Source organism: Salvia splendens, chromosome 1 (assembly GCF_004379255.2).
Source record: "Salvia splendens isolate huo1 chromosome 1, SspV2, whole genome shotgun sequence".
Lineage (NCBI taxonomy): Eukaryota > Viridiplantae > Streptophyta > Magnoliopsida > Lamiales > Lamiaceae > Salvia > Salvia splendens.
This window is the reverse complement of record NC_056032.1, coordinates 21,044,735-21,116,823: the sequence shown is the minus strand read 5'-3', so window position 1 is coordinate 21,116,823 and position 72,089 is coordinate 21,044,735. Positions and strand designations below refer to the sequence as shown.

Here is a 72,089-nt window from a genome sequence, read left to right as displayed (position 1 = left end):
ATCATCTTTAGGTAGAGAGTTCTCTCGGTAATTTCAGTCTTTCAGCCGTGTCCACTTCTTGCCTCGCCGAGCCATGATCACCTGACGTTCAGAATGTTCCCGAGTTCCAGTCATCGTCCGTTCCAGTTAGCTAGATCGTAGTTCCAGTCAGAGATTTTATCGCCCGGAGTGGCAAACAATCTTTAAATTGCTTTCGTAGTTTAATTAGTTCTCCGTCTTTACGTTGGATTTCTGTTACATTTTGGGATTTTGTTGTTTTGAAATGCTTGCTTTGGATATCCGAACGTGTTAATGCTATGAAGTTGATTTCCGTTTCGTTCATTGTAGTGTTCTTTTCTTTCCTTGTCTAGTTAGCTTAGATCTAAGATTTCTCGGTGTTTTAAGTGCTAAATCTCTAAATTCTGTTACGTAACAAATTTCTTTAGGATAGGTAAACATGTACTATTTGATCTGGAAGTAGATCGTTGCATGCAAGGTTTCGTTTTATTTTCTGAATCGATCTTTCATGTTGACCAGCATGCAGAAGTCCAGTTTCAGCGTTTGATTTCAGATTTGATTTCTTAGTTTTAGATCTGTGTTCGCGAGTTGTTAATCTGCGTTTGCCGGGTAGGATCTGGAATTGTTATCTGAGTTTAAGTTGTGTTGTTGGAGAAGACGATGTCTACATCCAGATTGGGGACCACCTTACTTTTATTTACTTTTGCTTTCTTTTGTCCTTCACCTCTGGTTGTACCTGCAGATCTGTCAGCCTAGTCACCACTACCTCCACTACACTCTGAATATTCTGTTTAGCCAAAAATAGAAATACCGTCCTTTCCAAACAATTTCTGTTACACCATGTCCCCTCATTTCCACGTACACAGTTGCATTTCATGATCTGCTCCCCCATCCTAGTCAGTAGGACGCCACCCTTTAATTACTCGCCTAGGTAGAAACTCAACCCGAGCGTGGTAGCTAACCAACCCTCCAAAACATCACCGCAGTAGTTTAAACGCACCATCTCTGTGGGATTCGACCCTTACCTCCACTATACTGATCAGTAGAAGTGGGTTGAGGAATCTTTGAAGACGAGGTCTAGGCTTAGTTAGGATCTTTATCCTGCCAGTAGGATATATCCTCACTTGAACGACACCTACGCACCTCGTAACCTCTTCAGTCACGCCGACCACCTCGAATCGAATAAAACACGGCATTCTTTCTCCATTAGCCACTCGTACAAAAACTGGTGAGATGTACGTTACCGATAATTGGAGCTCCTCCGCCCTTCGGGGGTGGATGAAATTAAGACTCGCACCACTATCAATGAGGAGTTGCACTCCATCGTTATTGATGTCACCAGTCATCCTCATGGCTTTGCTCCCAATTTCTTCGAGCATTGCATTGAGAGATATAGAGGCTTCGGTCTCCTCGCAATCTTCGTCGTACCTTGGCGGTGTTTCGCTCTCCTCTTCGCCACACATATCAACAAGCAAAGCTTGAGCGCTTTTACACACATGCCCACATGTAAACTGCTCGTCACAGTTGAAGCAGAGGTTCTTCTCACGTCGAGCCTGCATTTCGGCCCAAGATAACCGTTGTGGTTGCGAAGGGCTTGCTGCTGCTGATGATCACAGTGGTACAGTTAAGGAAGCTTTTTCAGCAATAACAGCTTTTGGTGGTACACGCACCGAAGAGTATCCTGGATGCCGACTTCTAGATTGTTCATCAGCGTGTATTGCCAACTCTATCGCATGCTCCAACAAATGAGGTCGAAAGAAATGTATCTCCCTTGCCAACTCATCTTTAACTCCAGCCAAGAACGCCCCTAATAAGGCCTTATCTTCCCAATGTGGTAAACAATTCACCAATCTTTCGAACTCCACTAAGTAGGTACGGAAAGCACCAGTTTGACGAAGCCGGATGATGGCTTCATCAGCCTCCTCCATCTCTGTGGTGCCGAAACGCTGACCTCTCCAACATACCCCATGATACCTTCTTATGTCGAGTGCTGAACCACCTCCACCATTGATTGGCCTCACCGTCGAGATGGTATGATGCCCATTGCACACGTTTGTTGGTAGGTCGTGCCCTATCGAGCCACACTCGTGGATCCTCTGTCCCGGAGAACATAGTGAAGTCCATACGAACTACATTCTTCCATTTCTTTCCTTTGTTGCTGCTGCTCTCCGATTCCGATGAATCAGAGTCATCGTCCTCTCATCCCTCGTCCTCATCGTCTTGTAGTGCGCTAAAGGGATTCCAGACATGATCCTTCTCCCTCGCCTTTCTTGTTTTTGCTGCACGCAGTTCTTGCAGATCCATAAGAACGGCATTAATCGAATCCTGCATCTCTGTCATGTTCAATTCCACCACCTCGAATCTGGTCCTCGTAGCTGCCATTCCTTGAGGTTAAACGGAAACGCAAATGATTAAAAATCGTAACTGGCTCTGATATCAAATGTTGGGACCGAACTAGTCGAACGTAATCGTTTGAAACATGAAGAACAAGGAACGAGATGAATTTCAGCAAAACTCTTGCCGAGACTTTTTTTATTGATAATTTGATAGATAACTCCTAATATGACGATAACCCATTTAAATACAAATGCAAATCACAACTAAAGCCACTACTCCACTATTTTATAACTACTCCATTAACTGCTGTGCTAATAACATAAAATAACATAACAAAGCATAAAATACCTACTGCAGCCACCATTCCCATGTTTCCCACTTCTTCCACCTTCTTATTGTCTTAACTTCCAAGTAGGTCTAGTAGTGCGTGAGCTGCGACGAACCCCAGCTGGCTCAGCTGAACAAGGCCCATCACTATATCTACCTTTTGTGGAAAGGAAAAAGATATACGTAGGCCCATCAACTTTCAAATAATGAAATATGGATTAGAATCTATTTTTACCATGGAGGCTAAACGATTAATCCATGTCCCATAATAAGAGTCTTATTTTGTCATTTCGATATGTCTCACAATAAGAATTATATTTCACTTTTACCATTTATGGTAAGTAGGTCATATGTTCCACCAACTTATTTCACTCACATTTTATTATAAAACTAATATATATAAATGTGACTCATATTCCACTGACTTATTCAACCAACTTTTTTTTATATTTCTTAAAATCAGTGTCATAATTAAATAGGACTCCTATTGCGGACAGGTGCGGATCTACTTGATGTGTATAAGGGGCAATTGGCCCACCTCAATTTATTTTATGTATACTTATTTGTTATTTAATTTTTAAAAAATTTTAATTTTCTTTATAAATGTCGTACCTCAAATTTCAAAAAAAAATCAAATATTTATTTTTGCCCCTGTTGAACTAAATTCCTGGCTCCGCCATTGATTACGGCACGGAGAGAGTAACTGATAGTAGAATCCAAAATTATCAATGGTCTACGCCAGAACGATTAAGTCTGATTTTTAATGAGCCCGTATTTACTAAATTTTCTAACACATAAATTTGTGTGATATCCTCTCACCACTAAATGGTCATCCACATTATTATTGTTTATGAAAAATAATTACTTCCTTTAGTATAAATTAGTTGAAGCATTTCTTTATAATACGTTATTTAAGAAATAATTGTTCAAAAGTCAAAGTAGAAAGACAATAAAAATAAAAGAGACAAAAAGAGAGTAAATATAAAAGAATAATTTTTTTTTGCAAAAAAAGGAAACAACTCACCTATTTTTGGAGGTCCTAAAAAGAAATACTCCCCCCGTCCTTAAAGAGTATGAACAATGGATTCGGCACGGATTTTAATAAATAGGGGAAAAAGTAAGAGAAAGAGAGAGAAAGGGTAGTGGAAATAATGTTAATTGAGAGTGAGGTCCACATTATTGTAGTAGTATAAGTTGTAAATAAAATGATGTGTAGGAGTGATAAGGCTCGTTTCATGCATTGGTTTTTGGTGATATTACATGCCTTTTTGGGGAGACAATGCGCAAATTTGAGATTAAGTGTGCAGATATTGGCTGGGTCAAGTAGATGCTGCAAATTAACCGAGCAGATGCAAAATGAACAAAAAAGGAGTAAAAAGTGTCAAAAATCCGCTAGGTCAAGGAGAATTATCAGGAGAGCAGGTGCGTGAAAAATCTGCCGGACCCAGGAACGCACACAAATTACCCGGGGCGGGGAAAATGGAGCAGAAAAGGTGAAGAAATGAGTAGATTTAAAAGATCATATTTTAAGGGTACAAACGTCAAATCATGAAGAGCATACCCTAGGGATTCGAGCTTGAAGCCTCCCTATATAAAGGGACCAACATGAATGAAGAAGGGGGCGCTTAACGCTATGGTAGTTAGGTAGGAAGTTCTCGGTAGAATTTAACGCTACCATTCTCGTAGTTTAGGTAGGAAACTCTCATAGGCGCTTAACGCCACCGCTTTCTTAGCTTAGTTTAGTTTAGTTGCTGATTTCTTAGCTTAGTTCAATGGTTTCGACGGTGGAATTGACGACTCCGACGTTGGATCATTGCTTTCTTTACCGCTTTTGAGACGATGTAGTTGGATCTCGAGTTTCATCGGAGGAATTGACGACTCCGCCTTTAGATCTCGACCTATTTCTGGTTTTATGAAGCTTTGGTGTTTATTTTCATGTTGATGATGCTATTTACTCATGTTTCTTGGATGATTTTCGCAATTGGTGGCTTAGATGTTTAGATCCATGATGTTTACATGATTTCCAGTAGTTTAGAGGTTGAGATCTAGTTATTCACGTGCTCGATTTCTGAGATCTGTTAGTTTAGGTGATGCATGCAAGGTTAATCTGTGTTTATTCCGCTTTCTGCTTGATCCAGGAGTGTAGATCTGGCAGTTCTAGCTTGAATTTCACGTTTACGTTTCGTTTTCGATGTTGGATTGTGGTGGATCTGAATCTGTGCTGGTGGATCTGAAGTTCTCTGTTTCTGTTCTGCATGATTATTGCTGTTTACTGTTCGATCTCGCATTTGCTAGACCCAGTAGCGTAGATCTGTTAGTTTAGGCTTTAATTTCATGTTTAAATTTAGATCTGAGGTTGCTCTGTTTTTATGGTGTTTAATGCTCTGTTTTGTTTTGTATTTCCCGTTGGATTCATGAAGAAGATGAAGTTTGCTGGTATTTAGAATCAGATCTGCTTTAGTTTGTTAGTTGCAGCTTTCTTGTCAGTAGCTATTTAGGGAAATATGTTCTGCTGCTTTTCTTACGATCTGTGTCTGGTTGTTTTAGGAAACTTATTTGCTTGACCCAGGAAATTCGGTGAATGTTCCAAAGTTAAATTCAGTTTCGGATCATGCATGCATTTATATTTCAAGCAATTTCCATTCTCTGGACCCAGTAGATAGAATAGATTAGGTTTAATTTCCCAGGTCTAGTAGTTAAAACTCAAACCTCTTGTTGCGTGGCAGCAGCCGATCACTTTTCCGATTGTGTCGTAGAAACAATCTCGAGTAGGTCCCTAGTCTCTGTGGTTCGACCCCGCTCTTGCCGCTTATACTTTGTAATATTCGTTGCATTAGTGGAAAAATTATAAATCTTGTTGAAAGGGGAACATGTGCACACGACACACGTGCAAAAAAATCCTCCCTTCAAGGAGTAATAGGTTATTTGATTTTTTTCAAAATTAGAAAGTTCATACTTTTCAGGACGGACGAAAAGAAAATAGTTCATATTCTTTGAGGATAGAGGGAGTACAACCCAACTACCTTAAGTTGGAATAAGTATATTTTTTTCATTTTAATATGTTCTAATCATGGGAAGTTTCTCTCCCATTTTTACTAACAATAACAACTTTGTTTTTGGTTTGTCTTTTTACTTTATTAATTTTGTATTAAGATAATTTTATTAGTTTTATTGTAAATAAAATCAAAACCAGTCATTCCAAACCACAACCCAAACCTAAAAGTGACTTAAATTCAACAACAGAATAAGAAAAGGAAACTGAAAGCTCCACGAGTCGGGTACAACCAAGTAATCATAAGCTAAAAGATACCCCCGTTTAATGTTAATTTAGTCATTTTTCTATTTTGGGAAGTTCCGACTTAATTGAGTCATTTATATTTTTTGGCAAAAAGTAAGCCTCTCACTTACTTTATTCTCTCTCTTCATCACTCTACTTTATTGAACATTCATTCAACACCATATTCTTAAACTTCGTGCCGAAAGAAATGTCTCTATTAACAAGGAATGGAAGGAGTAACTAGAACCAACATCATAAACTACAAATAAAAACGATCCTATTAGCTTTCATTTAAATTAATTGAATCTAAAGCCAAATTAAACCATCATATTAGCTTGCATTTGAATTAATTGAATCTAAGGGCCTATATGTTATATTCACAACACGTATGGATTTGCCAATCGGCCCAATAACTTCATTTGCTCAAGTAACTATTTACGTTTTTGCAGATTATACTATGCATGATCATGTTGTCTATTCTGCATCAACATTAATTGTTTTTATATAACTAGTTCGATTTTAAAATTTGTTATCAACATAACTAAGTTTACAAATGACATACAACTCGAAATTATGACTAAAATGAAAATATTCAATGTACACCATTTTTGTTTATATACAACCACAATATATAACACACAAGATTTGGACTATGCTTGCATTATATGACACTGGAGCTTCACATTCATTTATATCTACCACATTACACTCTAAGCTAAAACTAATTAAGGAAAAACTTAGTGATGCCGTAGAAGTAAGTATGCATACCTTCACGGAGAATCTTAATTGAGGATGAAATATGCAAAAACATAGATTTGGACCTTGGTTGCAGATTACTAATAGCAGATTTACATGTTTTAGACATAAGAGATTTTGACATTATCCTAAGGATGGATTGGCTGGAAGTTAACCATATCACGATCAAGTGCTTGGAAAAATAGTTAGTTTTTCAAAAACCAGAAGAACCAGTTGGTGCATGGAAAACCCCAACAAATGTACATGAGATACGTTTTAGAAGGTTCATGATTTTCCAAAATAGCAAAGCCCATGACCCAATAGCAACTATTGAAGAAGGAGAATAAGTTTCAGTGGACAAATGAATGTGAAGAAAGTTCTAGATATTGAAGAAGAAATTATTAGTGCCTTCATAGAAAATGATCAATACAAAAATGCATATCAATACAAAATCCAAACCAAATCCTGACCATGAGATTTGGCAATCTAATGGTCAATAATTAATCAAAAACACGGAGGGTCATTATAAGGCAGTTTTAGGTCATACTATAAATTTCGGGTTTGAGGTCATATTAAGATCATTTTATGTCATCATTTCTATAATGACCTAAAAATACACTAGCAATGACCTAAATATGATCTACGTATGATTAGTTCTGTATTTTTGTATTAATATTGATTTTTGCATAGATCAAAACCCTAGCACAAGTAACGTATAGGTACACTGGTAATGAAGCCACACTTGTATGGTGGAATCATTGAAGCTCAACATAAAGATGTCTATCTCGAGAAAATAAAGGGAAAATTAGGAATGGAGCCCCAAGAGAATTATAGTCACAAAGTATGATGCCTTGAGATGATAAATTGGTAAAGAAATTATAGGTGAAGCTCATTGCACCACATACACTAGTCATCCAAGGAATGTATAGAGATCTGAGAATGATGTTTAGGTGGCCGAACATGGAAAGGGACATTGCAGCTTATGTTGAAAGATGTATGACTTGTCAACATGTCAAGACAGAGCATCAAAGAGCATCTGGATTACTCCAACCCAAGCAATTGTTTTCAAAGGGGCAAAATTATTAAATTATTCTCTCCGTCCACCAATAAACGTCCCATTTTGCCATTTTCGTCCGTCCACCAATAAAAGTCGCATTTATTTTTTACCATTTATGGTAATGAACCACACATCCCACCAATTTTATTTCACTCACATTTCATTATAAAATTAATACTACTTCCGTCCTTCAAAAATAAAAACTTTTGAAACAACTAAAGTTTTAATGCACAATCGGTAAAGTAAGAGAGATGAGGAGAAAAATAGTTAAAGTAAGAGAGAGGAAGAAAAAAAGTAGTGGAAGGAGTGTTAGCGGATTGCATGGTACATATCCTAAAATATAAAGTTTAGAAAGTTCTATTTTTAAGGGACGATCGAAAATGGAAATAGTTTCTATTTTTAAGAGACGAAGGTTGTATACAAAAGTAGGACACACCTTCCACTAACCTTTTCACACCCCCTTCTTACTATATTTCTTAAATCCCGTATCCATGTCAAATACGGACTTGTAATCATGGATGGATGGAGTACATTTCAGTACAGAATGCAAGATAAGTAGAGTAGGCAGAGTTGTGTTGATTCATCAAGATGAAGATACAAATTTACAGTTCCCAATCGCCAATTTCGTAATGTCATAAAAAGCAGACACGCTTACAAGTGTTGGACCAGTTTCTCTCTATAGGAAAAAGAAGAAACAAAACCAAGTAAATCATCGGAGCATATTAGGCTCTCCATCTCTGACTGAGAGTGGAAGATCAACAGAAATACAATAATTTACAGAAATAAAACCAAAAAAATTCCAAATTCACAAAAATGAGAGACTGAGATCAACTCAACAACATTTATAAATGGATAGGATGAGAACGCGTAGCTGAGATCCATTCAACTTTTTTCTAACATCTTCTCATGACATCTGAACATACGGGTTGGTCGCGCCAATAGTTTGTGGAGCCACTTGGAGCTCTTCGGATGGGGCAGTTTTGAGGGAGACATGCTGCTGTGCTTTGGACATTGCCCCATGGGGAACTGTTGGAGTTGGAGAGATTGATGAGGGTTGTGTATTTGTGGCTGTGGTTAACTTGAAGGGGTAAACTTCCGTGACCTCTTCACTACCTTCATCAAAATACACAACATCCTGCATTGTAAGTTGATGGTATTCGACAATCTCCCTCAGAAAACGGTTCTCCCGTGCGTAGACAGAATTCTCTTGGGCAAGTCGAGCTTTCTCAGCCAAAAGGGACTCGAGTTGGAGCCTTATCTGATAAACAATATTGCAACTCAATTGTTAATTACGTACTTATAAATCCAGAGCAAATCTGTACTAGCAGTTGAATGAACCACCCCCTTTTAATATATGATGGATTAGGGGAATGTGAAGTGTAGAAAAAACCTAAGTTGGTGTGAATATTGTGGTTAAAACTTTACAAGGCATCAAAACTAAGCACCCTTTTCAGCGCTGTAAACACATATATGTAGCATCACCGATTTTCAAGTAAAATAAAAATATCACCATCACTTTTAAATGATGAAATTTCTGGCAACAGTAACTAGACTCAGATACACAATTGTGTAAGGAATTAGGAAACTTCAGTTTTGGCCCAACAAATGATATTTCTAATTCTGGTAAGCAAATGACTAACAAAAGGTAGAGGCCCCACAAGATACAAATATGTTGCGGAATTTTATTTGTTTTTGAGCTCCAACAAGATTTTAATACAGTTGTTTATGGTTCAAGAACTTTGACAAATTGTCCGCAAAACATCAAATATACTGGATACAGCACATATTGGCACATAAAATATACACATTCTTTGATATCTTCAAACATGAGAGTTCGAAATAAAATTAAGGACGATAGCTCGATCCATCATGATGTTTAGGAAATTGACAGAGGCACTTGATAAAATGATTTGGATATGAAAAAACCACGGAGGAGGATTTCAAAAAAAGTGACAAATGACACTGAACCATGGTCAGGGTTTTCAGATTTTAAATCTTCATTATTTAAGTTTTAAACCTTCCTCCCCCTCCCAAAGAAAAAAACAAAAGAGAGGGTGGATATCCTTCTTTTGGCGAGAGATTACTTACCATGTCATCATCATCTGTGTTGTCTCCTTTTTCACGGCTTTCCCTAAGCATCCTGTTTTCTTCTTCTAGCTGGGCACATCGGTCCTTCGCAAAAGAAAGATCAGCTTTGACTGTCTTCAGCTCTCTCATTAGAAGTTTTGCTTTAGCAGCCATTGCACTTGCAACCTGAGAGTTTGGAACAGAGACTATCATGCATCTAATAAATATTACCAAAGTTCTGATTTCCAAACTGTAAGTAGCAGCTTCATGAAGTTGGATGGATCAGATGCTTCCAGTGACCAACAATATATACTATATACTATATACTATATACTTCACATTACCACCAAAACAAGTTGTGTGGAAGACCTGACAAGCATAAAGGAAACCAACAACACACGCACAAATGAGTGCAGAATGCAGATGAATTTCTGATCAGAAATTTCAAAAAAGGGAAGCAATCTGACATTACAGAGGCAGACACAAAATTAGAAGGAAAATGAGAAGATGCTGATTACTCATCTTGTGACAAAGTTCAAATAAGATAATGTTTTAAAACCCATTTTTTATTGCAGGGTTCCCTTGAACTTGCCAGTTCCACCAGTAGGAATGGTATAATCAATTAAGAGTTCACATAGAGGCTATCTGAGACCAATACAAGCTCTCTTTAAATGTATTCTTTCTCTATTTTGTTTCCTTTGATCAAGCATAACTTGTTTCCGATTTATTGTGTTCATAATACCAAGCAATCATCTCTATAAATCATTCTATGCAATCTAACTGAATAAGCATCCAACGTATCTTGAACACAATTATACGTTTTCATACAAGTTATTGAATACAGTATAATCAACATAATTCCATTAATAATAGATACCACTGTAAAAGTTTTATTAATACGGCAGAGATTATAGTGTGCATCATTGGTTCAAAATGCAGGACTAGACAAAATAGCATAAAGAAAAAAATTGTGTTAGCTTAAAAATTTCTCGAGTTCTAAAACTAACACTACAGAGTTGCAACCTTACGTCGCGAGATGCCTTCAGCTGTATTTCGACTGTACTGTGATTCTCAGGTTGCACATGACTCTGTTGCAAAGGTTGTCGTCTCAGGCTGTCAAAATTTGACACCTGGTTTTGTGATCCAGAGTTATTATTCTTTTTTCTTATCTGAATCTTACGAGTCTCTTGAATTAAGCCTGCAGTACGGTTCTCAACGGCTGTGATACCCTCCTGCAACCAAGTAGAGCGAATGTTTCATTTTGAGTGACTTATGGCAAAAAAGTAGTTTTAAGATACCAGCAGCGGCTGTCTGATTAACTATGTAGAACAGTTATCAATAAAAATCTCCACCAAAGCATAAAACTAGAGTTAAAAGACATAACATGACAAAGCATACTCTTGCCAGTGAATCAGAAACAAGAGAACAAAAGTCTACCTCAAGAGATTTTCCAATAGTGCCACCAATATAATTAAGGGATGAAGCAATAGCATCTAGTCCCTTCTGTATCCCAGGACCTTCAGTCTTTCGACGGCTGTCAGTAGAATTATATGTGCTATGGTACTGAAGAAAGGAAAACAGAAATAAGTTGCGTAAAAGAGTCATGTGAAAAAGTAAAAATTTCCATAAAACAAGGTTAGAAATTTCACAGTCCCTCATAAAGTTAATGTGCTTGTGACATTCAGTATGTTCAAATTGCTGAAATTTTGAAGTAAAATTTTCGCACCTGACCCTTTTTGCTTCTATCAGATGACTCAAAATTAGTCTCTGTGGGTGTCTCGTGTTGCTGAGCTGTATCATCATCCTCATCAATAATTGACTTAGCTTTACGAGCAAGCGTCCCCCAGAATCCTTGCTTAGATTCATTTATGCTCTTCTTTGGTGCATGGTCATAGATGTATGGATCCTATATTTAATACTGACAATATTACTTCAACAAGTATAAGATGATCGTAGAGATCTGCACCATCAATCTAGTACTCTAACAACACCATAATATTATCAAATCAATATAGGTTTGTGTTAAATCAAAATTCACTAACCTATATAAATGAAGCGGTTGCAAGAACAAGTCAATAGCTTAATCGAATTCAATCGATATCCAATATTAACTAATACTCCCTTCGTCCCACTCTAAGTGGAGCATTTCTTATTTAGCACGGGATATTGTGCAGTGTTGTTTTGTGAGTTAAGTGGAGAGAGAATAAAGTAGAGGGTGTGATGTTTCTCTTTTAAGAAATGTGTCATTTAGAGTGGGGCATCCCAAAAAGGAAAATGTGTCAACTAGAGTGGGGCATCCCAAAAAGGAAAATGTGTCAACTAGAGTGGGACGGGCGGAGTATATAATTCTGAAATTATAATAACAGAATGAAATGATGTATCATTCATTGAATTGAAACACACACACACACAGAGAAATTAAAGAGAGGTTTTAGTTTAGGTGGGGAGAGATAGTACTACAGAAAGCAAGGAGAAGGAAACTGGTTCGGGCATGGGTGGAAGAGTGCGTTCAGATAGATTATTCAATATCATAAATTAAGCCACCAACCTCTTAACAAAGTTTCTAATGCCCATAATTAAGAGTAATATCCACCTTGTGATATGGAGTGTTAGAATTTGTTACTTATAAAGTATTAATGTATTACTATCACAAAAGGTGGTTTGGTACATCTACAGAGTATAGAGTGCTTTTGGGAACCATAGCGGGATCTACCTATATAAGACTATATAACTATAGAAAACAACCAATCGGCAAGGAATAAGGATGAAAAGTGGACATATTTGGCTAGAACACATCCTACCACCAAATCCAAGGCCATCCAACCCTTGCACCAAAACCCTTAAACCCATCAACTCACTTACATAATCTCTTAGCCTTAAGTATGTACTAAAGTTAAGTTATCAAATGATATTATGATAAAAGTTTCTTGCTAATTCCAAGATCCACAAATTTTCATAATTGTACCCTTTCATTTCCAAATACAGCCATGGCAGTAAAATTTCAATGGAATTCCCAATCCAACATGTATTCTCCATACGTGTCCCAATTCAGATCATTCTATAAGAATTTAACAAAGTTTCGATTGGAAACGAAATTACTTGCTCGACTCTATCATGAATATATAAGTCATACCCACTCACTTCATCTATTTATAGCATCACTACAATTATTACCCAGGGGATATATCCAACCTAGAGGAAATCCTACGTTCCACAACATATCGGAAAAGCAAACCCTGCAGATGCATTTGAACCAGGGGAGGAAGGTCATCATTCCAGAAGCACAAAACATCAAACCTCAAGAAACATTGCACCGTTTACTCACATTAGGGAACAGAAAAACACAATGCTATTATAAAACAATACACAGAAATTAAAAGAAGAGAGGGAACAGGGAACAACTTCAGTTCAAAAAATAGCAATGCCAAAATCGCACCTTAGCAGCGGAAGGAGCAGAACCGCGCGGAGAAGAGAGAGACGACTGTTCGTAGACAGAAGACAGCGACGACTCCCTGTACGCCGAAGAAGCTCTAATAGCTTTAGTGGCGAGCGAGGAGGCGGAAGAAGAAGAGGAAGAACTGTCGGCGGAGGGCGGCGGCGGAGAATCGTAAGTGAAGGATAAGCCGCCGTCTGGCTTCCCGATTTGCTGCCTCCTTCTAAGAGCCATGGAAAAAGATGGTCTCCTTTTGGATCTCGTGCGAAAATTGAGGGTTTTTCTTCTTCAAAAATTGGGGATTTTGCCGGAAGAAGGGGAGAAATCAAGTCAATTGGAAATGAAGTTGGAATCAGAATGTCATTGGTGATTGGAATCGAAATGGAGAAATTGGAAAGAAGAAAAAAAGAAGTGAGTGTCAACGCGGTGAAGACGATCAGTTGAGTTCACTGGGCATGGATCTCTAATATGCATGCCAAATCCACAGCCGGTAATCAGCTACGACCTCGAGGATCATCGTGGATTTTTCCCAGCGGGGCAGTTCTTCCACTCCCAATGCATACAATCTATGTTGCCTAACATACCCGGGAACCCATGCTTCTCCCCGTGCATCTGCATCAGCTCCTGGCTGTCTTCGAGTGTAGGGCTTCGAAGGTACTGATCACGAAATATTTCAACCAAGCCCTGACAGAAATATTTCATACATTCAAGGGCAGTCGACTCGCCGATGTGGAGGTACTCGTCCCACATGTCTGCCGCGCCTCCGTAGGCCAACTGCCTGATTGCCGCAGTGCACTTTTGAATAGGTGTGTGGCCGGGTCTGCCAGCCGCATCGTGCCTGAAGCGGAAACACAGATATCGACGCTCCAATGCGTCAACAATACGCATAAGCAGGGCCCTGCTCATCCTAAAGCGCCGCCTAAAAATGTTGGCGTTAAACCGCGGCTCCGGTGCGAAGTAGTCATCAAATAGCCGCTGATGTGCAGCTACGTGATCCCGATCAATCACTGCTCGACGGTGGACAACGGGTCGAGGTCGAGGTACCGCCGGCTGCAAGGCCCGTTGTATCAGCCGGTCGATCTCTCGGGACGTATAGGCCTCCAACTTTTCGTTCAAACACCGTTCGAACTCCTCAGCATCCCCACCACTACTACCACCCGCGTTACTCATTTCGCATTGTTGATCTTGTACAGAAATTAAGATAGAGAGAAAACTCGTTAAAACAAGTGGTGCAAATGAAAATGACGTGCAGATCGCGTATATATAGTGTTTCGAAAATTAAATAAAATATATATATATATCCCGCTCGCCGATCTGACGCCTACAATGGCGGCCAGGAGATCGGCGAGCGCATCGCCGAGCGCTCGGGAATCGGCGTGCCCTCACCGTTTTTCTCGCCGATTTGGCGCTCGCCGGCTGCAATGGTTCGGTGAGCGGACCGGCGAGCGCCAAGAATCGGCTAGCCTGTGCGCTCGCAGCTATTAGAGATGCTCTAATTGCACACACAAATCTATTATCCAATTTAATTTATTTTTATCGTGTCATATGTTACGTGTACGTTAGTCCACTCCAATTATGGTAAAATCGTTCCATCAATAATAAATACACTAGGATATTGTCTTCATTAAAATTAAAAAGAATGCTAATACATTCGTTCTTTAAAATTAATTCCATTCATTTATTTTTTGCACTCGTTCTGAAAATATTATACTCCCTCCATCCCATAAAAATATGGGCATTTGTAATAAATTAATGAGTTGGGACAACTTTCCATAAATGGAAAAGCTCAAATTTTTATAGGACAGATGAAAATGAAAAGTGCACAAATTTTTACTGGACGGACGGAGTAATAAATAGTTAAAGAAAAAATAATGTAGTAAATAATTAGGGTTGTTTGCCTATAAATACACGAACTTTCAACTTATTATGGTTTTTCTCTTAAACTTTAATTTTTGAATACAAATGCATAAACTTTAGTTTTTTCTTATTTTTCCCAAAATAAAAATCAAAACTAATGTGGCAATGTGACAATCAAAACTACGCCGTTTTAATTTAATTAAGTTTTACTAATAGAAGAAACATAAGATATCGCAATTAAAATTTTGATGGCAAATAAAATAAAATGTTATAGACTTATAGCTCTATAATTCTTTCAATTTTTCTTTCATTTCATGAGATTGGAAAAGAAGCGCCACATTTTTAAGTCGCACACTGACAAACCCACCAACTTTCGTCACATCCGCAAAATATTAATATAAGATTAACTGAATTAGCATAATGTATTTTCATCTCAAAACAAAATGACAATTATTTAGGATAACATCGTTACAGCATTGGCAAATTGCAACGAAAAATTATAAAATTTAATCAAATTCTGTTTCATCCATATATTTTAAAAATTAGGGAGAAAAAACACGTGATATTTTATAATCAAATGACTATATTCGCAATTATTTCACGACCTTAAAAATAGAGTGACTACACGTGATGTTTTTCAATCAAATGACTTTATACATAATGACATCTTCTAATTCACCGGCGGTGATGTTCATGTATAATCTCTCACCAGCCATATCAGATATTTCATTAGTCCCATAAAACTAAACTATTTTTGTCATTTTTGCATGTCCATTAAAATTAGATCACAATTATAAATTAGATAACTTTTCTCTTTATAATGACGGGTATTTTTCTCTTTTCTATCTTACTTTGACAATTGTGCATTAAACTTTTGCGTTTCAAAACTACCTTTTTTCATGGAATAGGTGAAATACAATTTAACCAAAATATTTCCATGTGTGATAATTGCAAAAATATATATATATGATTTTTAAACGTAGAACCATTCTTAAACGTAGAACAAATGCCAAACGGAGGTCGTTAGATCTTTTAATCCAATGGTGTTGATTTGCACAACAACTTCCCATTACAACCAAAACTATTATTAATGGGTGAATGCAGATAAGTGAAAAAATAAAGCATGCATGGACTCTTCTTCGTTTCATTCATTCTTCCATCAACATGTGAGTTTTTTCACATGTTGAGTCTGGAATGTCGTGAAAACATAGTCTAATATGTATGATTTTTAATCTTGACTGTCATTTTTTCCTCATCCAATGAATAAAATATGTAGAGTTCTAGGTTCTACACTTAAGAATGGTTCTATCTTTAACGCAACCCTATATATATATATATATATATATTAAATATGTTGTAATATATATATATTACATTTATATATATATATTATATTAAAAAAAATTTAATACATCAATTAATACAATAAAATTAAATATTCAAATGATAATTTATTCAAACAAATTCAAAATTAACCTGAATTATTTTTTTATCAACTCATCCTATTAAATATAATAAACACAATAGCACATAACACCGAAAGAAGATTGGAAATACGATATCGGGAATATGTTTCAACAGAGCACATTTGAAAGAATTTGTATTAACTCACACCATTTAGTATATGATTCTTTGTGTAATGTCATATTCCAAATATACAAAGTAATTAAAAATTTTGTTTTATTCTTCGTCTCACTTCATAAAATGTCAATTAAAAATATGTGCAGCTGAAAATGAATCAAATCGTTTAATTAGTCTTTAATTCATTGTATGTTATCTTATTTTATATACTACTTAAATTGAAGGATGAATAAATAGGATACTGATCAGTCATTCTTAATTCTTAAAGAGAAATAAATGTCCAATTTAAATTACTAACTAGTGTCACGCCCGTGCGATGCACGGGTCATTTTAATTTCTTCATATTTATTTCATTTTGCGAAATAAAAGTTGTGAAATGATAAACAAAAGAATATTCGACATCCTCTTTGGATTATACTTTTTCAATCACATTAACCCCACATAGACACAAGAGTGTGTTTAAATGCTACCTTTTCTTAAAAATGTCAATACGATCACATTAAAATTTCAACACATATTTGTGTTGACATTTTAATAAACTGTCTTGACATTTAAATATCAGACTTAAAATTAAAAAGCATTTTAAATCTGTGAAAATATGAATTAACCATTGAGTTATAACTGTAGGAGCAAGTTTACGTTGCAATAATTTAATATTGCACTGGTGAGATACTTTCTAGTCGAGATTCATTTCATTGCAATATAGCGACCCTATACACTAAAAACTCAAACCTTGAAACCTAAATCCTAAACCCTTAACTTTAAAATATACTCATCATAACCAACAAATGAGCCAAATTTTGATATATGTTGAATTTTAGTATTTTCACATTAAAAAAATATTATTTGCTAGTATTTTAAAAATTTATTCAAATCAAAGGAAGACCGTGCCTTGTTAATATTTTTGAGAATTTGTATGCAGGTTTATAATGATAGATTGAAATTAAAGTCTAGGGGGAAAAAATTGAATCTTTATTTCATTACAATTGTAAATCTATTTGGAGATTTTATTTATAAGACCAATTATTACTACTATTGGTCTAAATAGCAAAAAATAATCAATAAGTACCTTCATTTTATCATTAACCACGATTATGGGATAAAATTCTGAATATATGTAATCAAAATAATCCATAAATATATATTAAAAGATACTTAAAGATCAACATCATCGGCAACAACAAATATAATATGATACTTGATAACATGCTAACAAAAATATAAAATTGAATAGAGAGATGGACGAATTACCGATAGCAAAAAATAATGAACAATCGAGAAACCAATTAGTAAAAGAACAAATCAAGAAACCAATTATTTTTCGGTATACCGTTACCGTTACCATACCGTTATTACGGTATACCGTACCGTGTTTCGGTATACCATTTTTTAACGGTATACCGAAACACGGTACGGTATACCGTAATAACGGTATGGTAACGGTATCAAAAAATATCATACCGAATTTCCGGTATACCGGAATTTCGGTATACCGAAAATTCGGTACGATATCGGTATTGAATTTTGTCATACCGTACTTTCCGGTACGGTATGCGGTATGGAACGGTCGGTACGGTATACCGTACCGACCCACCCCTAGGCTAATTAAACATATGTAGTATTTGTTTTTGGATTTGAGATTGACTAATTAATTAGATATATGAGATGTCATTATTAATTATCATGTAATGATGCAGAGTATTTATTTGTTTTAGGATACAGACGGTTTCATTAATATTTAATTGAAAAAGTCAATTGATAGTATATTTTTTATTTTATATAAATTATTAGTATTAATTATTTAATTTGTATGATTTGTGAAATTATATTTAATATAAAGTATTAGTATTAATTATTTTATGGAATGCATAATATATTTAATATATATATATAATATATTTTCATAAATAATTGCATTCAAATTATTTAATTATATTTGGAAAATTATTGACAAAGTGTTGTGGGGTGAATGTGTAATTTAAATAAATATGTAGTTAAGATTGAAAAAGTAAAAAAAGTAAGTGAATATGGAATATTCTTTTGGGTTTTGAGTTTGGTGTAAATGGTTGGAGTAGAATTAGGGGTGGCACGGTACGGTATACCGCACCGAGAATGTCATACCACATACCGTACCGCAAATTGCGGTATGAGAAAATGTCATACCTATACCTTGTCGAATTTTTTGTTATACCGCATTGCGGTATACCGATAATTCGGTATGATTATTTCCGATACCGTTACCATACCGTCTATGCGGTATACCGTACTTTCACGTTATCCCGAAATAAGGTATGACATACTGAGTATGGTATACCAAAATAAGGTATGGCATACCGTTATACTTGTGTTTCATACCCAAAAAAAATTCTATTATAGCCAAATATGTAAAATAAAATTTCACCTATTTAAATAATGTTCAAAAGATTAAAATTACACCACAATCAAATCTATACAGTGTACTTGATTTGCATCTCAGCGTGAGTGTGTTTGGGGTTGGGAGCGGTTGAACTAAAATATGAAAGTAGGGTTAGGGATTTTAACATATTAACTATTTTTTATATAAATTTTAAATACAACATACATATCAATTTTTTGGCAAATATCGTAAATGCGGTATATTGCGGTATACCGCGGTATAGGAAAATCTATACCTTTACCGTACCGAAATCTATCGGTAAGGTATCATACCGTACCGCAACTTGCGGTATACCACAAATTCGGTATTTCCGATATTTTTTCGGTACGATAAGTGCGGTATTTCGGTATATTTAGCCAGCCCTAAGTAGAATTACTATTTGATGTGACAGAACTTGAAAAATGAGTTTGAGTTTGGTGTAAATGGTTGGAGATGACCTAATGGGGGAGTATTAAATACTCATATGTTCCATTAAAATGAAACAAATTTCATTTTTGGGTTGTCTTTTTAAAAATGGAGTGAACTACATAAATGGTACATGATCTTTCACTTTCGCACCGATCCTTATTTTATATGGTACCTATAAATCACATTTTTGGTACCTGATGCAATTTTCACCCTAAAATGCCCTCTAAACAAATACATTTTCCTATTTGTGTCATAGAGGATAATTTGGGCATACACAAAACTAGTACCAAAAGTGATACTCCCTCCATCCACAAAAAATAGGGCACATTTACCATTTTTGGCCGTCCACAAAAAATAGAGCACATTCATTTATGAAAAGTTTTCAACAAAATAATAACTAGTATCATTTTATTTACCACTTATGCCATTAAAATTAAAACTTCTCTCTTACACTAACACTTGTTCTCTCTTACTTTTTTTCCTTCTCTCTTACTTTACCAATTCTACATTAAAACTCGTGTCATACACCAACTGTCCTATTTTTTGTGGGTGGAGCGAGTATTATAATATCTTCTCTCATTCTCCTCACTCTTTTTACTGTTTATTATTAATCAATATTAATACTATTATTTTGATGTTATAAATTATTAATTAATTTATTATTTAACATCATTCAAATATACTTAATTATAATTATATTTAATTATTATAATAATATTACTGTTATAATACTAAAAACTAGTAGTAATGAATAATTATATATAGTATAATTATTTAAATTATGAATTATATAATATATTATTATTATTATTATTATTATTTTATATTAAATTAATAACTAATCAATATAATCTTAATAAAAATTTAAAATTTTGAATTGTATTCATAATAATATAAAGAGTTGAATAATTTTGGTTAGGTGTTTCAACCCTAAAATGAGTGTAAAATAATTTAATAAAAAATATTCAATTGATTTAATTAATTTAAATAATTAATTTAATTGGGTATTTTGTTCTTGATTTATATTATGAATGCAATTAGATGTATGTATAAAACACTAAAAAGAAAGAAGAAAAAGAAGAGAAAAGAAAACAGAGGAAACATAAACTAAGGAGAAAAAGGAAAGAAGAAGGGAAGATAAAATACTAAAAAGAAAGAAGAAAATGAAGAAAAAGAAAGAAAGAAGAAGAAACTAAAGAAGAAAAAAAGAAATAAGAAAGGAAGAAGAAAAAAATCACATGTTTGGTACCATTAAATTGAATTTTCCAAAAATATCCTCCATAACCAAAAAATCACATGTTTGGTACCTAAGATTATTTTTGTCACACGGTACCAAAAACGATATAAAATAAAGATTATGTATCATTTATGTGCGGAAGTGAAAGATTAGATACCATTTATGCAGTTCAGTTCTTCCTAAAATGAAAACAACATCATTTCTATTTTTTATCTTTATACTTTATTCTCTCTTCCTTAACTCACAAAACAACATTACATAAAATTTTGTATCGAAAACCAAATGTTTCGTATTTATTGCGACGGAGAGAGTACAAGCAAGAATGATATGACTCAATAGTGAAAATGATAGTGTAGAATGGTCTCATCTCATTACAGAGAAGATAGTTTTTAAAATTAAAAAAATGCATATTCTTGTGAGACGGAGGAAGTAATTTGTAATTTATAATATTTAATTATAGTAAAAAATAAAAATAAAATATACTAGAAAAAGTAAAAATATGCATGAAAAAAACATTTTCTATTTAGTACTCCCTCCGTCCCGCACTACTCGCACTTATTTCCTTTTTGGGCGTCCCAAGTTACTTGCACTCTTTCCATTTTTAGTAAAAAATTTCACCTACAGCCGTCATTTTTGACTTTCCTATACACTCATTCCTTAATCTTCGAGCCGAAAAGGAAATGAGCGAGTAGCCCGGGACGGAGGGAGTACTACCATTTATCAAGTTGATCTGGGTTGTGACCCATGGCCACAGAGTTGCGACAAAGGCCTTTTCAAATTTCAAATACTTCCATTCCCTCTCTCCGCCTCGGCTCTCTCTCTCTCCCCTGATTCAGTGAGTGTAAATGATTTTCCTTTGTTTCCGCTTTCAACGTCAATATCTCTCTGTTTAATGTTTCTGTAGTTTCAATTTAAACTCGAAATCTATAAATACACTTCGTAATCGTATTATGGCGTATCGAGATGTTTTCGATTCTTTTACTGACTTTGACTCGTTTTGAGGAGGATGTGTTTATAACTACATTTTGGTAGCATTCCATCGCAGCTTGTGAAATCTAATCACCCACCCCTCATGTTTTGTAAAATGAAGAATTCCATCTTCTTAAATCGATGGTGCAAACCAAATTGATTCGACTCTAGAAGATAAAATGTCGAATTGCTCTTACAATTTGCATTGCCAGTCTCAAATTACGCCCAATTTTGCAGCTTTCACGAAATAAAAGTTTTAATTTTTTTAATAGTAACAGAGATTTTGAGAGGAGAAAATGTAAATGATATTTTCTCTTGTTTTTTCCCCCTAGCCTAGGAGAGAGGGCTTCTGCCAATTGTAGGTGCAAATGTTGGTATTACTTTCAGGAGGTTTTGTTTGAATTGGTAATGTGAATGTTCTTTTTAAGTGTATGTTAACAGACTTACATTATTAAGATCCTATTTAGTTACTATACGATTAAATTTCCAGCCAATGGTAAGTGACACATTGTCCGTGTGATCTTTCTAATTCTTGAGGCTAGTTGGTCCTGTTATTTTGTACCCAATTATACTGATATTAGTGATGATTTGGAGCTTGTCTGGCTGTTTGAGTGAAAGGATGATCACTGTTGTGATGCCATGTATGAATTCATCGTTTAGATGTTCGGTGATTCTATTATTATTAAAGCTCTGTGGTCTGCACAGAGAAATAAAAAGAACAATCACAACAGACTAAATTATTTTAATAACTTTAATGTTGATATATCCTGTGAGAAAACTTGATTGCTGAAACCTTTTAATGAGTGCTTTCAGTGACATGTACAAAGGGCACAAACTGATGTCATATTGAAGATTATAGCATATGTTAATTGTATCTTGTCTTTGAACTGATACCCCAGACAAATATCTTGTCATAATTCAGGTGCTTTCCTGATGGTTTTGGCAATGGTGGAAAATCAAAGTGGCAACACTTATGAAGATGCTAGAAAGCAGAGGCTGATAGAAAATAAAAAAAGATTTGAGGTAATAATTTGTTTGTTTTAAAATGCTACGGGAATGTCTGAAGAATAATAAACCAATATTAGCAGTTGGTTTGTAGATGAGTATCTCTTTTGTATTGCTAGCTAGGCTAAAGATTCTTCTTCCTAAGTTTAATGGTGGATGAAAATGTAGGAAAAACGTGTGAAATTTGAAAGGCTAGGCCATTGGCCTTTCTTCTTGTGGTAACCTCCAAATGCATTATGGGATGCCTTAATGCCATAACTCTTCATGTAGGCACTCCTATCCTATAAATAGGTGGAGTTTTGGGAGATGAGAACACACCAACAAATCATTCTCTCTTCTCTTTAGCTCTCAAGCATTCTAGCTCGCACTTAGGAGCATTGTATTGCTCGGTTCTCGCCTCCAATTCAAGTTCGTCGGTGCCTACGAGTTTGAGGTGCTTCAACTCGGTAGGAGGAAAATCGTTTCCTCTTTGGGGAATTTGCGTCAATCCGTGAGCACTAGCTGGGGCGTATCTCGTCTTGCGGAGAGGGGGATACCTCGACTCGACTTGAAGAAGACTATAGTTTGCATCTTGTTCCTTTTATTATATTTACTTTGTTTTATTTACCTTCTAGTTTTTGGTTCTTTTGTAATAGCAAGAGTTTGTCCGTGTAAAGGCTACATTATTTCCAACAAATGCAAGACGAGATAGTGTACTCTTGCTGAAATCATGTCGACCGAAGCTGGAGGGAACGGAAACAATATCATTGGATCATCTTCTGCTCAAGCTGGCTCCTCAACGATGGCACATGTTTCGACCTCAAGGGTCATGGCTCAAGCTGATAAGCCCGAAAAATTTAAGGGCTTGGATTTCAAACGTTAGCAACAAAAGATGATGATTTACCTAACTACGTTGGGTGTTGCTAATTTCCTCAAGGAGGATGCTCCAACTGTATCTGAGGAGGAGACGGACTTTAATGTCCGGACTGCTTATGATGTTTGGCATCAAAGAGATTTCTTGTGCAAGAACTATATCTTGAACGGCCTAGGAGATAGTCTCTATTCTATCTTTGCCGAGGATAAAACCTCCAAAGCTTTGTGGGAGGCTCTTGACAAGAAGTATCGCGTCGAGGACACCGGTACAAAGAAATTTGTTGTCGCAAAGTTTCTGGACTAAGTGATGGTAGACTCTCGTTCAGTGGTAAAGCAAGCTGAAGAATTGCAAATCATTATCCATGATGTCCACGCTGAAGGGATGGCCTTGCCAGACCAGTTTGTTGTTGGATCAATGATCCAGAAGCTTCCTCCGTGCTAGACGGATTTCAAGAATTACCTAAAGCACAAGACAAAGGAGATGAAGCCAGAAGTCCTGATTGTCCGTCTTCGTGTTGAAGAGGATAATAGGCGGTACCATCAGAATCCAGGAGGGTCTGAAGATGCCAAGGCAAATCTGATGGAGAAGGGAGAATCTTCCAAGCGTCCCCGCCCGAGAGAAAATGACAAGGGCAAAGGGAAGGTAGCTGTTGTCCGAAAGTTTGAAGGCAACTGCTTCAACTGTGATAAGCCGGGCCACATGGCGAAGGACTGCCGAAAGCCTGAGAAGATGAAATTCAAGAAGAGTTCTCAATGGTCGAGAGAGACTTCAACGATGATGATCTGGCTGCTGTGGTTTCTGAAGTGAACCACGTTGACAATCTGAAGGCTTAGTTTATTGACACTGAGGCTACTGTGCATGTATGCTCTAACCGTAGCCAATTTTCGACCTATAAGCAAGTCGAAGGGAAGAAGCTCCACATGGGAAACCAAGACTCGTCTGAAGTCGTTGGCATGGGAGAAGTGAACCTCTTAAAGACATCTGGTCGTGAGCTGAAGCTAAAGGATGTGTTGCATGTCCCAGACATCCGCAAAAATCTTGTTTCTGGTAGTCTGCTTGTTAGTCATGGCTTTAAGCTAGTGTTTGATTCTAACAAGATTATTTTATCTAAGTTTGGTACTTACCTTGGAAAAGGTTATCTTTCCAATGGTTTGTTCAAACTTAATGTAATGGCCACTGGCCGTGTACCGAATCAAGTGAAAGATAATAAGAATCCTTATTCTTCTTACTTGCTTGAGTGCTCCGATTTATGATTTTGTAGATTAGGACATGTGAATCTAAATCATATAAAAAGATTTGTAAATCTTGATTTACTAAAAGTTAATGAGTTTAATTCACAAAAGAAATGTGAAGTCTGTGTTGAAGCAAAAATGACCAAGCCGTCGTTCCGCTAGGTAGAACGGAACACAAAACCTCTAGAGTTGATCCATTTAGATATATGTGATTTAAAATTTGTGCAAACTAGAAGTGGTAAAAAGTATTTCATCACTTTCATTGATGATTGCACAAGGTATTGTTACATTTACTTAGTAAAAAGTAAAGATGAGGCAATTGAAGCGTTTAAAGACTTAAAAAATGAAGCTGAAAATTAACTTAATTGTTGAATTAAGTGTGTTTGAAGTGATAGAGGTGGTGAATATGTGGCGCCGTTTGCAGAATTATGTCATGCAAGTGGTATAATTCACCAAACCACAGCTCCATATTCTCCTCAGTCGAATGGTGTTGCTGAACCCAAAAATCAAACACTAAAAGAGATGATGAATGCTCTGTTGATTAATTCAGATTTACCCCAGAACATGTGGGGGGAAGCTTTGTTAACTGCGAATTACATCTTGAATAAGATTCCACTCAAAAATAGGGATGTGACTCCTTACGAATTGTGGAAGGGAAAGAAACCTTTATATACATACCTCAAAGTGTGAGGGTGTTTAGCAAAGGTACAAGTGCCGCATCCAAAACAAGTTGCAATTGGCCATAAAACAGTCGATTGTATCTTTGTTGGATATGCATTTAATAGCAGCGCATGTCGCTTCTTAGTTCATAAGTCAGCTATTCCCGATGTAGCTGAAGGAACAATAATTGAGTCTAGGAATGTTGTATTCTTTAATAATGTGTTTCCTTGAAAGAAGCAAGATGATCGTTCTAGTGAAAAAATTGTGGATGAAACCACTAGTTCTAATTCTCCAAAAGTGACGAGGCCAAGTCCTGGGATGTAGAACCAAAATGTGGTAAAAGAGTTAGAGTTGCTAAGAATTTTGGTTCAGATTTCATAACTTTTATGTTGGATGGTGAACCAAAGCCACTATCAGAAGCATTGTCTGGCCCAGACGAGGTGTGGTGGCTAGAAGCTATCAACAGTGAAATGGAATCAGTGTTGTTAAAATCGCGCCCCGAGCGCGCTTGGGTCGCGGGTCGCAAGAGTCGAGACCGACATTGCCCCAATGCGGCGGGGTCGTGCGAGATCCGTGGAGCGACGGTGGGGTGCGCCTGGGTCGTCTGGGTCGTCGTGGAGCGCCTGGGTCGTCTGGGTCGCCCCGATTCGTGGTGGTCGTCGGGAAAATGGGTGCTCCATTTTTAGGTTTAAATGGGGAATTGCAGAATTTGTGTTAATGGAAGGGGAGAAGAGGGGTAGGTATGCTTTGGGAAGTGAGCTATTGCACGTGGCCTTATCATAAAATAAATTCTCCACTTAGTTGAATAGTAGTGAGCTATTGCACGTGGCCTTATCAATTTTTTAATTCTATTAAAATGAAATAAGTCATAGGTTACTTTACTCTTCAATTTTTTAATTTTATTAAAATGAAATGATCAAATAAAAGATAACTAAATATTTTAATACTATAGTTAATTTGAGGCTCATCATAGATATAACTTGACACACAAATTATATTCTCTTTATAAAAATTGCCCTGATCTAATACATCAAACAAAAAATAAAAAAATTTAAATCCAAATTATCTTGAATGATAAGATCATAAAATCCTACACATATTATTTAGTTAATTATTTTATGTTTTGCAACTTTTTTTGGAACTTTGATGATTTTTGATAATAAAATTTAGTTATTTAGTTATGTTCTTTAAAAATTTATATTTTTTCGTCTAATATTCTTTTTTTAATATGAAGTAATGATGTATGTAGATTTATTTGATGTGATAAACATTCAAGCAACAACTTATAAAAGAGACACAAATATAATTATCATTCGGCTATTCTGGCGCCCCGATTCGTGGGTCTCTCGCCCCGTCGCCCCATCGCCCCGCTACCCGGGGTCCCCCCTCATCGCCCCGGGGCGCCCCGCAACCCTAACAACACTGAATGGAATTCATTATGCTAAATAACACATAGGTGTTAGTAGACTTGTCGGAAGGCTGTAAGGCCTTATGATGCAAATGGATTCTGAAAAAGAAATATAATCCCGATGGTACTGTAGATAAGTACAAAGCCCGCCTAGTAGTCAAAGGATTTAAACAGAAAGAAAGAGCATGACTTCTTTGATGCTTACTCACCTGTTACGAGAATAGCTTCCATTCGGGTGCTTCTTGGTATTGCTGCATTGCACAATCTTGAGATTCACCAAATGGATGTGAAAACTGCATTTTTGAATGGTGATTTGGAAGAAGAGATATACATGGAGCTACCTGAAGGGTTTGTTGTGCCCGGGCAAGAGCGCAAGGTATGCAAATTGGTAAAATCTCTTTATGGATTGAAGCAAGCGCCGTTGCAATGACACTTGAAGTTTGACAATGTGATGTTGACAAATGTATTCACTATCAATGAGTGTGATAAGTGTGTCTACATCAAGAACACAGATAACGGGTTTGTTATTATTTGTCTTTATGTTGATATGTTGATAATTAGCAGCAATAGTGCAATTATTAACTAGACAAAAAATATGTTGAAAAGAAATTTCAATATGAAAGACATGGGTCTAGCTGATGTGATTCTTGGAATCAAAATATTGAGGACTAATGAGGGAATTGCCTTAACGCAATCTCATTATGTTGAGAAAATGCTTAAGAAATTCAACTCGTTTGATTGTAAGCCAGCAAAGACTCCTTTGGAGCTCAATGTCCATCTAAGCAAGAATATGGGTGAGCCTGTTGCTCAAGAAGAGTATGCAAAGGTTATAGGAAGTTTGATGTTTATCACGAACTGTACTCGACCAGATCTTGCTTGTACGGTGAACAAGTTGATCCGTTTCACGAGCAACCCAAGCAAGGAACATTGGAAAGTACTTGAAGGGTACTGTAACGCAAATTATATCTCTGATTCAAAAGACTCATTTTCGACGTGTGGGTATGTGTTCACTGTGGAGGGTGGTGCTGTTTCGTGGAAGTCAACGAAACAGACGTGTATTGCTCGCTCCACCATGGAATCCGAGTTTATCGCATTGGATAAAGCAGGGGAAGAAGCCAGTGCCCACAGTAGTGATACACTGTGATAGCAAAGCAGCTATAGGTAGAGCACACAGTGGCTTCTATAATAGTAAGTTTTGACACATTCGTCGACGACATAATACCGTAAGGCAGATGATCACAACTGGTGTTATCGCAGTTGACTATGTTAAGTCAGTGGATAACATAGCGGATCCGTTAACAAAAGGTTTAATCCGTGATCAAATGCATAAATTGCGAAAATGAATGAGACTGAAAACCACATCTTAAAAAATGAGTATAGTGGTAACCAACCATATGATTGGAGATCCCATGGGATTGGTTCAATGGGAAAACGAAGCTATACAAATCTAGCTGTAACACTTAGTAGATTTTAATCTTCGCTCATTCTTTAGAAAGCATTGAGTGTTGTAACCTGCAGTGGTAAGAGGCTAAGTCTTTTGACTTTTAATGATTCTTGAAATCTCAAGGAGATGCAGTATGGCAGGATACTCATGAAAGAATCACCTATGTAAGTGAGAAGTGAGGCCGCTTCGTGTGTGTGAGTCACTTATGAATTCCAAAGAGGTGTTCCACGGCCGAAACGGACACAAACGTGAGAACTGTTGGAGTTGAGACAATATTGTGTTGATACTATTGACTAGGCATACACCAAGGAGGAATAGTTCAAGGCATCGCGTCCACTAGCCCGCCGATATGTCCGATAGTGTTGACTATGGAAGGTTCGAAATCACAAGTTACCTCTCCAAATACAGTATCGTTTCTTGAGAATTGAGCAAAGAGTCTGCATACATGCATTTGTGTCTGGTATTGGTTTGAGCTTGCAGCGTTCTAACCAATGTGGGGAATTATAGGAAAAACGTGTGAAATTTGAAAAAGCTAGGCCTTTGACCGTTCTTCTTGTGGTAACCTCCAAATGCATTATGGGATGCCTTAATTCCATGACTCTTCATGTAGGCACTCATATCCTATAAATAGGTGGAGTTTTGGGAGATGAGAACACACCAACAAATCATTCTCTTTTCTCTTTAGCTCTCAAGCATTCTAGTTCGCACTTAGGAGCATTGCATTGCTCGGTTCTCGCCTCCAATTCAAGTTCGCCGGTGCCTACGAGTTTGAGGTGCTTCAACTCGGTAGGAGGAAAGTCGTTTCATCTTTGGGGACGTTGCGCCAATACGTGAGCACTAGCCGGGGCGTATCTTGTCTTGCGGAGAGACGGATACCTTGACTCGACTTGATGAAGACTATAGTTTGCATATTGTTCCTTTTATTGTATTTACTTTGTTTTATTTACCTTCTAGTTTTTTGTTCTTTTGTAATAGCAAGAGTTTGCAGACATTATTTTCAACAGAAAATCTCTATATTTCAATTCTAGTTCCTAATTACTTCAAGGAGCGGTTATGAGAATTTGTACGTTTGTCAAAAGTTGATAGTGTATTCTTTTTCTTTTACAGGATTTGGGATTAGTGAAGTTGTCTAAATGTCTAGCAGATGTAACCAAGTCAGAGAAACCCCAGGTGATTAAATCTTCCGAAATTTTGTTTCTTGATTTTTTGTGTGTTTTATATAAGTCATTCATATTAATATTTTAGGATTTAGTATAATTATGTTCCATATTTCTCATATGCAGAACAGGCAAGTTCGTTTGAAACAAACAGCGACTTATTCAGCACAACCAAGACGCTCATCACGTGCTCGAAATCAAGTTTCATATTGTGATGATGTAAGTCTTGAGCCTTTTAAACGCAACATTCACAATGTGATCGATATTATGTTGTCCATTGGAAGATTTCTATTCTATGTTGATTGTTGATTTAGTGTTGTCAAAAGATTATCGAAACAAGAATATTAATTTAAATATGCATGTACAGATCTATGTTGATTATCAATTTTTCTGTTTAAGGAGATTCATTTTCGACTCTCATTGGATTTGATTCCTTCATTTATGAACACACAGTGGTAACTAATCGTCATTGCAGGTTGATGTCGAGCTTCCTGCAGTTCGTAAGAGCTCAAAATTTAATTCTTCATGGACAAGGTAACATGTTTGTACTGACTACTGCACTTCATTCTGTCATAAAAATAAATTGTTGCATATGAAATTGATAGTTCTAGAATGATAGATACCTTGCCAGACCAGCTGAAGAAGTTAAAGCTGCTTCATATGAGGAAAGAGCTCGAGCTTTTAATTGTGCAGATAAGATCAGAAGCAACCTCCAAACTCGCAATCCATCCTTCGTCAAATCAATGGTCCGATCTCATGTGTACAGTTGTTTCTGGTTGGTAAGTCCCGAATAACTAACAGCTTAAGTTAACGTTGGGATGAAGATGATACAGTATGATTTAACTTGTGAGTAGGGGCTTCCGAGTAGATTTTGTGAAGAACACCTTCCCAAGGAGACAGTGGATATGGTGTTAGAGAACGAGGAAGGCTCCCGAATATGGAGCCGTTTTCATTGGCAAGAAAGCGGGGCTTAGTGGTGGATGGAGAGCATTTGCACTCGATCATAAACTGGACGATGGCGATGCTTTAGTCTTTGAATTGATTGAGCAAACAAGATTCAAGGTAGTTTATGCATGATGTATGATTCTGAATGATGCATCACGTTTTGGTAACAAAGTGTGTATTGTTTCTTCTTCTGCAGGTTTACATAGTTAGAGCAGTGGAGTGCCAAAATGGAAATGCTAGTGTCGATGCATCGGATGCTGACGAAAAACCAAAGAAGAAGAGAAAGACGAAAGACAGCGACCAGACAGAGAAACTGGAAGTGGTCTCAGCAACAAGGAGAAGTTTGAGAAAGAAAGGCAAGTGAATTTGGGAGATTATGAGGTTCTCATTCATAGTATATAAGTTAATGGGAGCTCAAGAGATTTGGTTGAGATGAGCCATTTTGTGAATGTACTGTATGTCAGCTTTGAACATCGTCATGTATGTTCCCACTTCGTTCTCTTTTCTTAATCTATTTTGTTAACAAAATTTACCCAATTTCAAATCCAGTTCGTGCTTCAACTTGCAATACATCAAGAAACAACTCTTTCATGAACCAAGAAATTTACAACCCATCATATTGTGGGGTAATTACAACTCTTTCATGAACCAAGAAATTTACAACCCATCATATTGTGGGGTAATTAAATGGTGCATACAAAATGTTTCATCAATGTTTCAATTTAGTACAAAAGGTTTTATATTTACATATTTCATGTCGCACAAAAAGTTTACTTAATGTTCCAAATTGATACATTCTGTTAAATCTCATCTAACACCGTTACTTCTTTTTTTCATTTGTTTCCTACTTCTCTTTTGTTTTTTATTTGCTTCCTACTTGGTTTTTTTTCATTAAAATTCAATAAGAAGATAGTACACGGTGATTTTGTTGCTTAGCGTGGTTGCATTTAGTTAGATACTGATAAATTTATTCATCATTTCTTGATAAGATGGTCGTCATCAGAAATTATTAGATGAACAACAATTAGTCGTTGTATTTCTAGTTGGAATTGGGAATAATTATGTATCAGTGATAATATAAAGAAATTTTGTATGAATGATTATTATATTAGGTTTTTTACATTGTAGGATATAATCCAGAGTAAGATGAAAAAAAGAAAGACAAGAGACAATGTTAGATGAAATTTGTCGGAATATATCAATTTGGAACATTAAGTAAACTTTCTGTATAAAATATACTACTTCCGTCCCACAATAGGAGTCCACATTTGACTCGGCACGGATTTTAAGAAATGTAAAGAAAAGTGAGTTGAAAAAGTTAGTGGAGTAGGGGTCCCACTTTTATTTATTAGTGTTATAATGAATGTGAGTGGAATTCCCATTTATAGTAAAAGTAAAAGTGGACTCTTATAGTGAGACAGACTAAAATGGCAGAAGTGAACTCTTATTGTGGGACGGAGGTAGTATACTTAAAATTTTTTACACTAAATTGAAATATTATTGAAATATTTTGTATATGTCATATAATTACCACTAATTAGATCATTCATAATTTACGTCCAAATTTGCAGCTCCATTTTCAAATATTATTAGTCACACCACCAACAAGTCAGCCAAAATATCTCAGGTATAGTTCTTTTCTTTTATATAAATACATCATTTTTTAATCCTCCAGTTGGATATATTTATTTAAATAGAGATATTTGTAAAATGGAAATGTATGACAAATTTTTAAACAAATGAATTATAGTTTAGTTTTCAACAATTAAGGTCATCCACAACGCTGTCACTATACCGTCCCTTAAAACACTATTTGCGGGCTCCACTGTACTTTTTTACTCAATCCCTTAACTAAGGGACGGAACCTGCAACCCTTCGTCCCTTAACCATCCATTAAATTACTATTCATTCAATTTCATTTTTTTATTTTTTCCACCAAATTCAATTAATAAAAAACACACTTCATTAAAAATAAAATAACATTACAACATAAAATAAAAATACAACTTAAAATTCAAAAAAATAAAAAAAGACATAATTAAAATCCTAAAAAAATAAAAATGACATATTTTAAAATACAATTTTATAGAAAATAAAAAAAATACTCCGCCGGCAAATCATCCCCCGAAGGCGGTGGAGGTGCCCTGAGGCCACTTGGAGGCGGGATACCAAGTTGTGCCGCCATAAACAGGACTCCGTTAACACAGAGTTCGTATTGGGTGGGTGTAAAGCGGGAAGTATCCGTCATTGTGGCGGTCATGTACATGGACATAAGGGAGTTCGAGGGTCCCCCTAGCCCGAGCCCGTCCGGCTTGATTCGGCTCGGCCCCTCCTCCCTTTAGCTGCATTCGCCGCATTTCTCCCTTGCGGCCGACGGCACCCACGGGAGGACCCCCGGCATAGTCTGTCGGGGTCTCCTCCTCCTACGAGGCAAACTCTTGTGGCCCGATGCCCGAACCGCACTCACCAGACGAGTATTGGCCACTCGTCGTGTGGTTCGTGTGCTTCGAGGTCGAGCCCGAGCTAGACCGCACACCGTCGGCCCACCTTTCCTCGTCTCTGACGACCTCTCAAACATCGGCATATTTGAATTGTTTGTCGGAGTCTTCGTAGTAGACCCGCAAAGCCGACCTCAGAATGTCGGCTCCCGTGGCTCCGCTTTGGTACTGAGTAGCTTCATTCTTGTATATGCCGCAGAATCGTTTGACCTCTCTGTCGACTCTGTCAAAATGAGCGCGGAGCATCTTATATGTGCGGTGGCGGGTCTTTTTCGGCTTAATCTCGTGGTAGGCCTCGGTGACCTTTTTCTAGAAGCACTTCCGGGGTTGTTGATTCCCGACGATGGGATCGTACGAGATGCTGATCCAGGCGTTGTACACCTCCAGCGTTTCTTTGGGGCCGTACGGATGCCGGCCTAGATCCTCCTCCTCCTCCACCTCCTCCGCCCTGGCCCTGGAGCCTCCCCAGCCTCGGCCTTCTTCCGGAGTGGGTTGAACCGGATAATCCTCCCGAATCTGGGATAATCCCTGCGAATACCGCAGGGTGGAGGGACGAGCGTATGCATCAACATCAAAATTGGGTGGTTGGTACCCCCGGCGTGCCCGAACCCTAGGTACCCGGTGTCAAGCCCGGCATCAACGAACCGGAACCACCCAATGTGTTGTACGTGCTCCCTAGTCGCCGAACGCGTTGAGATCCCACGCGCCGGAGCCGCCACCGCCGGAGTTTCCGTAGCCGGACATTTTGTGATTAGATGTTAGATGAAAATTGAAAAGGAAATGAAAATAAATTTGAAAGAATAGATGTGTAATTGTGTGTGAAATTAGGATGAATTAAGAATATTTATAGAGTAAAAAATAAAAAATAAAAAATAAATGAAAAAATTGAAAACGGCTCTTGTAAACGATAACATTAGAGTTTCACTTTTTTTAATTTTTTTTATTTAATTCAATTTTTTTAAAAAAAATTAATTATTACGTCAACGTAACGACGCCCACTCACGGGCCGGTGAGTGGGCATCACGCATGGCCTGGGAGCACGCCACGTCGCCTGGAGAGCTATCCCGTGTTACATCCCAGCGGAACGGGTTTCGTGACGAGATGGTGACGGGCTGGGGACGAGACAGGGCGCCGCAACGCGTCGCACTGCCGTCCCATCCCTGCGTGACAGGTTCCGAGCTACCCACGTGACGCGTTGGCCTAATTATAGTTTAGCTAGAAATTGTTTGCAAGAAGAATCAGCTTTCATTAACTCCCTATACCAGTCAAGAGGTGGAGTTGAGTTAATAAGGAACTAAATCTATAGATGCCTCGACATATGTATTCAAGATTAGTGGGAGCCTTTCAACACAAACCTTCCTTTAACCACCACATGAACTAAGTACAAAGAAATAAATAAATAAACAATAATGCCTCGACATAAATAGACATTCTATCATGAAATTTCTCAAACAGCAGGAACTAAATCTATAGATGCATCTGACAATAATAACATGGTTTCAATCATATCAAAACAAATAACCCTAAACCAAGGAAACTAAGGACAACAAAAAGCTCAACACAAATCTTCTCTTCATAGAATCAGAACAAAATATTGATCTGATAATAGTTCCAAAACGAGCAATCAAGAAAGATATATGAAAAAAGAAGTTGAAAGTAGCTCAAACGAGACACAACAAAGTCAGCACAAAGTCAGCACAATGCCTAGGTCTCAGCCCATGACAATATTTCGATAGCTATCTATCATAAGCAGCTTAAACAGCTGTCAAAAACGCACTTCCTGGCTTACGGTTAGCCAATATCCCATGACAACCCAACAGCTGCAAAAACATTCCCAAAATGAGTAACACAAAATAAGTTCATGAACGTCTACGAATAAGAGTTGGAATTTCAAAAAACAAACCTTGGCATTGACACCATCTGGTTGAATTCTGTTCTCTGATTTCCACCTCACGTAATCACTGCGGTTGAATTTAGTGAAGCCCCTAAATTTTATACAAGCAAAACATACGCACATTAGAGAAAAGACTTCCAATAGATGATCAGGTATGCAAAAGCATCAAATTATGCATATAAGAGTTGTACCACTTCCTGCTGACAATGATCTTCTGTCGGCCTGGGAACTTGAACTTGGCACGACGCAGCGCCTCTTGGGCGTGCTGGCTGTTGTTATCCTTGCAGCGGACAGAAAGGAGAACCTGCCCAATGGCCACACGAGCACACACACCCTGAGGCTTGCCAAAAGCACCCCTCATACCAGTTTGGAGCCTATCAGCTCCAGCGCACGACAACATCTTGTTGATACGCAGCACATGGAAGGGATGCACCCTAACCCTCAAGTGGAAAGCATCCTTTCCAGCAAACTTGGTCATGTACTTGTTGCAGGCAATACGGGCAGCTTCAAGAGCCTCACTGGACACATTCTCCTTCTCCCAACTGACCAGGTGGACGCAGAATGGGAATTCATCCACACCCTTCCTCTTCATACCCACATCATAGATCCTGATCTTAGGATCAGGCACACCACGACAAAACCGTGATTTTGGGTAGGGCTTGTTCTTGATTTGGCGATAACACCTTGCAGGCCCTACAAAGCAAGAATAAACACATTACAAAAACATATAAAATCATCACAAAAGTGAAATTTAGCACAGCAATTCATGCAATATCCCAACAAAAGGAAAACATCAATACAGCTCTAATAAAATTGGGAAAAGGCACACGCATGTGGCAATAGAAATGCTGACTAAACTTCCATGACTGCGAATTAGGTAACCATAAAGGGAGACTGCAACACGAAGAAGCAGGTCTACAAAAATCTCTTCAGATTAAGATGCACTAGAGCTATCAAAATCAATTGAAGATTCCCTAACCCAAACTCAGATTATTTTACATTTTCTGAATTCTCAAACTAAATCCAAAAAACAGTTAAAGCAAGAATAGAGGAACATTGCTCCACTTCATAAAAAAAAAAGCAATCATTTTCTCGGATCCTAAATCCTTATCAAATCTACGTCACAGTTATCATGAGAATTTATTGCAAAATTGCAGAATAGAATGTATAATCTAGTTCGGAAATGAAAGTACTATATGAATTGGAAACCCAATATGTAAGAAAATTAGTGGCCGGAGGAGAGACTAACTTCTTCCCATGGTGGGTTTCGTGTGGTTGCTCCGCCGCTGCAATTGAGAAAATTAGGGTTTGGCGAGGTGAAATGTTTACTTTATAGGAATTGTTGGATTGGGGGTTTACGCATTGGATCTGCCTATTTTGGGCCAAGGATTGGGCTTTATTTAATTTGAATACATTATATTCAGTCCATTCAAAACAAACTGACCGACAGGGTTATTATTTAAAGCTCACCCCAAGCTTTTCTTTTAAATTTTGTTCTAATAAAAATATCATTTTTTCTTTTTTTTTATTTCTCTCTTTTATTACTATAAAAATAATGTTTTTTTTACTAAATGCACAAAATAAAATCTCTTAAAATCTTATGTCTTTCCACAAATGTGACATTTTTTGTGAAACGGATACTAAAATTAAAAACAGGATGGAGTCTGTATGACAATTCTCCTAATATGGTTAGCTTCTTGTAGTTTTAATATGGAGTTTTTTTTTATCTTCTGGAAATGGCTTTTTCATTATTATCTATTTGAAATGATAATGAACGCTTATCAAAAGCGGAATACTAAAAATTTGAGTATCTCTTTTCTCGAGAAAATGGATACTCAAATCTGCATTCCGGGTAGCTAATAATCTTGCCTTTTTATTGCCAAATTTATTTATGTGTTAATAAAATTATAGGTTATAGATATAAAAATTGTTGACTGTATTAGAACTCAAAATTAAAAAATGGAAGATAAACAATACTTCGTACACTGTAAATAATTGAAATATATAAACTAGAAATCAAAATAATCTATATTATACTTAAAAGTTGGACTTTTTGAAGGGAGTTTTTGGGAACTTTCCGTCAACTTTCAAATTGCAATTTGAGTGGGAATTTGAGGGAAAATTTCTGCCATCTCATTTACAATAATTTTTAAAATTTTCCTATTTGTAATATTAATGAATTCAATCACTTCACAACAAAAAAAGTTGCAGTAACAATTATTAAATCATTGGATAAAGAAACTAGTTTCAAGAAATCTGCATTTATTCAACATAGAAATCCACGTGCTATAAATGTATAGAGTCTTTATCATAGCGGCAAGGAGGTTAGACATTATTGTATGAGGTGCCGATTTCGAGCCCTCTTAACATTAATCATAATTTTCCCCCTTTCTATTAGAGTTTATTTAAAAAAAAAATCCACTTGCTATAAATGATTAGACTACCCATCAATCATAGAAAGCAAACATTTTGAAAAATTGAGCTTTAAAATTACGTTTATTCGAATTTAGCCAAACAAGGTTCACATAACAAGATTTTTGAGCCAAAAAATGAGGGGGAAATTGCATTACACATAACAGGGTTTTCCCTCCAAAATGATTGAGTGGGAAAAAATTGAAAAGCACATAACAGAGTTCTCCCATCAAAATAAAAGGGGAGAAATTTGAAATTTGAATTTTACTGACGCAAAACTTTGTTACAAGTTTCTATAAATACCAAATCCAATAAAACACATTCATCTTCACCAGGTTATTATTTCTCTCTCTACAATCTTGCTGCTTCTCTTCGATTTAAAAGTATCTTATTTTCTCTCTCTACAATGTTAATATTTGTCTTTAATATACTAATCATTTTATATTTTGCAGATATTTAAGGTGATTCCTTCCTAATCAAATTATTTACTCTTTCTTTTTTATTTTTGATATGCTCGGATTTTGCACTGTTTTAAGTCCTTTATTTGGTCCATTTTGAGTGTCAATTTTGCATTACATGTCCACATTTTACATATTTTATCCATTTTGGTATTTTGATGCGTTTTGTGAGAAATGATAGAGCCTAAAAAGATAGCAGAAAGTCGAAGATGGATATCTGAAGTATTCAAGCCAGCCAGCGGTCCGCTGCACCTCAGCTAGCGACCGTTGGCTGCCATCGACTGTTGCCCCTGTAGCGGTCCGCTTCGGAAAATAGAGCTGAAAAGAAGCACATGCCCAGCGACCGTTGATTTAGATCCAGTAGGTACAAAGTGATTGCCAGCGACCGCTAAAACAAGTATACCCTTTTATGGTTTGATGTTTCTTGATGTTTATTACTAATGCATTGATTATTTTATATTTTGCTGGTGGCTTTTTCTAATCTACTTCTTTTATCTGCATTTTTTTAGTTTCATCAGCTTCATCTTTTTAGTTTGTTATTTCCGTTTTGTTATATGGTACAAAAGAATAAGAAATAGATGAACATTCTCTTATAGCTACGATTTGCAGAAAGTTGGAAAAAACGTTGCACACAATAATCTGAAAAAAAAACTACACATAGCAAAAGGTGTAAAAGATGTTGGGAGTTAAAAAGAGAATGAATCATTCATGATGGGATACGAACTAAACAACTAAACAATAATTGCGAGCCCAATAGCAGTGACGGCCCATCAGCCCAAAACCCAAGAAAGAGTATCAGTTCGGCACAACCAAAGAGTTCGGTCACAGCCTATAGCTCGGTAGCATCAGTTCGGCACAACCAAAGAGTTCGGTCACAGCCTATAGCTCGGTAAAAGCCGACCAATCGAGCTCAACTCTCAGATCGGCAAAAGCTGATCGGCAAAGTTCAGCAGTTCGGTCTCAGTATTCGACCGAACAAGGAGATAGTGGACCCATGCAGGATCTCCACGACCTCCATTACACCCACGATCTATTTAGTGGTATTAAGCAGTTATCAACCCCACTACCAGGGCTGCAAACCACGATCTTAGTTCGAATGTATAAATAGAACTTAGATCAGATAGACAGGGTTAAGGTCTCTAGATTCTGAATCTGATATAGCAAATCAGCATTGTAATCTGTAAGAGATCAAGCAATACAAATTTGCCCTCTATTCTTCCCGTGGACGTAGATTTACCTCAGTAAATCGAACCACGTAATTTTCAGTGTTGTGATCTTAATTTATTACTTGCATTTATTCCCATCAAAAATTCGCCACATCATCACTGGCGCCGTCTGTGGGAAACAGAGAACCAAAACTGTGATAAAAGCGAGTTTTTGATCCTCTTCCACCAAAAAATGCATACCAGATCACATAATACCCATACTTCCGTCCGTGATGAACGTGAGGAAGCTAGTCCAGCCCGTAGGTCTGGAAAACAGTCTCGGGAGAAATCTGCCTCCAGTTCTCACGGTGAAAGAACAAACCACTCAAAAAGTCATCGCACCGAGCCTCCCCAGCAGCTCGCTTTGAATGAGGCTGTCAAGTTGTTCTTGGCTGAGAAGCAGGATGAGTTCTTAACATTCCTGCAAAAGAGCCAGAAGCCGGAGAAGAAAACGGCGGATTCTCCCTCCCCCTCCAGACATGAAAGTCACTACCGCAGTAGTGTCGTATCTTCCAGGAGAAAGCATCCTCACCACCGATATGTTCCTTCTCCTCCTTGTTACCGAAATCACAGGAGAACTCCATCTCCACCATACCGTAGAGATGTCGGATTCGCTATGTATGGAGCGCTGAAGACTCCATTTTCGGATGATATCACCAGAACTCCGTTGCCCCAGAATTACCGAACCCCGTCAGTGACTTATGACGGGTTGGTGGATCCTCATGATTTCCTGGGACGCTATCAGTATAATATGGCGAACCAGGGTCTCAATGAGGTTCATATGTGTAAGCTGTTTCCCGAGCTGCTCATCGGGAACGCAAGAAGGTGGTTTGATAGCCTCCCTCAAGGCAGCATTAGATCTTACAGAGATCTAATGGATGCTTTTCATAGGAGGTTCTTCCAGAAAGCTGAAACCCGGATCACTTCGGCTCAGCTGCTTTCTATACGTCAAGGTCGCGATGAAAAGATTAGCGACTTCATGACAAGATTCCACAAGGAATGCCTACAAGTAGATGATCTCAATGATCTACTTGTCATTTCGGCATTCCAAAATGGAATTCTGCCAGGAGCTCTCTACAGAAAGCTCGTTGAATGCAGTCCGCAAACAGCTCAAGAGATGTGGGACATTGCGGACCAGTTTTCTCGTGCTGATGAGGCAGACCGTCGAAAACGGTCTTTAGACAGCTCTTCCAGATGAGACAAGAGGAAGCCCGATCATAGCGATCAGGGACATCCTCGCCGAACTCCTTTTGAAAGAATTCAAAGGGCACCGGTACAAGACAGATTGGGACCACGTCTCAATCCTGAGAAACCACCCGCTCAGTTCGTACCATTGAACAAGTCGAGAGCGGAAATTTTCGAACTGCATTCTGATATGTTCGAAAAACCAAAGTCGATGACGAAATCGGCCACGCGCCGAAGTCAGGATAAATATTGCTCCTTCCATCAAGACCACGGTCACGATACCGAGGAGTGCCGAAATTTGGCAGCAGATATTGATGTTCTTGTGAAAGCAGGGACGTTAAAAAAATACCAAAGCAAGCCGCCGAAAAAGAATAAGAAACAGAGAAGTGCGAACTGCGCTCCTCAGGATCCTAAAAGGCAACAGGATCCCGAAGACGATGACGAGCCGCAATATGATGGAGTGATCCAGACTATTGACGCTCTCCCAGCCGGGAAGACTAAATCGTCTCTAAAATCAGAGCGCAGAGGCTTCAATCGAGAGGAGCCAACACATAAAAGGCTGAAGAAGGAGGAAGTAATTACATTTTCAGATGCAGATCCCGTCCCGGCCATTTCTCCTCATCAAGACGCTATTGTCATTCAAGCTGGAGTGGCAAACAAACTGATCCACAGAGTGTTTGTGGATACAGGAGCGTCGGTTAGCATTCTTTTTAAAGAATGTTTTGATAAACTGGAAGTGGATCCAGCTCGGCTCAGTCCGGCCCCAATTCCTCTGAAAAGTTTCGCCCAGGAGGACACCCGCCCTGAAGGTATTATCAGCCTTCCGATTACGGTAGGAAGAGCGCCTACTAGCTCCAGTACGGTGATCGAGTTTTTTGTGGTAAAAGCTCGATCCCCGTATAACATTATACTGGGAAGAGACTGGCTCAACACAGTTCGGGCCATTTGCTCTACTTATCACCTCACAATCAAGATCCCCACTAAAGGAGGGATAGCAGTCATCCGAGGTGATCAAAAGAGAGCAAAAGAATGTCTGCAGATTGCGCTTAAAAGTGCCGAACAATCAGATCGGCACCATCAAGCATAGCAATCACAGCAGCCGGAGTCAGAGGCAGGCGAAATGAACGAAGTCACACCGGAGCCGAACTCACGACCAGTTCAGTTATACGAAGACGATCCATCCAGAACGGTCAAGATCGGTTTCGCGGGAACACCTCTACTCCGGGAAAAGACCATCCAGCTCCTCAAAGAGTACAAAGATGTCTTTGCGTGGTCTCCGTTGGACATGACTGGAGTGTCTCCCGAGGTAATTACACATCGGTTAAATATTGATCCTTCAGTCCGGCCTATAAAACAGAAGCAAAGACTCTTTGCGGCAGAAAGAAATCAAGTCATCCATGACGAAGTCCGCCAATTACTGAAAGCGGATGTATTATTTGAAGTAAAATATCCTTCTTGGGTGGCCAATCCTGTGATGATCAAGAAAAAAGAAGGAGGATGGCGGATGTGCATAGATTTTGCGGATCTAAATAAGCACTGTCCTAAAGATTGCTACCCCCTTCCCAACATAGATAAAAAAGTAGAAGCTCTGATAGGCTTCGAAATTTTCTGTTTTCTTGATTTGTATAAAGGATACCACCAAGTTTTAATGGATGAGAATGATGCTTCAAAAACGGCTTTCATTACTGACTTCGGTATTTTTGCTTATAAAAAGATGCCATTTGGTTTAAAGAATGTCGGAGCCACATATCAAAGGATGGTAGATAAGCTATTTCGGCACCTGATCGGAAAAGAGGTTGAAGTATATGTTGACGACATAGTTGTTAAAAGCAGAAGCACTTCGGAGTACGAAAACAATCTCAAATCCACTCTCGACGTGCTCAAAAAAGCCAACCTCAAACTCAATCCCCAAAAATGTACCTTTTTGGTAGATTCGGGAAAATTTCTGGGTTGTTGGGTTTCAAAGGAAGGACTCAAGGCAAATCCCCTAAAGGTTCAAGTTGTTCAGAACATGGCAATGCCGAAGTCCATACATGATGTGCAAAGGCTAACTGGATGTCTAGCCGCACTGAATAGATTCCTTTCCCAAGCAGCCGAAAAGCAAATGCCGTTCTTCAATGTTTTGAAGAAGGCACCAAAGTTTGAGTGGGGAGCCGAACAGAAAAAGGCTTTTGACGAACTCAAAAGTTATTTAACCGAACTTCCTACTCTCTCTGCTCCAACAGATGCCGAAGTGATATTCTTATATTTAGCAGCATCAGATCAAACCATTAGCGCGGTGCTTGTACGAGAAGAAGGCCCAAAACAGCGTCCTATCTACTTTACAAGCCGAGCATTAAGAGGTCCCGAAACAAGGTATCAACCTCTGGAAAAAATTGCTCTGGCATTAGTAAATGCAGCAAGGAGACTGCGGCCATATTTCTATGCTCACAAAGTGTGCGTCTTAACCGATCTTCCACTTCGGCAAGTTTTGACTAAGCCCGAAGCATCGGGCAGAATTGCCAAGTGGGCCATAGAGTTGGGAGAACATTCAATAGAATATCTACCTCGGAAAGCCATCAAGGGACAAGCCTTGGCAGATTTTCTTGTAGAGGCAAAGTTCGATCAGGCAATCCCTATTATTGCCGAACAGAAAAATCCTACCAATGACGAACTAACACAGCCCCAGAAACCCGAAGTAGAGCCGCCGGACTGTTGGATTGGATTCGTAGATGGAGCTTCGAATAAGACAGGAAGTGGAGCTGGTATTCTACTTATCGCTCCCGACGGACACGAAGTAACTTATTCACTTCGGTTCTTATTCCCAACCACTAATAACGAAGCCGAATACGAAGCCCTTCTTGCCGGACTTCAGTTAGCGCAACATCTACTTGTCAAATCTCTCAAAATTCATTGTGATTCACAAGTCATAGTGAATCACATGCTGGGTACAAGTGAAGCCCGTGGTGAAAGGATGAAAAAATACTTGGACAAAGCGCAAAGTATTAGCCGAAATTTCTCTTATTTTCGGATAATCCACATTCCCAGAGCGGGAAATAGCCGAGCAGATACTTTAAGTAAGTTGGCCTCATATCCGAGCTCAAAGGTGGAGGAATTACCGCACAGAAGCATTGATGAAGCTGAAGTACACTCAGTAACCAGTTCACCAAACTGGATGACGCCAATATTAAAGTATCTAGATCAAGGACAACTGCCCGAGGATAAGAGAGAAGCAAGGAAAATCACATGCCGAGCACTTCGGTATGAACTTCATGAAGGAGTCCTATATAGAAAGTCCTACCTTCAACCGTTATTGCGATGTGTAGGACCAGAAGAGACGGATTACATCCTTAGAGAAGTTCATGAAGGATCTTGCGGTAGCCACATCGGAGCTAGAGCATTAGCTAAAAAAGTTCTGAGATGGGGATATTATTGGCCAACTTTGGTACAAGAAGCAGTACAGCTAGTTAAGAAATGTACGAAATGCCAAATCAATGCAAATATCCCAAGGACGCCGCAGACTGATCTATGTGCTATGCAAAGCCCTTGGCCTTTTATGCAATGGGGCATAGACATAGTAGGACCACTACCACAAGCTCCCCGGCAAATGAAATTCTTGATCGTTGCCGTGGATTACTTCACAAAATGGGTGGAGGCTGAACCATTAGCTACGATAACAAGCTCAAAGGCATTAGATTTTGTCTGGAAGAACATAGTTTGCCGATTTGGCATACCCCATATCCTCATTTCGGATAATGGGACTCAGTTTACTGACAAAACATTCAAGAATTGGTGCCAAGAGTTGAATATTCAACAGCGGTTCACTTCGGTCTCTCACCCACAAGCAAACGGACAAACGGAAGTAACAAACCGTATTTTGGTGAAAGGATTAAAAGCTCGGTTAGAACAAGCCAAAGGACAATGGTAGAAAATCTTCCTCAAGTCCTATGGTCTTACCGAACTACACCAAAAACCTCCAACGGTGAAACTCCGTACAGTCTAGTGTACGGCACTGAAGCCGTAATTCCGGTTGAGATCGGCATACCCAGCCCCCGAACTCTTAATTTCTCAACAGAACTGAATGACGACGGACTGAGAGCCGAACTAGATCTTGCCGAAGAAAGAAGAGAATTGGCCTTCATAAAAGAAGCCAAGTACAAGGAGCGAGTAACCCGGTATTATAACCAAAGGGTGAAAAAGCTGCAGTTTCAAGTGGGAGATCTCGTATTGAGAAACAATGAAGTAAGCCGAGCAGAAAAGCTGGGCAAACTTGAACCCACCTGGGAAGGTCCGTATCGGGTGTCAGAAGTCCTGGGAAAAGGGTCTTATAAATTAACCCACATGTCAGGAGAACAAGTACCCCGAACATGGCATATTTCCAACCTCAAGAAGTTCTATTTGTAAGAGACAAGGTCCGGTCAGTCTTGTGTCTAGTTCGGTCCTAGGGTTATGTGCTTTCTTATTTTTATTGTTCTTGTGTCTAGTTCGGTCCTAGGGTTATGTGCGTCTCTTATAAATGTTACTGAGGTATGTTGTTCCTTAAAGGCTGATCCCCTTTTTTTGGATCATGTATTAAAGACAATTGTGAGTCCAAGCTTCTAAGGAAGATACAAGATTCCACAATTCAGCTTAAGAAACAAGCAATTCGTCTGAAACGAACTGCAATAAGCCGGAAACCACTCCGGTTAACTAGGGAAAGTCCAATCCAAGCGATAAAACTCGCCAAATAAGGACACTAACTAAGTCCGGTCAAAGAAGAGTTTACTTCATAAGACCGAGGACGAGTACAGGGAAAGTCCAATCCAAGCGATAAAACTCGCCAAATAAGGACACTAACTCAGTCCGGTCAAAGAAGAGTTTACTTCATAAGACCGAGGACGAGTACAGGGAAAGTCCAATCCAAGCGATAAAACTCGCCAAATAAGGACACTAACTCAGTCCGGTCAAAGAAGAGTTTACTTCATAAGACCGAGGACGAGTACAATAAATGAAATAAAAAATCGCTGAACGGTAAATACGCAGTGATAGAAGCGAAAGGAAAAAATTTCATTTACTAAGTCTTGTTGGGCATACAATTCCGCTGCCCTACGAGAATGCGTTACACCATTACAAAGGACTACTCTACTGTCTACGGTTGCTAAAGTTGAGCCACCTATCCAAAAAGTCCTCATGATGCTGAGTTCGGGCGTTCCGAGCAGTTGAAGAATCAGTAGGTGGACGAGATGCTCTGATCGACCTACCGCCTCTTCTCTGAGTCCGGGAAGTTCTAGCACCTCGGCGGCGAAGAGTCTCTTCACGAAGCATTCGCTGATCTTGCTCACTCATATTCACCACTCCTCTACGAACTTCAGGGCGTTCTTGTCTTGACGTTTCCGGTTGCTCCTGAGTCCGTTGCTGACTTGGAGTAGGTTCTTGTCTTGACGTTTCCGGTTGCTCCTGAGTCCTTTGCTGACTTGGAGTACGTTCTTGTCTTGACGTTTCCGGTTGCTCCTGAGTCCGGTGCTGATTTGGAGTAGAAGTTTGAGTAAGTGGATCCGAGGTTTGAGTTGGAGCGTGAGCGTCTGTTAGCGGGAAACGGCTAAGGAATCTCTCAATCGCGGGACGCCGGGAAAGAATGATGTCGTACAGAGAAGCCAAGCGCCGCAATGATTTCACAACTTGTTGGCAAGCCGAGCTCTCCAGCACATTGTTCTTCCGGAGTACATGAAGCTTCTCCCACAGTTCATCAACTTGATTCTGAACTTCGGATATAGTCATTCCCCCGCGCCCGCTGATGAAGTCTTCATATGCAGTCCTCTCAGCGATGACAGTATTTAGCTCGGCCTCTAGATCTCTCCTTATGGACTCTAAGTCCTTATTGTTGGACTCCAGCTCCACTAAACGAGCCAAGAGTTCATCATACTTCGTCTGGTCATCTATAGCTTTTTTCTCAGCTTCATTTAAAGCCGAAGAGTATAGCCGCTTCCAGTGAAGTACCTCCAGCTCCTTAGAGTAAAGAATACGAAGCAGCTATGTCAGTTCGGCATTTCAGTTTACCGAGCAGGCAGTAAACCACAATAGGAGTAAAAGAGATTAAGAAAAGCTATAAAGAAGACACGAGTGTAGAAAGAAGAATTTTTTTCATTCACAAGAAAAAATTTACACAAGGAGGGCTTCAAGGCCATTTTACAAATAGAAAGAAGGAAACTAAACTAAGAGAAGGGAGACGAAATCATACTTCGCCAGTTTCGTCTCCGGCTTCCCTGTGGGTTTCAGCTTCTTTCTCCTTGTCGACCTCGGTCTTAGCCTCGGCCTCCCTCCTCCCTCCCTCCTGCTCGGTGCCTCCATCGCCGATCTGCTGCACATCTTGCTCGGCGTGCCCGTCGCCGGTCTGCTGATCCTTCTGCTCGGTCTCCTTGCCGGCCTCATTTTCCTGCTCACCCTCTTCTTTGAAAATTGAAGCGGGTGAAACAGGCCCCAAGGAGGCAAAGATGGCCTCCATGTTCTCGTCACGGTCAGCACGGCAATTACGGACTCGCTCAGCAGAAAGCAGGACCGAGGAAGACGCAAGCTCCTCAAGGAGCGGCAGACTCTGGAGACGCGCTGCAATCTCTCGGCCATACAGCGGCAAGACGACTTCGGGTTCTTGCTCAGCATTATCGGTCATCAATTTCAGCAGATCGCCGATAAGGGCCGAAAATTGATTGCTCAAAAAGAGTTTCTCCGTGTAAACACGGAGAGCCTCCCCCTGAGCAACCACGGCAGCAGCCTCCCTCTGTTTCGACTGCTCTCTCTGGATGATGAGCTGGTTTTTGGCACGCTGGGCTTCATCCTGAGCCGAGATCCTAGCGGCCCTTGCCTCCTCAAAGTCTGCCCGAGCCTGTTCGGCCTGGTGACGAGCAGCATTCAAATTCCTCTGCATCTCATCATAATCGCTGGACGCTTTAGAGAGTTCAACTGTGACGAGCTTGCAGAGCATATTGTTCCTCTGAAAATGGAAAAAGGAAAAAAGTCAACAGAGGGGCCACAAAAAATATAGGAAAGAAGCAAAACCAGAAAATCAAGAAGGAAATTCACCTCCACAAAATCCTTTGGCCATAAAAAGGGCTCAGAGATATGTTCCGAAGTGGCCGCAACCGCTCCGGATCCACAACCCCCCAGGACAATGTCTCTCTGTGGCGCTTTTGGGGGTTTCTGAGTCTTCGCCTTCCCCTTTGCCGAAGTCGATTCCGGCTTTTTTGGATCCGAAGACTGACTCGAAGAGGTCTTCTGCCTCTTCGGATTCTTCTCGGCATCAGACGCCGAGCTGGTGGCTCTCTGTTTCTCCGGCTCCTTGGATTCGGAGGATTTGCGACCTAGCCTGCTTAGCATGTTCACTGCCAAAAAGCGAGAAAACAAAGTTAGTTTTCGCCGCTAAAGCAGTAAAGCATAAAAAAGAAATCCTCACCCTCAGTCTCTTCGTCCGAAGACGAGGAATCGAACACGAAGTCACCCTTGACGAGCTCAGATTCCGAATACTGTTTCCTAATCATGGGAATCTTATTGAGCTCGCCCTCGAGCTCGTCCAACGGTTCTACCCGAGGATGAGGAATTACGGACTTCGGCCCTCTCCAGGAAAAGTCCGGAGCCGCTGTCCTATTGTAAAAAAAGAAACGATTTTGCCACTTCGGCCATTTGGTTTTACAGAATGCTCTGAAGGGCTGTAAAGGGATCAAGTAAAACCAGGATCCCTTTCTCTTAAACTGAAAGAAATTAAGGATTGCCCTCAGAGACAGATCCTTTTCTAGTCTACGCAGCTCGGCAGCAAAGGCCGATAAGTGCCTCCAAGAATTTGGAGTCACCTGACCTAAAGGAAGTTGAAAAAAATCAAGAAGCTCTACAAAGGCAGGGGGAAGAGGGAAACGAAGCCCGCATTCTAAGCAGGCTTCGTAAACGGTGGCATAACCCTCCGGCGGCGAGTTAGCCCTATGAATGTCGTCGGGAATCACCACTAACCCCCCAGGAAGAAAATATTTTCCGTGTAAGGATATCACAGTATCCTTACTCAAAATGCTGTGAAAATATTCTACCGTCTTCTCCCCGGACCTTTTCCGGCCAGAAGACCCCTTACCCCCCTTCCTACCACTACCTGATTCAGAAACAGATTCAGAAGAAGAAGACATGATTCTTACTCTTTGATGGTCGAAAGTCTCTGAAGAAATTCTTGAAGAAGCGGAAGAAAATTTTACGAAAAAGAGAGAGAATACAGAAGAAATAATCGCAAAAGTATTCCAATGATGAAGAGAGGAAATATTTATCAGATTCGCAAAGGCATTTCAAATTCGTCGCATCGTTTCAAATCCCACTTTTTCTGGATTCTCTGGCCGGATTTGCTGTCGCATTTAATGCAGACACGTGCAGAGCACGTCCCCTGACGTCGGCCTCCCCCTTACACTTATCCAAAACGCCGAAGTGATTCACTTCGCTTTTCGGGGGGGGGGTGGTGATGGGATACGAACTAAACAACTAAACAATAATTGCGAGCCCAATAGCAGTGACGGCCCATCAGCCCAAAACCCAAGAAAGAGTATCAGTTCGGCACAACCAAAGAGTTCGGTCACAGCCTATAGCTCGGTAGCATCAGTTCGGCACAACCAAAGAGTTCGGTCACAGCCTATAGCTCGGTAAAAGCCGACCAATCGAGCTCAACTCTCAGATCGGCAAAAGCTGATCGGCAAAGTTCAGCAGTTCGGTCTCAGTATTCGACCGAACAAGGAGATAGTGGACCCATGCAGGATCTCCACGACCTCCATTACACCCACGATCTATTTAGTGGTATTAAGCAGTTATCAACCCCACTACCAGGGCTGCAAACCACGATCTTAGTTCGAATGTATAAATAGAACTTAGATCAGATAGACAGGGTTAAGGTCTCTAGATTCTGAATCTGATATAGCAAATCAGCATTGTAATCTGTAAGAGATCAAGCAATACAAATTTGCCCTCTATTCTTCCCGTGGACGTAGATTTACCTCAGTAAATCGAACCACGTAATTTTCAGTGTTGTGATCTTAATTTATTACTTGCATTTATTCCCATCAAAAATTCGCCAAATCATCCATTCAAGATGGAATTTATTTGTTCTAACTGAAGAAGATGATCATAATGATTCTACAACATACAGATGATCAAGTAAGATACTTTCATAAACCAAAATCACCTTTTCACCTTAATATTTGATAGTTTTGTACTAGAATTAATAAATGAAATTTAATCAAGTTAAACAAAAATTTGATGACATTGTCATCAGAAAGTTGATGTGTGTTAGAAAAGAGACAGAAAGTTGATGTTATGTTAGAAAAGAGACAGAAAGTTGATATATAATAATGTATCTACTCATAAAATTGTATGACATGTAATATGTTCTCTATTGTGCTTCTTTGATACTACTCTCTTTAATTGTGTATACATTATCTCTATTGTCTTGACATTAATATAAGCATAATGATATTCATTTGTATTATCGATCATTATTATGCTATTTATATTAAAATATTCTTTTTTTGCAAACTATTAATATCGATTATATCATGCAGAAACCAAGTGATTATAAAAGGGTAGGAAGAAGAAGGAAAACGCTGACCTCCAAGGAAGAAGCAATACAATATCAAGTATTGGGTTTACCCGAATCCGATCCAATACCTGGTATTGCAGGGTATTGGATACCCAATACCCAATTTTATGGGATTGGGTAATTAAATTTAAGATAGTTCAGATATTTGGTAACCCGATTTATTGTTTAGACTATTTTTTTAATACTTATTTAGACTATTTTTTAATATCCGATTAGTTTTTGACTTTTGAGTTATATTGTTGATTGTTTCTATATTTGATTTGATGCGTAATAACATTTACATATTGCATAATCTATCTATCTATACATATATAAAAGGCGAGTTTTGGCATTAATTTGAATATTTAGAAATTATGGACATAAAGTTAATTGTTTATAAATTTGAATATTTATAAAATATGTCATAATGAATATAGAGGTTAGAAAAACGGTTCAACCATAAAAAATAATTATAAATGGGCATTGATAATTTAGCTATAGATATTAGTTTATAAAATGGGGGTTACGAGTCCTAAAATCAGCTACAAATTTTGGGCTGCAATCTACAAAATAATTATAATAAATGTAACTGTCATTTGGATTTGATAGGTCCTATATAATTCAAACATTTAAGAGGACAATGATTTACAAACCTAGCAATCATGTGTGAAGTCCTAAAAACCACGCCTCTCCGTCTCGTAAGATATAATTCTGGACAAATATTAAATGGTATTTCATGGAAGGTGAACGCACAGGATAGGGTATTTGTAACTGCGAACTATAGCAACAATATGTCATTTGTCATACTTTAAAAAAAACAGTAAAGTAAATTAATGTGGTTTAAATAGGAATATGTCATTAATCCTTACAACAATTGCAGCAATATATGTCATTTGTCATATACAAATGCAAATTAGGCGTTTAAATTGGAGTTATAAATCCATAATCCTAAAAATAAAATCATTTTTTTTACTTTACAATACAACATAATAACTATATTAATGGCCATTGATGTTAGAGTAAAGGCCAAAATTGGTCCTGAACATATAGCCATTTTACGATTTTGGTCCTAAACATTATCTTTTGGATTTTTTGGTCCTGCACATATGGACATTTGATCATTTTGGTCCTCCGTCAATATTTCCGTTAAAAACTAACGGTCAACATTATCTTTTGGATTTTTTGGTCCTGCACATATGGACATTTGATCATTTTGGTCCTGCACATATGGAATTTTGATCATTTTGGTCCTCCGTCAACATTTTCGTTAAAAACTAACGGTCAACGGCCAATTTTTGACTAAAACAATGGGTTGAGTCGGGTCGTGTTTGGGTCGGGTTTGGGTTACACGTTAAGAAAAAAATAATATTTTCTTAAAATCTAAGCATAATATTCTTAAAAAATTAATTAATATTTTTTAATTAATAAAATTAAAGTATAGATTTTATTAAAAATAATTTTTAATTATTTAATTTTATTATATAGATTTAATATTAGTATACTTTAATTTTATTATTTTGATTAAAAAATGATTATTTTAATTTGGTAATTTTTTATTTTATCGTGTAATATCATGTTTAAATCGTATAATAACATCATGTTTTAGTCGTTATAATATTTTTAATCAACAAAAATAACTAAAAATTAAAGTTTTATAATTTTTTAATTAATAAAAATAATTATTTTTTTTCTTAACGTGTAACCCAAACACGACCCGACCCAACCCATTGTTTTAGTCAAAAATCGGCCGTTGACCGTTAGTTTTTAACGAAAATATTGACGGAGGACCAAAATGATCAAAATTCCATATGTGCAGGACCAAAATGATCAAATATCCATATGTGCAGGACCAAAAAATCCAAAAGATAATGTTGACCGTTAGTTTTTAATGAAAATATTGACGGAGGACCAAAATGATCAAATTTCCATATGTGCAGGACCAAAATGATCAAATGTCCATATGTGCAGGACCAAAAAATCCAAAAGATAATGTTTATGACCAAAATCGTAAAATGACTATATGTTCAGGATCAATTTTGGCCTTTACTCTTGATGTTATAAATAATGGCTAATGTTCAACACACGACTCTATAAATACAAGACCAAAAACTTAACTCAAAATCATTAGCGGTTGGGTTAGCCTATCCATAGTGTAGTCGCTTGATGCTCAACGACGTCACCACCGGTCCGCTCGAGAATGATCACCTCAAGTGACATGCGGAATCAAGGAAGAGTCTCAAACATGCAGAAACGAGGAACCGAATGATCTCATGAAGAAAGGATCTACGGTGGGGAAACAAATCTGAAGAAAATAACGGTGGTGGTGGCCAGGGGCGGACACACGTTGACAGAGGGTAGGGCTCAAGCCCTTACCCAATTTTTTTTATTTTATATTTTCAAATTTTTTAAAATTTTAAAAAATTATGTTAAGCCCTTACTAAATAATGCTATTGAAGAACAAATTATTTTGAGATGAATAACTATAAGGGGCTGAAAATTAAAGAGAGAAGAAGTAAGAATATGTAGAGAAAATTGTAACAATGGCGTTGAAAGAAAGCATAAGGAAGAAGATGAGTTTAAATGACTTAATTAATATAAAAGTAAGCCAACTTTGACTTATTTTAAAAAGAGAACGTATTTTTTAAAAGCGCTACTTGTCACTTTTTAAAGTGGACACGTTTTTTTTATTAAAATTTAAGTAAAAGAAGTGTAAATTTTAGTGGCACCCGTTTATATGATTTTAAAAAATTAAAGAAGAGACACAGAAGGGTTTTCTTTCTGAAGTTTACAGAGGCAGCGCACGGCGATACAGAAACGGACAACGGTGCTACTTTGTAAAAGGAGGGTTTGAGTCTTTGTAAAAGGAGGGTTATAGATATAAACTAATATTGTACTTCAATCGTTATTGCTTAGGTTGGCCGTAGAGGCTGTAAAGCTTCTTTAAAAAAAAGCATCGGGATGAATTTTCTTCTCCAAGTGAACCCATTGTTGAAGCAATGAAAAATCAGCCCCGAAGAGAAGTCGAGTTGAACTTGAATGATATTGTTGGTGATCCGGGAAAACGCAAGCCAATTGAAGAGTTCGATGTTTCAATTCGTGATAGAGTACGAAGAGAGTACTTGAATAAGGGCCCCCAATTGGACATAAGTATGAAAAAAAGAAATATGGTATTCAAGAAAGAAGTTTTCAAAATAATTGATTTAAAAGGTATACATGGCTAGAGTATAGTGTATCAAAGGATGCAACTTTTTGCTTTTGGTGCTACCTTTTCAAGAAATCATATAAAGGAGGTCGACAATCAGATGATGCTTTTACAAAGACAGGTTGTAGCAACTGGAAAAATGCATTAGAAAGATCCAATTATCATGTTGGAGACGTGAATAGTTGTCATAATAATGCTAGAATTCAGTTCGAAGCTTTTCAAGATCAAAGGAACAGTGTGGCAAGTATATTACGGTCAAATACCTGTGAGATGGAAGTTGCATATCGCATTCGGTTGACAGTCTCATTGAATGTGACTCGATTTCTCTTAAAGCGGGGATTATCTTTTCGTGGACATGATGAGTCAAGTAGTTCTTCAAATCGAGGTAATTTTCTTGAGTTGCTTCTATGGTTTAGTGAACTTAACGATGTTGTATCCAAAACTTTGTTTGCAAATTCTCCTGCTAACAATCAAATGAAATCACCACGAATTCAAAAGGAATTAGCAAATGCTTGTGCTTCTGAGGTCACACTTGCCATAGTTAATGATATTGGAGATAAAGTTTTCACTCTTTTGGTTGATGAGGCTCGAGACGTTTCAATGAAGGAGCAATGGGAGTTGTTTGAAGATATGTGAATAACGAAGGATATGTGATTGAGCGATTTATCGGGATCGTGCATGTAACTGACACTTCCTCTCATACTTTGAAATGGGCTATTGATGATTTATTGGTGAAGCATAATTTATCTCTATCTAAAGTGAGAGGGCAAGGATACGATGGAGCTTCTAATATGAGGGGTGAGTTTAGTGGATTGAAATCCTTAATATTGCAAGAAAATCCATATGCCATGTACATTCATTGTTTCTCTCATCAACTCCAATTAATTATTGTTACGGTTGCTAAGGGTATCAGAGTTGTGAAGGATGTTTTTAGCTATGTCTCCATGATTATGAATATGGTCGGGGTATCTTGTAAGAGAAAAGACTAACTTAGGCAGTTGCAACATGACAAATTAGTTGAAAACTTAATGATGGAGAAGTCATAAGTGGAAGAGGTAAAAATCAAGAAACTAGTTTGGTAAGGTCTGGAGATACTCGTTGGGGCTCACATTACTTTACATTGCTTCGTTTATGCTCTATGTGGTCTTCGGTTGAGAAAGTGTTGGAAGTTGTACGTGACGATGCTAATATTCCCATTCATGTCTTCTATACATATATTTTTTTTTATCATAATTTATGTTATTGTGGTTGCAATGTCAAGGTTGTTGATTTAACTATACAAGAGATGGATAATCGATTTTCTGAAGCTAGCACCGAGTTGCTAGGATGCATAGCATGTCTTGATCCAAGAAATTTTTTCTCTCGATTCAATGATGATCAAGTAATCCGTCTTGCTACTTTATATCACGAGGACTTCTCTGCAAATGATTGTTCACGTCTTCCACTTCAACTTGGTAATTTTATTGCTAATGTACGATGTGATCCTCAATTTGTTGCCTTAAGCAACTTAGGAGACGTTTCTACGGAAATGGTCAAAAGTGGTAAGCATTTGGTTTTTCCTTGGTATATCGGATTATTGAGTTGGCATTGGTTTTACCTGTAGCTACTGCTTCTGTTGAGAGAGCATTTTCTGCAATGAAGACTATCAAGACTGACTTGCAAAATCGGATGGGAGATTAGTGGATGAATGATAGTTTAATTGTGTACATTGAGAAGGACCTGTTTTCAACGATTGATAATGAAAAAATCATGCAACGTTTTCAATCGATGAGAACACGTAGAATTCAGTTGCCACCGCTTTAGATGTAAAACCGCAGCTATGACATGTTCTTTTTATTAGATATATTTTGGACTATTTCGTATTAAATATATATGCATTTTACAGTTGTTACGGTTTTTATATTGTATAATTTATATATATATATATATATATATATTATGTTTAACCGTGAAAAAATATATAGTGAAGTCCAGCCCTTATAGTCAATTTTTTCTGCGTCCGCCTCTGGTGGTGGCAGTGCAGAGGTAGAAGCCATGAGAGAAATGTGAGTGAGGGCTGGTGGCAACGAGCTCTACCTATCTATGAAAAAAGGGTGGCAGGTTGGATTGGCAGTGGAGAGAGAGCTTTGAGAAATAGATGAGATGCAGAAATTGAGGAAGTTCTATTTAGTTTTGAAATTTGAGATTTTATTTTTTCAAAATGAGACGGATTAAATAAGTTATAATAATTTGTATGAATTAGTATGCAAACCTTCACACTATAGTGAATTAGATTTTCATAATATGAAACAAAATTGATATTTATTGTTATCATATTAATTTTTGTTAATATTTATATTTATTTATTGCCTGATTCATCATTTTTTTATTGTTCACAACTTTGACATTTTAACCATTATAAATTTTGAGAAAATTATTTCGTATGTATGGTATTTTAGTATTGAACGATATATGTTATGGTTGCTCCATTTAATAAATCAAATAATAATCTAATTAACATATGTGTTATTATTATTTGTATTGTAAACTCATTTAATCTTATGTTTTTAGTTGTCTAATAAAGTGTTAAATATTTTTTTATTTTTAAAGTTGATATAACTATATCTTTTTTATATTTTTTATTAATCCACAATATGATATTAACACGAGAAAAATAAAATGGATCGTGCAACACACGGGCGTGATACTAGTTCCAATAAAGACAAAGATAATTGATCATTTTAAAATAATTAATGCGACCCATTTTTGTAGTTTTATACGATAAAATATATGTCATATTAAAGATATTAATATAATATCAATTTGAATTTTTATTAGTTATTTACATATATAAAGAAACGAGTATTTGGGTACCAGATTCGTTTGGTTTGGATACCTGGAGTGGGTATTGGGATACCCAAAAATATATCGGGTCAGGTATCTGGTAGGTATTTTATACGATTTTCGGGTTTGGGTACCCGGTTTTTTCGGGTCAGGTACCCATAGATACCCGTATTCCCACCCCTACTGAAGAGTATTAAATTTCTATTTATTAGTACTATTTATTTTTGTTTCTGTCCTTTTACTTTAGAAGATGGAGGTTTGCTTGAAAATTTTCATTTTTAGAGTTGTCTGATGAATTCCCAAAACAAAACAGTGGACGACTGTAATTAGATGTTGTTGGTTTTAGATTAACTATGATACAAAGATATACTAACTGGGCGTAATACAACCCAATGAAGAATGGAGAAACTAAACGGAAATAAACTGAATTGAAATAACAAATTAGAAACTATAAACCGTAGATATAATTTATAAGCCGAGTCGAGGAGTCCTCTTTCCGCAAGACGAGATACGCCCCGGTAGTGCTCTCGATTTGGCGTGTTGCCCCCAAAGATAAAACGACTTCGTCTCTAAAGCAGCAGCACCGCTAGCAGCAGAGTTCCGGCGAACGGGAGTAAGGCGGGGGCAGAGCTTCGACGGGAAGATTATGCAGAGAGGGAGAGAGCGTGTATGTAAGAATGCTTGTGTATGTTCTATATAGAATGCAATGGATGCATGCCTATTTATAGGCCAAGTCCACCCGCAGGGGCATTGATGGAGTCAACAGCCATTATGTGTGCCATGATGGCTTGACTGTAACCGCCGAGGGATACTGACTGGTGCACTAACCATTAGGAGCTGAAGAGACACGACGCATCTGGACACACTACACGACGGGATACACCATGGACCGTCGGGGTCCAGCGGGGACCTTTTGTCTCCCGTTATGCGTCGGGGTCTAGCGGGGGACATGACGTGGACCAGGGCCACCATGAGTCGGGGTCGGAAGGGGATAGCGTGGAGTTTGAGGTAGTCTAAAAAGAACAAGCGGGGCTTGAACCAGGCTCAACGACCAGCTCTAAAGAGCAGCCCAAAGACCACCCAAAGACCAATTGCCAAGATCTAAGATCCAAGGCACAAGGCACACGGTGCCCGGTGCACGAGGCATGGGTCACGGTGCGCGGCTCGTGGGCGGGCGGGCGCCGGCGCGAGCGCTGTTGGCTCTGTCACCCATCTTATTCCACGATAATTATTACACATAATAATTCATCTTATTAAATACTTCATCAAAGAAGTTTATCATCCCCGATGTGGAATAATTAACACTCGATTAATTAATCCCTTGGTTTTTCTCATAGCACATTTCTAGCTTTATTGTGACCAACTTTAATATATTATTTCTCACTCACCGGGAATCGGATTTGAGAAAATGAATATACTACGGTCATCTACTCGGAACGTAGATCGACGCTATTGCATTTAATTTCACAAAATTAAATGTCTTGTAACATTTATTATTAGTCAAAGTCGTTTGACCAAGCACGATTCCAATAATCCCCCACATGAGTGGAAATTGCCAAATGCATATATATGCAGACACATGCTCCACCCTCAAGAGGTATGTAAGCATAAGGATAGATAGTTTTTGGATTTGAACCATCCATAGTCAACACCATCAGATACAAAGGCGGACTAGTAGCGCGATAATTTGAACTATTCCTCCACGGCGCGCACCGAGACAATGATGTTAACACTTAAAAACCTCAACCTCATCCGTTCTCACGTTTTGTGTCCATTTCAGGCCTTGGACACCACTTTGGATTCATAAGTGTATTGTTTGAAGCGGCCCCACTTCACACTTACATAGGTGATTCCTCGTTAAATATCTTGCCATACTTGGTCTCCTTGAGAACTTCATCTCAACGAGATCCTTTAGGGATAATTAAAAGTCATAGACTTAACCTCACCACTAGGCAAGTTTTTCAACACTCTATTGCTCTCTAGGGAATAGATATATATGAGTGTTTCACACGAACTCTCATAGCTTAGTTTTCCCATTGAACCAAGTTCTTGGAATCTCCAGTCATCATGGTTGGGTTACCACTATGACAATTCTCTAGTTTGTGGATTTTAAACTCATTCCCTCTAACAATTTATTCATTTGATCACGATTTAACCATACGGTTAGCGGATTCGCTAGATTACCCAATGACTTCACATAGTCAAATATAATCACCTCTGTTGTGATCAAATGTCTCATGGTATTATGTTATCGACGAATATGTCGAGACTTACCATTGTAAAGCCATTATTTGCCCTTCCTATAGCAGCTTAGCTATCACAATGAATCAACACTGGAGGTACTGGCTTAGACCACCATAGAATATCATCAAGGAATTTCTTAAGCCACTCGGCTTCCTCACTAGCTTTATCTAAAGCTATGAATTCTAATTTCATGGTTGATCGGGCTATACATGTCTGTTTCGTGGATTTCCACGAGACAATACCCCCCAATAGTAAAGACATATCCACTTATTCAAAGTGAGTCTTTGTTATCGGATATCCAGTTCGCATCACAGTACCCTTCAAGTACCGGGGCGTATATCGAGAATTATAGCCCATGATTTTGAGTATATTTCAAGTACCTCAAAACTCTTACAAGAGCTTTCCAATGCTCCTTGCTTGAATTGCTCATGTAACGACTCAACTTGTTCACTACGCACCCAATGACCTGTGCATAATCTTCTTGTGCAACAAGCTCGCCCTTGTTCTTGCTCAAGTGAACATTGATCTCTATAGGTGTCTCAGCCGACATGCCTTCATAGGCGTTGAATCTCTTTAGTACTTTCTCAACATAATAAGATTGTGTCAAGATGATTCCTTTAAATTAGAATTTTTCATTCCAAAAATCACATCGACTAGACCCATATCCTTCATGTCAAAATTTATCTTTAACATGGTTTTCGTATAGTTAATCACTTAGGTGTTACTACCCATGATTAACATATCATCAACGTAGAGACACACTATAACGTATCCATTATCAGTGTTCTTAATGTAGACACATTTGTCACATTCGTTGATTTTAAATTCATTTGATAACACCACACTATCTAATTTCAAGCAACAACGCTCGTTTCAATCCATAGAAGGACTTAACCAGTTTGCAAACCTTTCTCTCTTGTCCAGGTACTACAAAACCTTCAGGTTGTTCCATATAGATTTCATCTTAAGTCACCATTTATACTTATTAACTGTTCCGACGACCTTAAACTTGTTTTTAAGGACTCATTTGCATCCTAAAGGTTTAGCACCTTCGAGTAGATAAACCAACACCTAAGTGTGGTTTAGCAAAATTGAATCAATTTTGCTTTGAACAGTTTCTCTTTAATGCAGCCCGTCTGGGCCAGCAAAGGCTACTTTTATCGATGTTAGTTCTTCATCCAACATAAAAGCAATATAGTAAGGACCAACTGTCTTTGGTGTACTGACCCTACTACCACGTCTTAGTATTGTATCATTTGGATCGGGCCTTGTTCGCTTGTGCGATTCTGGCTCTTCATCCGCTGATTCAGAACTAGTGGCTTCATCCTCAATTCTCATCTCAGAATTGGATGCAACATTTTCCTTGTCTTTGCGAGGAAATATATTTTTCAAGAAATATTACATTTCTTGACTCGATTGTTATTCCTACGGCCGCAGTCGATATTTCAGACTTGTAGATAGCAAATCGATAAGCACTCCTATTAAGTGCATACCCAATAAAGATGCAATCAACCGTGTTAGGACCGATTGTAACTTCTTTCGGCAGAGGAACCATCACCTTTGTCAAACACCCCCACACTTTGAGGTATTTGTAGGATGACTTCCTTCTCTTGCACAACTCATAAGGAGTAACATCCTTACTTTTGAGTGGGATTTTATTTAGGATGTAGTTGGCTGTCAAAACAGTTTCCCCCACATGTTCTGGGGCATCCCTGAACTAATCAGTAACGCATTTATCATCTATTTAAGAATTCAGTTTCTTGCGTTCTGTAGCACCAATAGATTGTGGTGAATATGGTGCAACCGTATGAAGAATTATACCACTTGTGTTGCATAATTCCTCAAACGGGGCTACGCATTCACCTCCTCTATCACTTTGAATCATTTTGATTTACAATCCAAGTGGATTCCCGACTTCGTTCTTATAATATTTGAACACTTCAATTGCTTCATCTTTACTTCTTAAAAAATAAAGATAGCAACATCTTGTGCAATCATCTATGAACGTGATAAAGTATTTTATACAACTTCTAATTTACACAAATTTTAAATCACATACATCAATGTGAATTTTTAAGGGTTTCATGTTTCGTTCAATAGAATGAAACGATAATCTAGTCATTTTCGCCTCAAGACAAGTCTCACATTTGTTTTGGGTATTGACTTCTTTTGTCTTTAGTAAATCCAAGTTTACTAAACTTTTATAGCATTATGATTCACATGTCCTAATCTATAATAGCCGGTTACATAACATTTTCCGATGAGCTTTCCAAACTTATACACAAAGAACTTATCAGACTCAAATACAAGTTTAAACTCCTATTTACAATTATTGATCCAGAAACTATGTTCTTGCGTATGTCTGGGACATGTAGCATTTTCTTAGAGTGATTGTCACGTTGGACGTCATCTTGAGGACCACATCTCCAAAGTCGACACATTTGGACAAGGCTTGGTTCCCCATGTTGAGCTTCCTCCCCTCAACAGTCTTGCAAGTGTAGAACTTACTTCTATCGGCACACACGTGGGCAGTGACGCCCCGCGTCGATATATCAACCACATTTGTTCTCGACGTGGTTGACTTCTTCAGTTACCACGACGGCTATGTTGCCTTTGGCATGTTTGATAAATTTGGCTCCACCAAGCTTCTTGGTTGGTGGCTTCATCTTTCTCCCGACATCTGAACGGGAGACAAATGTCTCCCCATGTCTCCCAACGAACGGGAAACCGACGGGTGCAAAATTTGTCCCGATATCTCACATGGGCTGTAAGGGTGCAAAATGTCTACTAACATTTCCCAAGACATGGATGGGAGCCAATGTCTCCCGACGAACAGGAGACCAACAGGTGCAAAATTTGCTCCCGATATTTCCCACGGCACAGATGTGTGCCATACATCTCCCGACATATTCTAAGGCACTAACGGGAGTGAAATGTCTCCCCATGTCTCCCGACGAACGGGAGACGTCCCTTGAGACCAATGGGACACGCCCAACGACCCTATCCATGGGAACGACGGGAGACGTCTCATAGGACTTACCGACCCTTCACATTCACGAGGTCTCTCCCCCACATTGGAGTCAGTCATGTTGATCCCAAAGGCATCAACTCTCGTGTTGGACCTGGCCACTCAATCCATTGGTCAGAGCATCGGCGAACGGGAGTAAGGCGGGGGCAGAGCTTCCACAGGAAGATTCTGCAGAGAGGGAGAGAGCGTGTATGCAAGAATGCTTGTGTATGTTCTGTATAGAATGCAATGGATGCGTGCCTATTTGTAGGCCAAGTCCACTCGCAGGGGCATTGATGGAGTCAACAGCCATTATGTGTACCATGATGGCTTGACTGTAACCGCCGGGGGTTACTGACTGGTGCACTAGCCATTGGGAGCTGAAGAGACATGACGCATCTGGACACACTACACGACGGGATACGCCATGGACCGTTGGGGTCCATCTGGGACCTTTTGTCTCTCGTTATGCGTCGGGGTCCAGCGAGGACCTTTTGTCCCCCGTTATGCGTCGGGGTCCAGCGGGGACATGACGTGGACCAGGACCACCATGAGTTGGGGTCGGTCGGGGATAGCGTGGAGTTTGAGGTGGTCTAAAAAGAACAAGCGGGGCTTGAACCACGCTCAACGACCTGCTCTAAAGAGCAGCCCAAAGACCACCCAAAGACCAATTGCCAAGATCCAAGATCCAAGGCACACGGCGCCCGGTGCACGGGGCACAGGTCACGGTGCGCGGCTTGCGGCTCGCGGGCAGGCGGCGGTGCGAGCGCGTGTTGGCTCTGTCACCCATTTTATTCCACGATAATTATTACACATAATAATTCATCTTATTAAATACTTCATCAAAGAAGTTTATCATCCCCGATGTGGAATAATTAACACTCAGTTAATTAATCCCTTAGTTTTTCTCATAACTCATTTCTAGCTTTATTGTGACCAACTTTAATATATTATTTCTCACTCACCGGGAATCGGATTTGAGAAAATGAATATACTACGGTCATCTACTTGGAACGTAGATCGACGCTATTGCATTTAATTTCACAAAATTAAATGTCTTGTAACATTTATTATTAGTCAAAGTCGTTTGACCAAGCACGATTCCAACAGATGTGTGACTACAAGTGCAAGTTTAAGAGCAATGTCACATTTGATGACTGCAATGCTCGAGCGAGAGATGTTGTGGGATGACATATTGGTTCTATGACATGGAGGAAGAGAAATGAGAGAAATAGGTGAAGAAGATGATCACACGGAATTTTATTTTTAAGTATTTTAGTTATTTAAATTATTTAATCAAAATTACAACTGTCACATAAACTTTAATTTGCCACATCAGTTTTGATTTTTCAATTTGTGAAAAAACTAGAAAACTCTAAAGTTCAGGGGAAAATTCAGAAAATTGTGAAAACAAGCAAATAACCCTTATTTTTAAGTGCTAAAAACCTATTAAGTCATAACGCCCTATAAATAGGGGCATTAACATGAAGATCATCATCCACTATCCATCACTGACTCACATCTCTCAGTTTCGGCACCACCTTTCACTTCTGCCATGCCTCAAGTTCCAAACCCAAGCCTTTAGCCACCTGCCGAAGGAGATGTCAATTAGCCCTTTCATTCCAGCCGACGTAGCAATTCCAGCAGCAGTTCCACCGTTTAGAAGCAAAGACATTCTGTTTATTCACTTTCATTTTCCATTTCAGTTTAGTTCTTATTCTAGTCTAGTTTCCAGATTTCCTTTAGTCGGCCGAAAAAGGCAGCTTTTCCTAATCATGTGGAGGCACAACCACTTCAGCTAAAAGAACCATTGCACACACCCGCACCAAATATGATCTTTACTTCACAATCACAAGTTTCTATATGACAAAGATTGCAACATCACCCAACAACAACAAATTAAGGAAAAATGCCAAAGATTTATGCAAGTTTCAACTGAGGTTTTAAACCCCTATTGGGCCGAGCTCAAACCCGTCCATATACGACCTACTTCTAAGAATCCTACTTTTAAATTATTACTAGAGTAAAGATCAATTTTGATCCTACACATATGACCAAAATACGAATTTGGTCCAAAATATTAACATTGTGAAAAGTAGGTCCATAACAAATGAAATTCTCGCCGAAGTGGTCCTTTTTTTATGGTTCCTTCAAAAAACTAACGGTCATGCCACTGTGCAATTAACGTTGACCGTTAGTTTTTTGATGGAACCGAAAAAAAGACTGTTTCAGCAACATTTTCATTTGTTATGGACCTATTTTTCAAAAAGTGAATGTTTTGGGTCAAATTCGTATTTTAGTCATATGTTTAGAACCAAAATTGACCTTTACTCTTATTCCGCCATATTTTGTACCTAGTTTTAATTTTTTTTTCTGCCATAATTATTAATACTCCCTCCGTCCTAAATATAAAACACTTGTTTTTCTGCACTAGATTTTATGTAGTGTTGTTTTGTAAGTTAATGAAGAGAATAAAGTAAGAGAGATGAAAAAGCAAGATAATGTTGTTTACATTTGAGGAAAAATTTTATTTTTAATGGGATAATCCAAAAAAGAAAACGTTTCATTTTTTTGGGATTGAGGAAATAATATATATTTATGATATGCTAGCCTTACATGTTGGGAGACAGATTAGAAATGAACCGATATAGAATTCCAATTTTATTTGTGTTTGGTTTCAGTGAAATGAAACTTGTTTATGCCCATCGTCCGGTTGGTTTGAATGATTTTGTGTGTTATGGTATCTCTTAATTTTTTTTAATATTAAAAATTTGTATTTAATTATAAAAAGCAATTTTGAAAAAAAATAATACTAAGTTTTATGATAAAAATTAGGTTTGTTAATTAGTTATTTCGTGCATTTCAAGTGTGACAGAATTTGAATGAATCTTACACTATATTGAGTAAGCCTTTTATAAATAATTTCCATAATCCAACATTATAAATTTGTTGTGAGATATCGGTGTTGCACACTATGAGCATCCGCAACGGTGGTCTCCGTAGCGAGATGGCTCGTCCCGAATGGAAGATATGTCGGCGGGACGCCGTTGCATGCCTCTCGCTGCAGAGAGCCGCCCGCCGTGGAGACCACGACTCCGTCTGTGGAGACATTGCACCTAGCACATGTGGCGTGGTATGGAGTGAGCGGTGACACATACTCACCCCCTAGCGAGTGGACGTCGTTTTGACCATTAGATTTTTTATTTTTTAAAAAAATTAGAAACATTCAAAAAAAATTTAAAAAAATCACCGAAAATATAAAAAAATTCACTTCCCCAAATATTACCGTTTTCTCAATTTTCAATTATGTTTTTCATTTTTTTAACCTCCAATTCATCAAAAAATCATCTATAGATTCATCAAAAACAAAAATCACACTAAACTCTCTTTCTTTAATTTTCTCTACACATTTTCATAACCAATTATGCAAAATGTGTATGACGAACAACCATCATCCAACCGGAGCTGGAGCTAGTGGAGCACGCCGACGCAGGATTACTCGGCAGAAGATTACCCGGCACCGGGCGATGGACAACTTGTCCGGATCACGGCCTCCAACTTAGTTTGTCTACCGACCTTATCTGGTACACAATTACACATGGCGCATCAATTGGGTGGACGACCGACCCGATGCCCAACTATGACCCGACTCAATCGTTGTCCTAACTTCCAGAGGGAAACACTCAAATTAGACGATGTTCCAGAGTTCAATGTTCGCTCTGTATTCCACGGTCGAGACGGATAAATTATTCGAAGTGTGGGTTATCGTTTCAAAAGATTTGATGAGGGAACCAACTAAATCGGGAAGAAGTTTGGGGAACGGGTCACCGACCTCTACAACGCCAAGCTGGCGGATGGAACTGTTCAACACAATATGAAGATGCTTCGCATGCATTTCAGGCGATCAAGTGAAGATATCCATAAGTTCAACGGCCTCTTCAACAATGAAATAAGGCAGACCGACAGCGGGTCGAGCGAAGCCAACATTTTGACAGCGGCCATGCTTCTCTTCCTAAATGAAACCCATAGAGCCTTCAAGCATGTCAGTATTTGGAAGAAAGTTCAGCATATGAATAAGTGTGCGGGTGGAACTGAATCCTCCTTAGGCTTCGCCTCCAAACGATCGAGGTCGCACGCCTACCCCGACGAGGAAGAAGTCGCAAGCCAGCTGGCTGGAGCTCATTTGCATGACTCCGACGCCTGTGCGATTGGGTCCAGAACCGATTCGCGACATCATCCAACTGAGATGAAGGCGGCGAAAGCTAGCCGCAAACAAGGACAGACCCAAGCCCAAGCGGCCCCACAAGGTTCCCCCCATCCCCCTGCCTTCTAATCCGATTATTTAATTTGAATATTTGTCCCAGACACTTAACACTGACACTAGTTGAATGAATCCGCAATAACAAGTTGCGCATGACCAGATGATTGAAGCCCTCCAATGTCAATTTGGTATATCGATCCTGCTGCCACAGTCGTCGCAGTAGTTTTTGATTTTTTGAATTTAAATCATGTAATTTTTTAATTTTTAGGATTTAAATTATGCAATTTTAAAATTAAAGAATTAAATTATACGATAAGTTTTAATTTTTAGGAATTTGTAATGTCATTTTGAGTTTTTAATGAAATTTTATTATTCATGAAATAGTTTTGTTAATTTTTTTATTTAATTGAAGAATAGAATAAAGAGATTCATGAATAATTAAGAAATGAAATGAATTGTTGCAGGTATTGTCTTTTAATTAAAATATTAAATAAAATTTTGAAGGGGTTTTCTCTTAATTCAAATATTAAATAAAAAATAGTATTCCCTAAAAAGTATGAACTATTTTCTTTTTTAGTCCGTTCTTGAAAAAGTAAGAACTTTCTAATTTTGGAAACTCCTTTTTCTCTAATTAGGTGTGATTAGGGGTGTGCATTTGGGTTTCGGTTAGATTTTTTTGCCATAACCGAACCGAACCCGAAAAACTGAATTTCGCCTAAAACTAAAACCGAACCGAAAACCGAAAAACTGAAAACCGAAAAACCGAAAACCGAACTTAAAAACCCAAACTAAATCGAAAAACCGAAATTATATAAAAAAATCGAAAAATTGAAAAACCTTAAACCGAAAACCGGCGACGGCTGGAGGGGCGATCGGCGACGGAGGACGATGGAGTTGGTGGAGGGATTTAGGGTTAGAGGGAGAGGAGAGCCGAGAGCGGCGGATCTGATTCAGAATTCAGAAACGTGAGTTTCCAATTAGGGCTTTTACTTTTAGTTATAACTAAATAATAGTAACATATATATAATAAAATAAATAATTAAATAAATTCGGTTATTCGGTTTTTTTCTTCACTCGAACCGAACCGAACCGAAAAACCAAAATTTTTGTATTTTCAAAACCGAACCGAACCGAAAAACCGAATAACCTAACCGAATTTCAAAATTTCGGTTTGGTTCGGTTCGGATATTCGGTTTACGGTTTTTTTGCTCAACCCTAGGTGTGATCCGTTTTCCACTAACAATATTTTAAAACCTTTTTCTTTCTATCTCTCTCACTATTTCAATTATGCATTATAACTCGTGACAAAACAAATATTCATCCTCTTTATAATGCAGGTTGTAATAATTAAAATTGATATGAGTTTAGGCTAATGAATAGCTAAGGGTCAAGTTTTATGTGGATAATATTGTTGTGGATACTGTTAGTATTACTATAAATTTATTAGTTTTAAATTGATTATTTAATGTGCTGTGTCATACTTATTGCGTCCTATAAAGTTTTGCCCTATTATACCATTTTTATTTGTTCCACTTGAAATCTACCTAAAAATAGATACTTAAATACATCCCTCAATCTCTTTAATGCAGTATCTTTATTTCATTATACACCTTCATCTAATTCAAAATCAAATAGTACTTTTTTAAAACTTATACCAAGTTAAATTGTGACAAACTTTGTAGGACAGGATGGATGGAGAGCAATTTACCCAGCCACAACTACGTATAATGGTGGCGTTCATAATACGCTGTAATTCACTCAGAAATTTCTAGAATATTATCTGTGGGCCCTCATCTTATATTCCTCTATAAGAGCATCTCCAATAGCGGCGAGCACACCGGCTAGCTGATTCTTGGCGCTCGCCGAACCATTGCAGCCGGCGAGCGCCAAATCGGCGAGAAAAACAGCGAGCGCACGCCGATTCCCGAGCGCTAGGCGATGCGCTCGCCGATCTCCTGGCCGCCATTGCAGGCTCCAGATCGGCGAGCGGGATGTTTTTCTTTATTTAATTTTCGAAACACTATATATACGCGATTTGAACGTCATTTTCATTTGCACCATTTGTTTTAACGAGTACTCTCTATATCTTAATTTCTGTACAAGAGCAACAACGCGAAAAGTAGCACAACAACGAGCCTACTCCAGGGACGAGCGAGTCTCGGATAGCGGTGACGACGGCGACGACGGCGACGACGGCGAGGCGTGAGGCGGAGGCGGGGGGCTCATGCGTGGAGTAGGAGTTTTTTTTAAATTAATGTAATTTTTTTTGTTAATGTACCTTTTTTTAATTAATGTACTTTTTAAAATTTTAATATTATTATTGAATTTTCCCGTGTCGTAAATTTAATTCCGTATTTTGTGTGATTGTTAATTATTTATTTTTAATAATTTTGTTTATCATGGCTTGACTATGACTGAGCTATTGCTTGTCCAGTTGTTTGTCCCGATGATGTGACAGGAGGAGTTTGTGGCTGAGCTATTGCTGGGCTATTCTTATTGGAAATGCTCTAATATTCTCCCCTTTCCTCTTTCCCTCTCGGCCAGATACTCAAGCAGCTTCTCCGCCACCAACTCATTTCTTCTATCTCCACCCTCACTACAGGTAATACCTTCTGCTATCCAGATATTTATTTTACTATTTCTATCCATCTAGTAGCTAGTTTAGATCAGCAGAGGTGTCCTTTGCTGTTTGCTTATCTTCATTCGTAGATTTGGATTTGTTTATCCGGTTGATTCTCCTTGTTTTGCGCGTCTGCCTGTTTTTGGAGAAGATGAGCTTGCTAGGTTATAATTTTAGCGAATCTGATTGTTCGATTGGTTTCGATTAGGTTTTTTCTCACGGCTGAGAGGAGATTCTGAGGCGAAATTCCAAGAAACAGCCTCATGGCGAATTTTATCCGCCATTTGTACCCCGAAAAAAAAAAGTTTCCAGAGAGGGGAAAGACGCGACAAGCTCTCGCGTGTTTTAACGAAACACGCTTGAAGCTCTCGCGTGTTTTAACTAAACACGCTTGAAGCTCTCACGTGTTTAATTAAACACGCATCAGGCTCTCGCGTGTATATGTAACACGCGACACACTCTCGCGTCTCTAAGCAAACATGCGACACGCTCTCGCGTGTCTCCCTTGAATTACAAAATCGGTCCAGAAGGCAGAAACCTCACAGAACACGCGAGAAGCACAGCGAAAAATCGGCGCCCATTCTTCCCAACCAGCGAAATTCGAAGCCTAATCCGATATTTAGCTCTCTCATTCCAATTTGAAGTGTTGTTAGGTAACTTTGTACCCTTACTTTCGATTTTTATTGGTATATTTTAGTTGGGTATAAGAGTTAGGGTTCATGGGTTAGAAATTATTTTGTTGAATTTGGTTGAATTTGGTGTTGAATTATTCAATTTGGTTGATTTTATGTTGAAATTGGTTGTATTTGATGTTAAATTATTCAATTTGGTTGATGCTTTGTTGAAGTATTGAATACGGTTGAATAAGGTGTTACTTTGTTGAATTTGGTGTTAATTTGTTGAATGTGATTGATATTTTGTTGAATTATTGAATTTGGTTTTGAATTATTGAATTTGGTTGAATTATTGTTGAATTATTGAACATGGTTGAATATGGTGTTAATTTGTTGAATTTGGTGTTGATTTGTTGAATGTGGTTGATATTTTGGTTTTGAATTATTGAATTTGGTGTTGAATTATTGAACATGGTTGAATTTGGTGTTATTTTGTTGAATTTATTGTAATATAATTGGGAATTTGGTTGAATTATTGAATTTGGTTGATTTTTTGTTGAATTATTAAGTTATGTTTTTTTTATAGAATTTGGTTTATAATTAAATATGTTAAATTTTGATTATATTAGAATGTCGCGATATGGACCAGAAGATCCTTCTGTTTTGCATTATCAGCACAGTCATATATCGCGCAAGGCGTGGGCAGGCGAGGAAACAACCTCTTTCAATATTCGGCGCTTTGAGGGACATTTATGGGAAATCGATAATCATCACAGACGCGTGATCGATTATGTCTGCATATTTGGTTTAGGTGGAGTTCTTTTCTGTGGTAAGGCTCTGGATGTAGATCATGCTTTAATCACAGCTTTGGTTGAGCGTTGGAGGCCAGAGACACATACATTCCATCTTCCCGTAGGGGAAACTACTATTACATTACAGGACGTTCAAGTATTATGGGCTCTACGTGTAGATGGAGTGCCCTTCACAGGAAATGGGTATTGTGAATCTGGGTGGAGGGGTTTATGTGAAGAGCTCTTGGGCTTCTATCCCCTTCAAAGCGAGATGAAGGAAAACGGTATCTTGGCATCCGCGCTAATACATAGGATGATGATTGAACCGTTAGAAGACGGTCTGGAAGACGAAGCCTACATTCAACGGGCACGTATGATTGTGCTTGTGCTATTGGGAGGGTTGATCTTACCCGACGGCTCAGAGTGTGAGATACCTCTCATGTGGTTGACCCAACTTCGAGATGTAGAGGCTGCCTCTATGATTAGTTGGGCGAGTGCTGCACTTGCTACATTATACCATAATCTTTGTGAGGCGTCTATGGGCAAAAGGACAGACATTGGAGGTCCGACAATGCTCCTACAGCTGTGGGTGTGGGAGAGAATGCCCACTTTGAGACCGGATTTTGTGATGACACGTATACATACAAACAACACTCCATGTGCATTAATGTAAGTTTGTTGTTTACTCTCTTTTGTGTATTTAATGACAACATATTAAATTGACAACTTTTCTTATTGTAGGTGGACTGGTTCCTTTATGATAAACAGAGCCTCCAAACATTCTGTTCGACATTATCGGGAACAGTTATCATTACTCCAAAATAGCCAGGTAAAATGAATAATGTTTTGCATTATATTTGGGTAATTTTAATGTAAACTTGTTTTGTTAGTTTATTTGGATGCCCTATGTGGACCGTCAATTGCCAGACTCCTGCCTCGAGATGAACAACAGTTGGAGATCTGTGACGTACATGGTTTGTTGGGCTATTGTCGAAGCACATGAGCCTGAGCTCGTTGTTAGACAATTTGGAGGCAAGCCTTCATCCCGGAATTGCGTGATTGGGGTTTCAATGAAACTCATTTCAAAACCAATCGTCGTAAAAAAGCTAAGACGAACTGGGCTGTGCAGAACAAGGCCTACATCCAACATTGGGAGAGAAGGTCGGAGTTCGTTACTAATCATTACATGGAGCCTCTTGCAGACCACGTGCAGGTGATGAGAACTCGACAATACATGGAGTGGTATTTTAAAATTACCATTACATATATCACGCAGCCGGGTAGGCTTCCAGAAGTAGGGATGAACACTGTTGCATCATCATCTACACTCCAAGTAAGTATTGTATTTTTATAGTTGTTGTTTCATTTTAAAAGTATGTATGTTATTAAATATGCACGTTTTATTTGTTACAGGCCGAGACACTAGCACGTGTTTTTCATTTGTCGCGCGGATTTGACCCAACAGACGCCGTAGGCTTGTTGCATGAGATTAACAGTCTTGCTCTAAACTGCCTTACCGATTGCGGTGAGAGTGAACGCACGGTCATACCTTCCACACAGCCCAGTGATGTGGATATGTCCCGGGGGTTTATCCGAAAAGCTCGCGGTATTGGTCAGAGAGGTATCCGAACAGGCGGGCATGGTTATTCACGACATTTCAGAATATCCTAAGACATGCCAGGGTCATCACAAGCAGCAAATGAAGAAAATATTAATTCAGATGACAACATAGATTTGGATACAATCATCGACAATTTTGCTGCTGAGCCCAAAATGCAAAATCCACCAGCACCAGATCCCTCTAGTTGGTTTCCTACTTGGTCAGACGGGCCACAGTCTAGTTGGGTGACTCCATTAGATAGAGTTGGGCTACCGTGAAATCCTACTGCACAGGATTCATTCTTTTCGGGTGTCCATATCGTGCACTCTCCGACAAATGATGATGATGATGATGATGATGCTGCCAATGATGATGATGATGATGATGATGATGCCGATGCTGAGGTTGCTCCTAGGAGTAGTGCCTACATAGAGCGCCCCACGAGGAGAGAGCATATGACCCTCCTAGGAGTAGTGTCCAACTTGATCGGCCTAGTAGCAGTTCACATACATCCCGTCCCGATAAGGAAGGCTCCAGACCAAGTTTGTCTCAGACAATTTTGGGTATGTTCCCACGTAGAAGGTCTAGCCGTGACAACAGAGGAAAAGGCCCGAGTAAATATACACCTTCGTCCTTTAAGTAGAATATTATCATTAGATGTATTGTCTATTTATTACATGTGGATTGATTTGAGATGTACTGTTTACTTATTATATGTTGATTGATCTGAGATGTACTGTTTGTTTATTACATGTGGATTGATCAATAAATAAAGTAAACTCTGTCGAAATGTTTTTAAGCAATATTACTTAAGAATGTCATTTCAGTCTTAAACATGGTTCAAACACATAATAAAATTCAAGCTTCAATCACGATTCTCAAACATAATATGACTACACAACACGTCCTACAGTGCATTTTCTTCTATTGTGGCCGGTCTCTCAACAAAGGCGGCATCGAGGAAGAGCTCTTGGCGCATCTTGTTCGCGCTCATACATTTGGTTGTGTATCCTGCTTCTATTGTACCGCCCACGTGAACGAGGAAGTAGCCGTGCTGGTGAACATTCCAGTGTCCATTCAGGTTCATACCAATAATCTTGGTGTCTCAGTGGACGGAACGCAGCTGCATAAAATTGCAACTGTAAGACATGATAATAACGTAAGAATAAAAAGTATCTAAACAACATACCTGCGTACTGGTGAATCCAAACATCTGTATGGTATTGTAAATCAACATGACTAAAGATGTCATCACTGCGTTCTCTCAGCACCGCAACAGCGTGAGAGCAAGGCATTCTCCAGGTCTGCCACTTTCCACATGAG

At 38.4% G+C, this 72,089-nt stretch overlaps 5 protein-coding genes and 2 pseudogenes across 6 annotated transcripts in view; 4 read left to right on the top strand and 3 right to left on the bottom strand.

Moving 5' to 3' along the window:
• Nucleotides 1-8,331: 8,331 nt before the first annotated feature.
• On the bottom strand, nt 8,332-13,650 carry LOC121745174. The gene is made up of 6 exons (XM_042138982.1): nt 13,234-13,650; nt 11,524-11,703; nt 11,235-11,360; nt 10,826-11,029; nt 9,819-9,983; nt 8,332-8,988 (listed from the first exon to the last, which is right to left on the bottom strand). Exons 1-6 carry the CDS (start codon nt 13,462-13,464, stop codon nt 8,635-8,637), a joined length of 1,260 nt encoding a protein of 419 aa, XP_041994916.1. The 5' UTR covers nt 13,465-13,650; the 3' UTR covers nt 8,332-8,634.
• Nucleotides 13,651-21,459: 7,809 nt separating this feature from the next.
• LOC121797191 lies at nt 21,460-30,951 on the top strand (annotated as a pseudogene).
• Nucleotides 30,952-34,455: 3,504 nt separating this feature from the next.
• Nucleotides 34,456-36,126, bottom strand: LOC121797183 (60S ribosomal protein L10-like). The gene is made up of 4 exons (XM_042195928.1): nt 36,044-36,126; nt 34,986-35,487; nt 34,804-34,885; nt 34,456-34,720 (listed from the first exon to the last, which is right to left on the bottom strand). The coding sequence occupies exons 1-4, from the start codon at nt 36,051-36,053 to the stop codon at nt 34,655-34,657; spliced, it is 660 nt and encodes a 219-aa protein (XP_042051862.1). The 5' UTR covers nt 36,054-36,126; the 3' UTR covers nt 34,456-34,654.
• Nucleotides 36,127-52,600: 16,474 nt separating this feature from the next.
• LOC121747843 (zinc finger MYM-type protein 1-like) lies at nt 52,601-53,442 on the top strand. The gene is made up of 2 exons (XM_042142014.1): nt 52,601-52,771; nt 52,879-53,442. The coding sequence occupies exons 1-2, from the start codon at nt 52,601-52,603 to the stop codon at nt 53,440-53,442; spliced, it is 735 nt and encodes a 244-aa protein (XP_041997948.1).
• A 14,248-nt stretch (nt 53,443-67,690) lies between these two features.
• On the top strand, nt 67,691-71,556 carry LOC121745160 (serine/threonine-protein phosphatase 7 long form homolog). Of its 2 annotated transcripts, none has more exons than XM_042138969.1 (6): nt 67,691-67,743; nt 67,970-68,414; nt 69,005-69,835; nt 69,908-69,995; nt 70,094-70,499; nt 70,580-71,556. In XM_042138969.1, exons 3-5 carry the CDS (start codon nt 69,006-69,008, stop codon nt 70,109-70,111), a joined length of 936 nt encoding a protein of 311 aa, XP_041994903.1. In that variant the 5' UTR covers nt 67,691-67,743; nt 67,970-68,414; nt 69,005; the 3' UTR covers nt 70,112-70,499; nt 70,580-71,556. The 2 variants fall into 2 exon arrangements, with proteins under 2 accessions (XP_041994903.1, XP_041994897.1); XM_042138963.1 differs by having other exon boundaries at nt 70,057-70,499.
• The window catches only part of LOC121747685, a 9,469-nt pseudogene continuing 5,349 nt past the window's right edge, over nt 67,970-72,089 (top strand).
• The window catches only part of LOC121747766, a 1,897-nt gene continuing 1,481 nt past the window's right edge, over nt 71,674-72,089 (bottom strand). Inside the window, exons 2-3 of the mRNA XM_042141904.1 lie at nt 71,956-71,979; nt 71,674-71,820 (exon numbers count right to left, since the gene is read on the bottom strand). Coding sequence (XP_041997838.1) covers nt 71,674-71,820; nt 71,956-71,979 — 171 coding nt within the window. The remainder of the gene's footprint in view (nt 71,821-71,955; nt 71,980-72,089) is intronic.

Bases quoted from the DNA above. Each gene is read 5' to 3' on its own strand.
- LOC121745174 (XM_042138982.1), bottom strand. From the start codon at position 13,464: ATGGCTCTTAGAAGGAGGCAGCAAATCGGGAAGCCAGACGGCGGCTTA. The intron at 11,030-11,234 runs GTAGACTTTTGT...ACTTGGTTGCAG, and splicing joins CTATTGGAAAATCTCTTGAG to GAGGGTATCACAGCCGTTGA. The intron at 9,984-10,825 runs GTAAGGTTGCAA...CCAAACTCTCAG, and splicing joins AGCTGAAGGCATCTCGCGAC to GTTGCAAGTGCAATGGCTGC.
- LOC121797183 (XM_042195928.1), bottom strand. The intron at 34,886-34,985 runs GTACAACTCTTA...TATAAAATTTAG, and splicing joins ATCATTGTCAGCAGGAAGTG to GGGCTTCACTAAATTCAACC. The intron at 34,721-34,803 runs GTTTGTTTTTTG...ATGTTTTTGCAG, and splicing joins CAGATGGTGTCAATGCCAAG to CTGTTGGGTTGTCATGGGAT.
- LOC121747843 (XM_042142014.1), top strand. From the start codon at position 52,601: ATGAAAAATCAGCCCCGAAGAGAAGTCGAGTTGAACTTGAATGATATT. The intron at 52,772-52,878 runs GTATTCAAGAAA...TACCTTTTCAAG, and splicing joins GTATGAAAAAAAGAAATATG to AAATCATATAAAGGAGGTCG.
- LOC121745160 (XM_042138963.1), top strand. From the start codon at position 69,006: ATGTCGCGATATGGACCAGAAGATCCTTCTGTTTTGCATTATCAGCAC. The intron at 69,836-69,907 runs GTAAGTTTGTTG...TTCTTATTGTAG, and splicing joins AACACTCCATGTGCATTAAT to GTGGACTGGTTCCTTTATGA. The intron at 69,996-70,056 runs GTAAAATGAATA...TTGTTTTGTTAG, and splicing joins CATTACTCCAAAATAGCCAG to TTTATTTGGATGCCCTATGT.